This window comes from Megalops cyprinoides, chromosome 2 (assembly GCF_013368585.1).
Source record: "Megalops cyprinoides isolate fMegCyp1 chromosome 2, fMegCyp1.pri, whole genome shotgun sequence".
Taxonomy (NCBI): domain Eukaryota; kingdom Metazoa; phylum Chordata; class Actinopteri; order Elopiformes; family Megalopidae; genus Megalops; species Megalops cyprinoides.
Window position 1 is genome coordinate 64,505,155 of NC_050584.1, and position 72,089 is coordinate 64,577,243.

Sequence of the window (72,089 nt, forward strand, 5' to 3'; positions counted from 1 at the left end):
ATGATGCAATTACACCCACAGGACCAAGTTATGGGAAACAATGTAGGAAACACTGGGTACATTTGCTTTTAAAATCAAACCAGTTCATGAAAATAAACATACCCTTATGGCCAGTCTGGTCACCTGCTTGGCCTCTGGTTCTCTGTGGTGAGAATTAATGAGGCACGACACAGAATTCTCACTATACTTTTCAAAAACAGCGTTACAACAAATAAAAATGAATAATTCCAGATAATTAATGAAAAAGACAGAGGTGCTTTATATAAAACCCTACACAGAGAAAAAGGCACATACTGGCACTCAGGGAGACAAAGGAGACACAAACACCTTCACTTCATCTCCCTGCATCAAGAACACAGACTCATGGTGGTAGGTGGGGTAGGAGTGGGATGGCTGGCTGCGAGGCCATCGGAAGCGTGCCTGATGTGTGAGCTGTATGAGGGACCCCCAGGTTAGGTTGACCCCGGTGTGAAGGACCCTAGAGATGGGTGAAGCATGGTGTGAGGGACCCCAGAGATGGGTGAAGCACTGGTGAGTGGGGCACCCTGGGATGGGAGAAGTACGGCACGAGAATGCGTGAGGGACGCCATGGTGTGTGAAGCGCATGGGCGCGCTTCCCGAAGGGGAGGGCAGTGTGACGGAGTGCCGTCACTACGGTTGAGTATGTGCTCTGACTGCCATACCAACGAGCCTGGCTCTTTGGCGTCGCGGTCAAAGTCGCATGGTTGGTACCCTGTAGACCCGGGTTCAAGGCTGGGTGGGGTGACTGCTCTCGCCCTTTGCTACACTGCTCTATCTACCTGACTGAACTCATCAGTGGCACTTTTGACTAGCTGAGCACACCTGATTTAATCACTAATTTCAATCAGGTGTGTTTGGAGTAAGGATAGATAGAAGATATGTAGGACAGGGGGGCTCCAGGAGTAGGATTGAGAAATACTGAATTAGATCCAAAATCAAAATGTAATGTTATTTTTAATAATACATTATATAACATAACTCATTTACTGATAGTGCTGAGTATTAATAAATGATACTGTCTATAGATAAATTATGTCTGTGCTAAATCAATGTAATTGTGGAAGAATCAAACCTGTGCGTTCTGTGTTTGTTAAATGTTTGCATTCAAAGCATTAATTGCTGCATTCAAAATGTTAACTACTGTAGTTAATAATGGAAGAACAAAATAAACCCATGAGGGGTGTGCTTCACTGAATTCAGCCTCAGCATTCCCTGATAGACAGGAAGAGAAGAATAACTTATCTGCTTGTACAAGTAGAGAGGACGGTAAACACCATGAACCAGGAAAACAGACACCAGTCAAACAGCTCTAAGGCACTGTGATCTCGGTTTACCTCCAAACTGCATGAAATGCAGAATCTACAAGGAGGCAGGAGGTAGAAACCACCTGAAAGCTAATTTAAACAGCCACACTTACAGGTTTCTTATTAAACCCGCATTGCAGAAACAGACCCTCTGCATGTAGAGTATGAATGGGAGAGATATGCTGTTGCTGTAGATGGAAGACTACAGATGCAAATGGTACCACTAACAGTTATTTTGGTTGAACATGTGGGGGGACATTAATCATTTCCCACCACACCCTCTCTAAAGCAGAAGCAGAGTTCCCACAATACCTGCAGGGTGTGATCACTTTTAAACATCCCTAATACTCCTGTGCATTCAAAGAAGAGAGGAAAATATCTGTATGTTAAATGCAATGGATAGCTACAATCAGATTAGGAATATTTCTGTTGTTTAGAGAGTGAGAATGAGTGATGAATAAATTATATCATATCGACTGTTAAATATGTGCATAAAAACAGAGCTTTTGTGTAGTATGGAGTACTCCATGGTTTGAGTGATGAAACACGAAACACTGATCTTGAGATGTGATACAGATTGCAAAAAAAGGAGTCACAAGTCTGAATTTGTACATGTAGAGTTCAAAATGTTTTTTTTAAAAAGTCATATATTTTAACCAATAGTTTTTGCGCTTTTGCAAATTCCACATAGATGAGTTCCATTTAAAATGATCTGAAGCTTCTGAGAGGTTCAGTCCTACAGCCCAGACCTGGGTTTGAGTCTGAGTCGTACCGTTCGGCAAACAGGGATTCTGCAGTGGCACAGTGTAACTGGCCTCGTCCCGCTGGGGTAGGGAGGGTTATGCTGGCCAGGGTTCCCTCATCACTCCACTCTCAGCACCCTGACTCTGTGAGTCACTCAGATGACTTCAGGGAGATGCACTGATCCTCAGTTCAGTGTTTGCTCCTGTGGTGCGTGGGGATGCCAGCGGTGAGGAGAGCTTAATGCACAGATGGAGACTACAAGCTCATGGGGATAGAGGGGGGAATTCAGAAAAATGAAAAATTAAATGCGTTTCAGAATTGAATGATGATTGTTTTTTCTGAGGCAACCATGCTAATTATTATTATTACTACAGAGAACAGAGAAGACTCTGTGAGCCAAGAGGAGAACAGAGAGAGACAGAGAGGGACAGAGATGGCAGCTGGTGGTGTAACCTCCCTTCAGAGTGAGTCTTGATTCTTTGTGACAACAAAAAAATGTCTTAAATCCTTATTACTTTCCATATTAATAATATATTGGTAATACTCTACAATACTAACTCCAATACTAACACTGGTGTATTGATCCTTGGACTGCTGTCAGAGCAGTATATTGTATTGTATATAATGTATATTAACACCACTGCTGAGGAGTGAATTGCGTTCTTTTTCTCTAATAGTGAAGGAACACCGTCTCTCAGAGCTGAGGATTGTGCTGCTGGGGGTGAGATTTGCTGGGAAGAGTTCAGCAGGAAACACCATCCTGGGCAGAGAAGAATTTGAGTCTGGAAGAAAAACTTCACAGTGTGTGAAGAGACAGGGTGAAGTAGCTGGGAGGCAGCTCACTGTGATCGACACACCAGGCTGGTGGACAAATTATACTGTGGAGAGCACTCCAGAGTTGGATAAACAGGAGATTGTGCGCAGTGTGTCTCTGTGTCCCCCAGGACCCCACGCTATCTTCCTGGTCATTAATGTGAGCACATCATTCACAGGAAGACATAGAAGATCAGTGGAGGAACACCTGGAACTTTTCAGTGAGAGAGTCTGGAGACACACTATAGTGCTCTTCACCAAGGGAGACTGGCTGGGAGACACAACCATTGAGCAGCGCATTGAGGCTGAAGGGAAGGCCCTCCAGTGGCTTGTAGAGAAATGTGGGAACAGGTATCATGTTCTCAACAATCTGAACAGGGCTGATGGCACTCAGGTCACAGAGTTTCTGGAGAAGATAGAGGAGATGGTGGCAGGACATGGTGGCTGTCACTATGAAATGGACAGAATGCCCTTACAGGAGGTGGAAGAGAAGAGGAGGGCAGTGGAAGAAAGAGCAAAACAGAGGCTGATGAAGTTGCAGAAACAGAAGAAGACTCTCAGAGAGCTTTATAAGGGTGGGTTGATTTTGTCTTTGATACTTGATCTGCATTCATAACTGTGCAATTATGCAATAAGTTATTATATCATCCAGTTTTATTACATTATTGATCGTTAGAAGCTTTAATGAGAACTGTCTCTGTACCACTGTGACATCTACAAACCTGATTGAAAGATCTCAAAAATATTGTTTTGAGTTTAGGAGTGCCAAAAGCTATAAGGTTGTGATTTTCTCCTGCACTTTTGGTAAGAAAGATTGGTTGATATCGGATTGAATGAACAAGCTGATTTTTTATATGACGCAAGCACTCTGCTGAGTTTGTTTGGTTCAATAGGAGAGAAAGAGTCCAGACAATGAGCAGCTTTAAGAGAGATAACAGAGTAAAGGGAGTGGGTTCATTCATTTCATTTTGTTTGTTCTATTTTCTGTTGAAAAAATTGCAAAAATCATTTCTGTTGGTGCCCAAGGGACAGTTAAAATACCGCACACAGCTGTGCATTTGTTAATTTAGCATCAAAATGCAGTTCAGGATTGTTTTTTGTTACACTCAATTGCACTGAAATAATTGATAATTTTACTGGCCAGAGACAATGTCTACATGTACATTATAACCTTACAATCAAAACCTTATTTGCAGTGACCGCTAGATCTGATAGGAGCACAAAAAATCTGTAGCGGCTCAGACAAGGACTCAGTCGCGGACCACGGGAGCTTCGGGTTCCAGGCAGGTTTATTGTTTATTGTAAACAAAGTCGTAGTACAAAGACAAGCAGGGTCGAGGACCAGGCAGGCAGGCTATCAGGCGATTGGGCAAGGCGGCAGGCAGGAACTTGGTGGGGACTCGGGCAAGGTTGGAAACCAGGAATCGCACAGACAGAAGAAACCGGCGGGGCCGAAACAGGCGAAAAAACACACTGTGACGAACTAGCAAACAAGACAGAAACAAGCAGGGTAGAAACAGGGCTGGGCTGATGAGGGGACTGGAAACAGGTGTGCTGGCAGGCAGGTGGAAATGATCAGGAGGGCGGAGACAGGGCGGAGAGCAGGGCAGGGCTGGAACACAAGGAAAAACAACAAACAAAAGCACATGGACAGGGAAAAAACAAAAACACCACAGCTAGGGAGGCGGAGTACTGACAAAATCTGTCTAGTACATCATCATGGAGTGCAGTCCTAACAGGAAGACTGCTGCTAGCTACGTTCGCCACTCTGTGTACAATTAAAAAACTAGAATGTGCCCAATTTGAAAAAGACTTAAGAGTAATAGTTGACCAAAACTTAACAGGATCTAGGCAGTGTGCTGTAGCAGTCAAAAGGCCAACAGGATGCTGGGATATATAGCCAAAAGTATTGATTATAAATCTAAGGAGGTTATATTGAAATTATACAATTCTTTAGTCAGACCTCACTTGGAATATTGTGCGCAGTTCTGGGCACCGCAATATAAGAAAGATTTTGAGGCTCTTGAAAAAGTTCAAAGGCAACTAAATTAGTTCCTTGCATGAAATATAAAAGCTATGTGGAAAGACTCAAGTTACTTAACCTATTTAGACTTACCAAGAGGAGACTTAGGGGTGATCTATTAGAGGTTTTTAAAGTTAAACGGACTCAATAAGGTTAACAACAATAATTTTTTTAATGTGAGTTTTAGTGTGATATAAGGAAGTATTACTTTACACAAAGAGTTATCAATACATGGAATAGGTTGCCAACTCATGTAGTTGAGGCAGAGACCCTCTGGATTCTCTTTAATTGTAATGGCGAGCTTAGTCGGGATGAATGGCTTGTTCTCATCATAATATGTTCTTATGTTCTTATGTAAAAATTCTGCTTGCCTGATACATAAACATCATTGGGTAATTAAAATGATATATTCAACAATTATATGACATTATCTGTATTTTTTTTACACTCAATTACACTCAAATAATTGAGAACAATTTTGCGGCCAGAGACAATGTCTAAATGTACATCATAACCTTACAAACAAAACCTTATTTGCAGTGACTGCTAGATCTGATAGGAACACAAAAAAATCTATCTCTAGTACATCAGTATAGAGTCCAGTCCTAACAGAAAGACTGTTGACTGCTAGCTAGCTTTGCCACTTTGTTACATGTTCTGTGTTGGACTGGATGACGAACTGTCTCCTTTGCTACATAGCAACAAAAGGACGCTGGTGATGGTCAATGTATGTGTATTTCTGTGTGTGTGTGTGTATGTACACACACACACACACACACACACACATATATATGTATGAATCACACTCATGATGACAATTAAATAAATTATATTGTTTCTTTCTACCAGGGGACAAACATCGTCTCTCAGAGCTGAGGATTGTGCTGCTGGGGGGGAGATATGCTGGGAAGAGTTCAGCAGGAAACACCATCCTGGGCAGAGAGGAGTTTGAGTCTAGAATAAGAACTGCACAGTGTGTGAAGAGACAGGGTGAAGTAGCTGGGAGGCAGCTCACTGTGATCGACACACCAGGCTGGTGGAGGAATTTCTCTTTGAAGAATACTACAGAGCTGGATAAACAGGAGATTGTGCGCAGTGTGTCTCTGTGTCCCCCAGGACCGCACGCTCTCTTTCTGGTGGTTGATGTGAGTTCATCATTCACAGAAGCACACAGGAGAGCAGTGGAGGAACACCTGGAGCTTCTCAGTAAGAGAGTTTGGAGACACACTATAGTGCTGTTCACCAGGGGAGACTGGCTGGGAGACACAACCATTGAGCAGCACATTCAGACTGAAGGGAAGGCCCTCCAGTGGCTTGTAAAGAAATGTGGGAACAGGTATCATGTTCTCAACAATGAGAAGAGGGCTGATGGCACTCAGGTCACAGAGCTGCTGGAGAAGATCGAGGAGATGGTGGCAGGACATGGTGGCTGTCACTATGAAATGGACAGAATGCTCTTACAGGAGGTGGAAGAGAAGAGGAGGGCAGTGGAAGAAAGAGCGAAACAGAGGCTGATGAAGGTGCAAAAACAGCGGAAGACTCTCAGTGCATGTTTCAAAGGTATCTTCGTCCTCTGTTACACTAACTCTGAATTATTTATTGTGAAATATTTGCATATTATAAACACTGTCATTCAATATGCTGATCACATTTTAATTATGAAGTATAAGTTACTACTGAGTACTACAGGTTGATAGTCATATAGCTGTTCTTCACATACAGTATATCTGTTGTTCTTTTCTCCTGCGTTTCCATTGTGCTGTATACTGAGGTACAGAAACTCTGGTCCCAGGAGCATCAACCCTGAGTGTCTGTGTCCTACACAGTTACAGCACTGACACTCCAGGGAGGCCCTGCTGTTCACTCTAAATGCTCACTGTGTTTAGATCAGCCTCTATTGAGAGACTCTGATCAGAGTGTGAGGTCCTGATGGTTCTCTCAGCTGAGCAAACCACCCTTCTGAGAGCCAGGTGGTCCCGCTTGGAGGCGCTCACCATCCAGGTGGTGATGCTCCCACTCAGGGTGCTCTTTATAGTGCAGGTGTAAAAGTTCTTGAGCACCTTGAGTGGGAGTTTGAAATGCCTGAGTCTCCGTAGATGGTAGAGGCGCTGGCGGGCTTTCTTCACCGGGGTGTTGATGTGACAGGACCAGGAGAGGTCCTGGGAGATGTGAACAGCCAGGTATTTGAAATTGTCCACCCTCTCTACCTGGGCCCTCTTTATGCTGAGAGGTTGGAGGTCCCTCTGCTGCTTTCTGCCAAAGTCCACTATCATCTCCTCGGTTTTGCCAACATTCAGCGAGAGGTTGTTGTGCTCACTCCAATCCACTAGCTGTTTGACCTTGGATCGGTAGGCAGACTCATCGTTGTTTGAGATGAGGCCCACCACTGCTGTGTCATCGGCAAACTTGATTATGATGCTGAAGACTGAAGTGGCCACACAGTCATTGGTGTACAAGGAGTACAGCAGGGGGCTCAGCACGCATCCTTGAGGGGCTCCGGTATTGAGGATGAGGGGAGTTGACACATGGTGGCCCACTTGTACCACCTGTGGTCTGCCGATCAGAAAGTTGAGGATCCACCTGCACAGCGAAGGGTGCAGGCCAAGATCACACAGTTTAGGGATCAGCCTGGGGGGGACTATGGTGTTAAACGCTGAGTTATAGTCAATAAACAGCAGTCTAACATCCCCTCTTGGTGTCCAGATGAGCCAGGGTGGTGTAAAGTATGCGGGCTATGGCATCGTCTACTATTGCTACAATTATGGCGCAATTTAGTTAGCTCTGTGTAATTCTCCATCTGCACACCCTACCTCTCAAAAAAACTGACGGTCTTGTATTTATACAGCATGATACATTTATTTAAGTGAAGTAAATAGGTCAATATTTTGTGATATGCACCCAGTGACCTGTCCTGTCTCAGTAACAGCTCTGTCCTGCAGAGGGCAGCAGGGAGCCAGGGAGGAATCCTGCAGGCAAAGGGTGCAGACCAGGACAGCAGTCCTCATTGGAGGCACTCAAGCAAAAGCAGAATCACATACACACAGTACCAAAAACATCATGAAATCATTCACGGGGTGGATCATTTAAAATTTAGAAATTTCAAAGGAAAAATCAGCCCACTGTTATGGTAATGTTCTCTTTTCTCATAGATATAAATGCACAGTCCTCCTGGCTGAATTCCAAATTGTTAATCATGAATTCACTGCTGTACCACATGATTCCACCCTTAGAGACAGCAGCTCATTTCAGAGCTGAATGTGTTTTAACACTCCTGATGAGGAATAAATCGTGTTTTTGAGTGCTTTGATTCTTAAGGACTCAAAAACTTTGTAAAACCTTGTTTTACTGTCAATATTAGGAATGCAATTGCTAATACATAGCAATATAAACACTAGCGTATTGATCATTTACTGAAATAATTGTATGTTAGCATTCCTAATATGGACTCTGTTGTTTCTCTCTAAAAGTGAAGGAACATCATCTCTCAGAGTCGAGGATTGTGCTGCTTGGAGGGAGACATGCTGGGAAGAGTTCGGCAGGAAACACCATCCTGGGCAGAGAGGAGTTTGAGTCTGGAATAAGAACTGCACAGTGTGTGAAGAGACAGGGTGAAGTAGCTGGGAGGCAGCTCACTGTGATCGACACACCAGGCTGGAGGAGGAATAATTCTGTGAAGAAAACTCCAGAGCTGGATAAACAGGAGATTGTGCGCAGTGTGTCTCTGTGTCCCCCAGGACCCTACGCTCTCTTCCTGGTCGTTAATGTGAGCTCATCATTCACAGAGACATACAGAAGATCAGTGGAGGAACACCTGGAGCTTCTCAGTGAGAGAGTGTGGAGACACACTATAGTGCTGTTCACCTACGGAGATTGGCTGGGAGACACAACCATTGAGCAGCGCATTGAGGCTGAAGGGAAGGCCCTCCAATGGCTTGTAGAGAAATGTGGGAGCAGGTATCATGTTCTCAACAATGAGAACAGGGCTGATGGCACTCAGGTCACAGAGCTGCTGGAGAAGGTAGAGGAGATGGTGGCAGGACATGGTGGCTGTCACTATGAAATGGACAGAATGCTCTTACAGGAGGTGAAAGAGAAGAGGAGGGCAGTGGAAGAAAGAGCGAAACAGAGGCTGATGAAGGTGCAGAAACAGAGGAAGACTCTCAGGGCACTTTTCCAAGGTGTGTTTATTTTCTCTTTCACACATGAATTTCAGTGTTTTAACCATTTGTCATACCATGCTGCCATTATCAAGGTAATATACACTAGACTATTTTAAGTTGTGCCTGAGCAACATTAGGAATGGATTATTATACAATTCTCTACTTTCTGTTATAATCCTGGTGTTATTGAGGCTTATATTCAGAGCTTCTGCTGTTTGTCAGCTTAAATGGAGGAAGTTTGCTGCACATAGAGGTTCTCCATTTTCTAAAATGTATGCTGTTCTACAGTACAGCTGATATTGCATTCTACCTGTAGTTTGATTGAATGGATCTCCTGATGGTGGCATTGATGACATTGTTGACTACATGGTGCTGTGGATGCAGTTAATGTGAACTCACAGACAGCAGAATTGACAGCTGACTGGGAAACAGACCTCCCTCACAGTGTGCCGGAATGACCCAGTGCTATAGAGGGACAAGGAATCCATCACCTTGATAGCAACAAGTGGGGAATATATGCATGGGATCAGCCATCAATCATATAGCTGAATACCCATTGTAAAATGGATGATGTTTAGCCATTTTATAACTCACACTTGATTCTTCCTTAATAGTCTGCTGCAGCCAGTTTATCATTCTTGTTGGGAGGCCTGTCTAACTGGAACTGTATTAATATTGTGCTTGGCTGTCTATGTTTCAGCATTTTGCCCACTGTTTGTTGGATTAACTATTTATTGAGAGCTATTTTCTACATTTTTTGTTTCATTACATCTGATTGGGGATTGACCACAGTTAGTTTAGATTTTTTTAACTCCAGGTTGAATACAGCCCCTACTGTCATTGAAATCATAAACAATGTTAATTAACACTTGGTGTTCGAACCATATTTCATATTTATTGAAATAAATATGTCTTTCATATTTTACAATTAGTGTTGATTATTAACCCCCTGTCACATTGTCAGGGAAGATGCTGCAGTGTTCTTCACTCTCCTATGGAGGTAAAAGATCTTTGCATTTCAGAGTTGAAATTTTATGTGTTTTGAATACTGTAACACATTATCTCCAGTTTAGAGTTCTTTTCAATTATTAAAAATTAAACATTGCATTAAATAGATTTCAATGGCATTTTTTCAGTTATTTGCAGATAAAGCTGAAAAATGCCAGCTCTACATATAAACCATACAAACTACACTTAAAATTCAGCCAAAGCAACAGCATATGGGAAGACAAGATCTGCACTGCATGTGAAGGGTATCATTACCCTCCATGACCACACTACTATTCTACGCCGCTCCACACTTACACAGAGCAGCTCATCTTACAGCTGACTGTTTTTTTCACAGATGATGAGAAATAATAAATTGTGATTTATTTTATTTCTTTCTCTCTTACAGAAGGGGAACAACGTCTCTCAGAGCTGAGGATTGTGCTGCTGGGGTGGAGACATGCTGGGAAGAGTTCAGCAGGAAACACCATCCTGGGCAGAGAGGAGTTTGAGTCTGAAATAAGAACTGCACAGTGTGTGAAAAGACAGGCTGAAGTAGCTGGGAGGCAGATCACTGTGATCGACACACCAAGCTGGAGGAGGAATAATTCTGTGAAGAAAACTCCAGAAAAACAGGAGATTGTGCGCAGTGTGTCTCTTTGTCCCCCAGGACCCTACGCTCTCTTCCTGGTTATTAATGTGAACTCTTCACTCACAGAAACACACAGGAGATCAGTGGAGGAACACCTGGAGCTTCTCAGTGAGAGAGTCTGGAGACACACTATAGTGCTGTTCACCTGGGGAGACTGGCTGGGAGACACAACCATTGAGCAGCACATTGAGGCTGAAGGGAAGGCCCTCCAGTGGCTTGTAGAGAAATGTGGGAGCAGGTATCATGTTCTCAACAATAAGAACAGGGCTGATGCCACTCAGGTCACAGAGCTGCTGGAGAAGATAGAGGAGATGGTAGCCAGAAACAGGGGCAGTCACTTCACCATATTGGACAGAGAAGGAAGTGAATTAAGCTTGAGAAAGAATCTTGAAGAGGAATGGAGCAGAAGAGAGGAGGAGCTGATAGAGAGGATGTCGAAGGTGGTGGTCCGCTCAGAGACAGAGGGATCCACTCTGCCAGTCAGGAAGAGGAGGGGCAGCATGGAGCGTCATCCCCCCACTAGTGAGTTTGGGTCTTTATCTTTCTATAGATCATATTTCACAACATTTACAATTCAGCCGGACAGGAACAGCTTGATCACCCCTTCCTCACTTTGTACTCATTAAACATTAAAACAAAGATTTTAACTTATTAATTGTTAACTGTGAACAATTATTTCAATTGTAACTGGTTTGTTTGATGTACAGTTAACAGTTGTGAAGGTTTACCTATATGTCACTAATCTAATTTACTGTATGTCTTATACTCCTTCCTTTGTGTGAAAATGATGGGACTGTAGCTCCACTGAGAAAAGCAATAATTAAACAACAATTATGAGAAAACACATTTAACATACACTTCCTAATCTGAGTGAAGATGGTTAGCATATATTAGAAATACACTGTAGGCTGTACACTGTAGTACACTGTAGCAGGCATCAGTGTACAGGTGAGATCCTTGTGTTTGCAGAGCAGCTTAAGATCCCTGTGGGGAAATCTGTGAATACAGTACTGTGCTGAACATAGGCTGAAGCACACTTAATGTAATATAAAATCTGAGAAAACGGAGTGTTGTAAATACTCAAAACCATGAATGTACAATGAATGAACAGAGAGGCCCTCCTACACAATGACTCATTGTCTCAGGGATATTATTTGTCAATTTGTTAGGGAATATATTTGCATAGTGTCTCTGTGAATGCAATATATTATAACTTGCATTGTAACAGGGCTTGTTGTTGCTGTTCTTGTGTTACAGTGAGTAGCAGGACTCCAGCCCCCTCTGAAGCAGGCAGCTCTGTGTGGGATGAAGAATTGGCTCATAAATCGGTCAGAGAGAAGGTGTCATGGTGGCTGAGAAAGACTCAGCCAGAGAGCTCAGCATCATCTGGATATGGAACAGGGAGCTCTGTACTGAGTGAGACAGAGATGTCTGACCTGATGAAACTGGAAGAGGACAGTGATGCTGACACTCTGGAGGGTGACATGGACTAAACGCTGCTTTCCACTGCCACCATGTGGTAGTTTGTATAACTACTACATAACCTGTAGAATACAAAAAACGTAAAAACAACATGAACTGAAGCTTTCATTTGTGGATTTGGAAATGAGGCGCTCCCAGCGTTAAGCACCATTCCAGTCTGTAGTCATCAGTATGAAGTGGCTCAACATCAGCCCTGAAAAAAGCCTGTGATGAAGGGAAAATCTACAGGAGCCCAGAAAGGACATCCCAGAAACCACCACAAGCATCTTACAAACTCCCTCAAATGTCTACGAGATCTAAGAGCTCTATATTTATGCTTCCTGAGAAAAAAGTCCCCAGACTGAGTAACTGAAGAGCTCAGATAGCAACACAGTTTCCCTCAGGAGCAGCAGGCAGAGTGAGCTCTCATTCACCTCAAGCCTGATTCATACTGTGATACTGTGAAAATGATAAAAAATAAAACAAACTGTGTATTAATAGTTTAAGTGAAACACTGGATTTGTAAACTGTGTCACAGTGCCTCCTTTTTCTGTCATCAGAAGGGAAATTTAGAGAATTAATGGGTTTTTTGACCTCATAGATCACATGGTTTAGTTCTGATCAGTGATTTGTCAGCTACATAAGGGTCTGATTTTACTGAGTTGTCCGACATTTTTTTGTACAGGCATGTTACCTAACCATATTCAGCAACCTAGCAACTGTTCGTCAGGAAGAACATATCCTCATATTCCGCTAATCTGAGATCAGAGACAAGCAGGCCATATGCTATTCAAGAACTACAAAAGTTAAAAGAAAAATGCAGTAATTGCTTTCTTCTTTAAAGTCCCAGTTAAGATAGCAACGTGCACTTCATTCAACAGTCTCAGCAATTAGATAGATGTGAAAAAAACATGTATTTCTCAGATTCAAAGAAAATATTTTGAGCCATTTTTTACGCAACTGTTTTATTGAAGTATATTCAATCTGCATCTAACAACAATTTAAATAAATTCAGTGTTTAAGAATAAAAGTATTTTTCAATAAAAGTAAATGAAAAATGCAGAGTGGCTACTAATTATCAATAATGTTCATACACTGGACACAACACTGAAACCCTGTAACTGTGGAACAACAGTGGACACAAAAATGCATCTCAGTGGATAGCCACAGAATGCATATTAGCTTCCATGATTTGCATGAATCGAAAAAAAAAAAAAATTGGCTGATATTGGTTGGGAAAGATTAAGCTAAGTACACAGATTCCTCTACACCAACAAGCTAGTCTGCATTTACTTCACTTTTTAGAAGGTTTGCTTACCTCTACCTGCTGATGGAAACACACAATCCCTCAATTTCCTCACATATATGGCAGTAATAGTGGGCTCCCTGGTTGCCATTGTGCCACTATGCAAACGCTGCTGTCTCCTGTGGAGGTTTATCATTATTGCCCCACAGCTACAATCACAGCTAGGTGGCGCTGTGGAATCCTGAAGTGTTGAACTAAACCACGATGACACACTTTCTAAACTCAGCCCTGACTTTCTCTGCTGGAAGCCATGCATATGGTGTGCCAGGTTTACTTGCAGAAAACTCATCCAAAAAAAAACGTGTCAGTATTTGACATGACCTAGTTCCTATATGCTTATCCACCACCACACACATCACAATTAAATTGTTCACAGTCCAATAAGTTTTACATGTTGTTCATAATTTCTGAGGAATATGTTATAACAAACAAGAATGGAATAGTATATTTTTACATGTTAGGTCTACTGTTCTTGACCTTATTGGATCCATCCTTCCTCTATTATAAAGTATATGAACAAATTTAGATACTGACCTGGATCAAACTGACTGTTGATGACCATTTATTACTTAAATTGTGAAGTGAAACCAGACATCATTGAGTGAATACTGTGACTAGAAAAATCAGTGTTTCCTAATTTATTTTTTAAAAAATTACCTACTCATTGAAGCAATGGTACCTATGTAGCCAGCTATAGCAAAAAGCAAATGCATGTACCTCACTGTAGTAAATCAATAGTTCATGTGCCAACTATTTAAGCAGGCCTTACAATAACAGGCCTTTATGGGAGACAGTGGGCTGTTTGAATGTTGGATTTTGCTGGACTTTAATTCATACAGTGCAGGAGCAGGGAGCACAGAGCTACTGATGCTGAAAGCAGTGTGTTACCAACTTCTGCAACATCCATCTGAGGACTGAGCAGCTGTGGAGCTTCCAGCTTTAGTTTCAGAGTTTCCACACCATCCTGCGAGGTGCTCTCAGGTTCTGGAAGATCCTGTGTGGTGTTTCCCAGTTGATCCACATGCAGCAGGAGGGTGTCTTTCTCAACAACATCCAGCAGGGGGCTCACTATCTCAGAACCATAGTGCTGGTATCACTCCATCTCCATCACATGAGCCTAGTGTTCGACACGCTCTGTCTTTGGTGTTATGTTCTCTTCCTCCTCTCCCAGCAGTACTGTTGGGCTGGTGTTTAGAGAGGCATTGAGAGCTGAAGAAGGTGCTGACAGCACTGGCCATGTCCTTGTTTCTCACACTCAGGGCCCTCCTCAGAGAGTCAGGGGAGCCTATCTGTCTGAGCAGGTCCCTGTGCAGCGCCACCACCATGCTGGCTGTAGTGGGCCGGCAGTATTGGACCTGCACTGCCTGTGCTGCCTGGTCTCTGGCAGCACTCATCTGTGGGACATCCTGCAGCGCGGTCACCACTGCGCTCACTGCCAACACACTCAGCTGTCTGCTGGGCAGATTCTCACCAGAGTCGCCCTGCTGGTCAGCCATCATGGTCTCCAGCAGGCCAGTGACCGTCTCCACCACTCCCTCAGACAGACAGGGTGGGCAATAGAGGGGCAGGTGAGTGTGTGTGTTCTTAGTCTGTAGGTGGGGGAGCACTCAGAGTGCTGTGTACTACTCAGTCACTCGTACCTGCAGAGGGGCATCTCAGGTCAGGGGAGGGGCCCAGCTCAGGTGTCTTAAAGGCTGGAATGGGGGTAAGAGATGAAGCATCAGCTTTCCTGCTGTCCATGTGTGTCATCATTTCCATAAATGAATTAACACTGCCCTTGTGATTGCATGTACCTGCTCCTTGTCTTTTTGGTGGGTTGTGCAGGAATGGCCTGTAAGGGAGAGAGGTGCCTGTGGGGCAGCCCACTGTTCTGACACTTGTACTAGTTACCACAGCACTGTATCAGGCTCTCACAGGGGTTCAGAGTCTGACAATGTTAAGGTAAGGTGTTTTTACTGGTCCTTTTTGTGCCTGTGTTAAATTAATGCCCTTTGCAAAACAGTTTAGAGTCATTCGTTGCAAAGAAGAACTTTGGAAAATTAAAATCCTGTTTTATAGTCGCAACTTTCTCCCCACCTGCATTGACAACAATAAAATAGTCAGGGGCTGGGTACCTCTTGTGTTCCCCTTAATGTTTTTATTTATTCATTAATTTGCTTTTTTAGCTGAAATCCACTATTGACTGGCCATTTATCAGTTTGATTTTTGTGTTAAGATTGGCAGTATCAGTGGCACCTGCTGACTCACTCTCAAGCCTCCTTTCATGCAAAATCTCCTAAATCATCACACACTACTGCTGGTCCCAGTAAATCAGCAGCCTCTGACCCATGCCCCTCTACATCCACTTTCACTGAATATATTCCCTCTTACTCAGCCTGCTCTAACTGTAATCCCTCTCCCTCTCTGCACTCTTTCCATTCTGACAGTCCTTGTTCTTTGCCAATGGACTGTGGGTAATTACTCAGTAAGTTGCATTTACTTTCACTTACTTTTTCCCCCAGTCAGTAGTGGAGACATACTGTGTTCCACAGTTACCATAAAGGTAAATTCCTGATAAATGGCCCTATGTGAATTTTACAGGACTCCAAGTCTTTATCAGTGTTCAGCTCTGGTGTTTGAAACAGAGGAGTTTCATTTCTTTCTGCTTTTGCTCATGGTTTCTTCACTCATCATTTGTTTTTCCTCTCCAGTTGCTCGATTTCCAGCTTCATTCTTGAGTGGTGTTATATTTAAAATAGTGATCAATGAAGAGCACATCTGGTACTTTAATGAAACCCAAAGCATTAGTTTTACAACCTTTGCATGTGTTTTATAATCTTGGTCACTGTTTTGTTCCACCTCCATGTAATTATGGCTTCATTGAGTCACTTCATTTTCTACAGACTTTAGTAAGCACCTTTATACTTGTACTTACTAGTCTAACATCACTTCATATTACTGTAGAAAGACAGTACTTCACCTGTGCACAGGTACGTCCTGGTCTGACTGCTTTAGATTTGTAATACATAAACTATATTTCATATGTGGCCCTAAAGAGTCTTAACAGTGTGAACTATGATAGAGGCAGTAAGAAGCTAAGCCATACAATCAAAACAGAAAAAAAACCCTTGGCTACATTCTCACAGTCAGAGGTGGTAAGAAGTCAAGCCATAAAATTGAACACCAGTTTAATTTATTTATTGCCAAATAAACCAAAGTCCTTAATAAAACCCTTGACCATGAGCATATTATAGCTTTAAAGACATATGCAGACAAATTTGCTCTCATATCAACTGACAGACTCACTGGCACATTCCTTCTATCTATCTGTGGGCTACTGTGGGCGGCTGTGTGACATAGCAGTTAAGAAGCAGGACTTGTAACGGAAAGGGTGCTGGTTCAATCCCTGCTGGGACGCTGCTGTACCCTTGGGCAAGGTACTTAACCCACAATTGCCTCAGTTATAATCCAGCTGTATAAATGGATAACATTGTAAAAGAACTGTAATCTATGTAAGTCACTTTGGATAAAAGTGTCTGCCAAATGAATAAATGTAAATGTACCTACCTAACTGAACTCATCAGTGGCACTTTTGATTAGCTGAACACACCTGATTTAATCAAGCAGCATGGACAGATAGAAGATATGCAGGACAGAATGCCTCCAGGAGTAGGGTTGGGAAACAGTGATCTTGGTCACTTTTTTGTTCCATTTCCATATAATTTAGGGCTTCACTGAGTCACTTCATTTTATATAAACTGTGATCACCTGCACAGGTACTTACTGGTCTAACACCACTTCATATGACTGTAGAAAGATTGTATTCACCTGTATGCAGGTACTGACTGGTCTGACTTCACTTGTATTATACAGACCATGCTCACCTGTACACAAGTACTTAATAGTCTGACCACTTTAGATTTATAATATATAAGTTACAGATCATATGTGGCCCTACAGAGTGTTAACAGGGTGAACTATGACAGCCAGGGACAATAAGAAGCTGAGCCATAAAATCAAAAACTTTATTGCCAAACAAACTAAAGTCCATTATAAAACCCTTTGCTAGATTATCACAGTCAGAGACAATTAAGAAGCTAAGCCATGAAAACAAGGACTTTATTGTGAAATAAACTAAAGTCCATTATAAAACCCTTGACCGTGAGCATATTATAGCATTAAAGACTTATGCAGATGAACTTGTTCTCATATCACTCACTATCATTCAGTAAGCAGCCACAGAAGAGAGCACGACATTGAAAATAAACAGTTCACAGTTTGCTGTGATACTGATAGAGGAGAATATGTGAGCACTGGGCAGAGAAGGAACCCAGAGTCTGCGTAGAAACTCTAGGAGAGGTGAGTACAGTCTGTACATTGTGGAGTGAGGTCAGGCCGGTAAGTACCAGTAAGTGAGTATAGTATGTTTAATATGAGGTCAAAACATGGTCTACCTGTGCACAGGTGAATACTCTGTCTAAAATATTTATGTCTGGGGGGTGGGAGGGCTTTAAGGAGGGGGGATTCAGTGTTAATACAACCCAGTGAACTTGTGTTACCTAACAGAGAAGTTGTTTAAACTGCTACTTGTTTGGCCATGAAAATACAGAAGAGGAAACAATGAAATACCCACTGTAGTAAATCCTGAGTGATTCACAGGAAATAACAAATGATCACAATGAGAATGAGACAGACATCAGATGTATTATTTACAATTTTGAATGTCTGAATTATAAAATCAAGCAAATATTGACTACAATGGGCAAATATTTTAATGAGCTGAATATGGCAATGTGTGTGCACAGTTACAGATTAACCCAAATGAAGGTGACAACAGAAACCAAAATCTCGGAGGAAACCACAAGGTTTAAACTCATTGAGCTCAGAGTCAGGTTTTCAAGCCATTTCTTCTCTGTCCTGTGTTATTTACACTATGGGGTCACCATTGGTGCTCCCATTTTAAAGTTGATTTTTTGTTTGAGAAATAATTGTCTTGCACCACCTCAACCTTTGAATACATTTACTGATAAGCAACGTAGGAAAGCTACAGTGATGGTTAGGGGGGTTAAATATTGGCTCGACATTCTGCCTGATCATTGCACCTTATCCATGGAGCATTTCATGCCAGAAAATGAAAGTACAGAGGATAACTTGATCAGGGGCAACGTCAACAATTCCTCTTCTGAAAAGTGCACAAATTATAGCTTTCTTTACTGAAGCATAAGCTCTGTGTTGAGTAACTGAATAATATCTAAGCTCTGTGTTCAGCAGTGCCCAGACTTCATGATGAACCTTGTCTAAGCTCTGCGTTGAGTACTGTAGTGTGTAGTCAATGAGACCATTTAGTTAAATGACTGCATATTTGTAACACACTTCAGAGAACTGTCCCTCTCAGCTTTTTAACCTGTATCGGTAAATCTTATGAATATCTGAGTCATGCACACTTTCTGTAGACATTAGCAACCGTTCTCTGAAAGTGAATTTCTTATCTTGTTTGAGGAAAAGGCCCATATTGGCAGTCAATGGAAAACAGAAACAACAACTCATTTTCACTCCCTGCATTCACATTAACAACACAGGCTCTACCTGAAGAGGCTCCATTTTGTGAGATTGTTTCTGAGCGTTACAGACTTCAATGCTTTTACAGAGAGCTGCTGCATGCTGGGAAGACTGGGACCAGTGAAAGAGGTGCTGTTTCAGTGAGGTAGGTGTGGAAACTTTCTCTCTCTCTAAACTGCAACACGGAAAAAACAGCTGTAGAGACACACCTCTGTAATCTGATCGCGACTGTATAGGGTGCGGCGCTGCTCTGGCATTGCGCAAACTTTTAGCGCCATATATGGAAAGAAATTACTCCATCATGTTTCATATGTGGAAAGATAGCTCTATCTGTCTCTCACACAAAACAGATGCAATTTTGGACCAGAGATCGGTGTAAAGTTGGTTTTCCTAATTAGTGGTTTAAATTGTGATTGTGTAGCAGGGTAGTAGTGGGCAGCGTCATTTTTAAATATTTGTGTGTATTAAAATATATCTGTCGGATGGGACTGTATCGTGGATTTGCATCTTGTCAGGTTGTTCCTCTTCCTGTTTTAAGCGGAGTGATGACGTGATTTTCACACCTGTTACAGATTAGTTAATACGACAGGAAACTGAACTTGGCGTCCTTTTAAAAAGGGATCGGAAAATGAGTGAGGTAGAATCAGCTCCAGGGTAAGCGGGTTGCGGTTATAAATCGTGCGTTCGTATGGTATTGTATTGGCTGTTTGACTGGGTTAGTGGCATACTTGTTTTTACCTTACATATTTATTACTTTTTAGCTTGTCTTGGGGAGGTCTGGTCTGGCTGAATGGCGTGGCGGCGTCTGCCTTTTGTATTGCTAACTATTTAGGGTGATATGCTTGTTGTGGGTTGCGGTGGCTGCTAATAGCGTAGCACTGAATATAGCGCAAAGCTTCTTTTGTAGATACTTCCAGTGTGATGCACATTGTCTTTCTGGTTGTCACTTTTTGTGTGGAAATAATTGCACTTAAATTGCAATACACTGGCAGAAGCTGCAGGACATCTCAGTATTGTGGACCAGTCCAGACTATTCCCCTCAAAGTTTGTACCCTTGATGTTTTAAATAAACTTTTTAAATTTCAGTCTGGGTCTGTCATCTGTGCACTGTCACTGAGCTGTTTCAACCCTAGTGCAGGTTATCTGCTTTCAGAGCCCTCACCTGTTAACTGAGGGTGGCGTTGGCTAGCTTCCATATTGAACGGCCTGGTTACAATTGTTCAAAGGCAGTGGCGATGCTGCCAAAGATCAAGGAGGAATTTACCGAGGAAGAGTTAAATGGAAGGACGGTACAGTACCAGTCAAACGTTTAGACACCCCTGATTGAGATAATGGGAAACATACATTTAAAGATATTTGGATCTAAAGACTTGCACTTAAATGCTTAAAATTTGTTTTTGGCTACTTTGAAGAATTTAAAATATAAGAAAGGTTAGATTTGTTTGAACATTTTTTTGGTCACTGCATAATTCCATTTATTTCATAGTGTTGATGTCTTTACTATTATTCTAAAATGTGGAAAATGGTAAAAATAAAGAATAAAGGTTGTATCCATACTTTTGCCTGGTACTGTAAGTATGGAGGCCTGTGAGAGAGATGGTATGAGATTCAGAGAATGTGTAGGTGGCCTTCTGTCTATTAGATGCTGTAGAAAGTCGTTAATAGAGACTGACAATGCTGGTGATGGAGCCAGTTGGAAGCAAGTCTGTCCCTTTAGTCGTGGGATGCAAAATTGTTAGAAGTGAAAGTAGAGGGAGGTGGAGGTGAGGAAGGGTTGAGTGGGGAGGAGAGGACAGAGAATAGCTGCCATGGATAATTGGATGCTGCTTGAATTTTGGTTTGACTGTAAGAAGCTTTGGAATCAAGGGTCATATTTCTCATCCCCAGTCCTTACCTTAACCATTATGAGGTGAAACTCAAAACTGATCCTGGATCAAATGCTAGGGGAAATTTCACCAAGGCCTTGCAGTCTCAGAGGTCCCATCTGTCATCGTTTAAACGTCATTTACACTGTGGGACTTGTTGCGTAAAACAGAGAATTGCATTCACCCTTCTGCCTCTTGTATGAGTGCAGGCGATGAGGTGACCTTACTGTGTGAGAAATAAAAAAAAAAAAAAAAAATTATGAAATCCTGCTCTGAGATTAATGATTATTACTACTTTTACAAGCGATCATGATTACAATTTTTACCATTACAGAGATTAGAGAGGACCCTGGCCAAAGAGAGGAACAGAGATTAAAAAAAATTGCAGGATGTAAAATAAGTTGCAGGCTGATATGTGAGGGAATCCGAGCATTGTATTCATGAGTGCAGGGGGTGCAGGTGATGAGAGCATTTTTCTCCTCCTGAAAAAGCAAAAGAAAAAATCAACAAATACTGTTTTGAAATTGATTATTAATGGTTTACAAGCAACCGTTATTGTTATTACAGAAAAAGGAGGGTGCTCTGTGGACAAAGAGGCCAGCGGAGAGGGACAGATGGCAGCTGGTGGTGTGCCCTCCCTTCACAGTGAGTCCTGTGGTTCTTTCTGATTCAAATAAAACACATCTTAAAATCTTATGAAATTACCACCATTTGTTATTATGAATAATGGTAACACAATTTTTAATTAAATGGAAATGCAAATGCATCACTCAATAAAATGAGTAAGGTGCTTACACTCACCACTGCAAACACTGATGTATATATTCTTATCTGAACTGTTCAGATTTGAGGTCTGGTCTATAAGGTTTCTGAACAAAATGCATGTTAACAACTCTGATAAGAAATGAACTCTATTATTTATCTCTGAAAGGGGAGGAACACTAACTAAAAATATGTGACTTTAAACCTCCTTGATTTCAACCCACTTGTCCACCTTGAATAAATGTAAATGTAATTCACCTTCATTAACTACTCTCCCCTGTAGAGGGCAGCAGTGAGCCAGAGCGGAGTGCTGTAGGCAGAGCATCCGATGTGAGACCACATGCAGTGCAGGACACCAGTCTTTGATACACAAACACACATATAGCCACAAGCACAATGCAGTTATGAGTAAAATATATAGGCCCTACATATTTCTCTAATTGGATTTTTATATTTTATTAGTTGTGTGGGATGAATTTTCATGCACAATAATGAACAGAGCATTTTGTATTTAAGGTATTCTCATACCTTTTTTTAATTACAAATATTTTTCCAATATATTTATTACAATTTTCAAGTACATATGAATTGCATCTCTGTTTTAAAGGCCACTTTCAGTATTAAATTCAAAATAATCAGCAAATGTTTTTCATATGAAGTATTCCAAAAACATGAAACATGACTGGCATGGTTTTGCAGTGACTTGCATAACTCTGATTATGGGGAAAATCAGTTTATACTTTGTATTGACAGAGATGTGTAAATGTTGATTTCTCAATTCCATCCCTTCAATCAAATACATTCTATGTCAATGTATTTTCTATGAAGTACTTTCATTCAATGCATTTGTATGTATTCTTTGATACTTCCAGTACATGTAAGTTAAATACACGCCGCACTCAGGCTAGATACGTTCATTCAGCTGGAGTATAATTCAGAAAATACAAATGGAACAATATGTGTCTTATGTTCATTTTCTCTTGTAAATTTAGATTCACAGCCATCTTGTTTGAAACTGACATTGCTAATAACTATTTCACCATAACTTCACACCATTTCACAGCTACAAAGAGGGGAATACTCCTGATGAGAAATGATTTAATTTTTTTTACATTACCTGTGACAGGAGAGGACCACCATCTCTCAGAGCTGAGGATTGTGCTGCTGGGGGGGAGATCTGCTGGGAAGAGTTCAGCAGGAAACACCATCCTGGGCAGAGAGGAGTTTGAGCCTGGAATACGAACTGCACAGTGTGTGAAGAGACAGGGTGAAGTAGCTGGGAGGCAGCTCACTGTGATCGACACACCAGGCTGGTGGGACATTTATTATGTGAAGGACACTCCAGAGCTGGATAAACAGGAGATTGTGCGCAGTGTGTCTCTGTGTCCCCCAGGACCCTACGCTCTCTTCCTGCTCATTAATGTGAGCTCATCATTCACAGAGACACACAGAAGATCAGTGGAGGAACACCTGGGGCTTCTGAGTGAGAGAGTGTGGAGACACACTATAGTCCTGTTCACCAGGGGAGACTGGCTGGGAGACACAACCATTGAGCAGCACATTGAGGCTGAAGGGAAGGCCCTCCAGTGGCTTGTAGAGAAATGTGGGAGCAGGTATCATGTTCTCAACAATAAGAACGGGGCTGATGGCACTCAGGTCACAGAACTGCTGGAGAAGACAGAGGAGATGGTGGCAGGATATGGTGGCTGTCACTATGAAATGGACAGAAAGCTCTTACAGGAGGTGGAAGAGAAGAGGAGGGCAGTGGAAGAAAGAGCGAAACAGAGGCTGATGAAGGTGCAGAAACAGAGGAAGACTCTCAGAGCACGTTTTAAAGGTGGGTTTATTTTCTCGTTCACACATATTTTTTGTTGTACCATCCTGCTGTTATCAAGGTAATATACAGTAGACTTTTTAAAGATGTGCTTGAGTAGCAATGGGAATGGACTATTGTACAATTCCCTACTTTTCATTATCTACCCGTGCTGTTGGGGTTTTCACACAGCTTCTAATGTTTGTCAGCTTCAATGTAAGAAGCATGTTCCACATAAAGGTTCCCTTTTCCTATAATAAGATGTATCCCATCCCTATGGTGCAGTTGATATTGCATTCTAGCTGTACATTAATTGAATGGATCCCCCATTGAATGGTGGCATGAAAGAGAGTCTTGGCTACTGGTGCTGTGGCTGCAGTCAATGGGAGGGGTGGGAAAGGGTGTGCTTAAAAATGTGTGCCTTCTGATTTGGGGGCTTTTTCCTCTGTACTTGGGGAGAAGACTCACTAGTTCCTCTGCGATATTACAATCTCCTGATACTCTGAAATACAGACCTGGACCTGCATTCATTTTCACACTGAGGAAATCTCCTTTTACTTCTCCACATGGCTGTCCATGATTTAGTGTTTGACCAGCGAAGACTATTGGATTAACTATTTTTGTTCATTATGAAAGTGGAATTCATAATCGATGTCATAAACCATTGATGAGAGCTATGCTCTGTGTTTGTATCTGTTTCATGATATCTGATTGGGGATTGAGCACATTTACTTCAGATTTTTAAACTCCAGATAAAAAACGGCCCAAGTTGTCAGTGAAATGATTAACAATGTTTATTATGGGTTGGTGTTCATCAGCAGATGTCTTTCATATTTTATCATTGTTTTTTGATCATACATCCACTGTCACATTGTCAGGGCAGATGCTGCAGTGAGCTTCACTCTCCTTTAAGATTGAAATTCATTATGCATGTTTTCAATGCTATAGTATGTTACCTCTGAGTTTTGTTTTTAATTTCAAAAAACAAAACCCAACACGTTAAACTTACCTCACAATGACATTTTTTCAGTTATTAGACTGAAGGTCATATTATGTTTCAGTTATAAAACTGAAAACCGCCAGCCCTACATACCACACAAACTGTACACACAATCAGGACAAAGCAAGAGCATTTGGAAAGACAAGATCTGCACTGTTCAATGTGAAGGTTATAATTACCCCCCATGACTTCTCTACTATTCCACACCACTCCACACTTACAGAGAGCAGTTCATCTCAGCTGAATGTATATTAATGCTCCTGATTTGTATTATTTCTCTCTGACAGGAGAGGAACATCGTCTCTCAGAGCTGAGGATTGTGCTGCTGGGGTGGGGATGTGCTGGAAAGAGTTCAGCAGGAAACACTATCCTGGGCAGAGAGGAGTTTGAGTCTGGAATAAGAACTGCACAGTGTGTGAAGAGACAGGGTGAAGTAGCTGGGAGGCAGGTCACTGTGATCAACACACCAGGCTGGTGGAGGAATATGTCTATACAGGACACTCCAGAGCTGGATAAACAGGAGATTGTGCGCAGTGTGTCTCTGTGTCCCCCGGGACCCTACGCTCTCTTCCTGGTTATTGATGTGAGCTCATCATTCACAGAGACATGCAGGAGAGCAGTGGAGGAACACCTGGAGCTTCTGAGTGAGAGAGTCTGGAGACACACTATAGTGCTGTTCACCTGGGGAGACTGGCTGGGAGACACAACCATTGAGCAGCACATTGAGGCTGAAGGGAAGGCCCTCCAGTGGCTTGTAGAGAAATGTGGGAACAGGTATCATGTTCTCAACAATGAGAACAGGGCTGATGGCACTCAGGTCACAGAGCTGCTGGAGAAGATAGAGGAGATGGTGGCAGGACATGGTGGCTGTCACTATGAAATGGACAGAAGGCTTTTACAGGAGGTGGAAGAGAAGAGGAGGGCAGTGGAAGAAAGAGCAAAACAGAGGCTGATGAAGGTGCAGAAACAGAGGAAGACTCTCAGAGCTCTTTGTAAGGGTGGGTACATTTTCAATTAGATGTATGAAAATATGTTGTATATGCTGCCTTTGAAACATGATTTTCAAGTGTGCACTGTAGTTTCACACATGTGTACATATATGTTGACATTATACTTTTCCATTGTGCTCAGTACTAATTTGCAGAGACTTTGGTATCAGGAACATCAACCTTCAGTGTCTATGTCCTACACAGTTACAGCACAGACACTCCAGGGAGGCCCTGCTGTTCACTTTAAATACTCACTGTGTGTAGACCATCCACTTTTGAGAGATGCCCTCTGTGGATCAGGGCCTTGAGGTAGAGATCTGTGTGGACTCTGTCTGTTACAGAGGAATGAACGCCACCCCCCACGCCCCCACCCGCACTCACTGTCAACTGGGTAGACAGAGAACAGTTGGGGTCACCCCACTCAAGGCGTTCCTTAATACATATCCCAGTTGATTATTTCTGTTATGAATTCAGTGCAGTTTTAAAATCTGTCAAACTTCATATCTGAATATTCAGTTGAACTTTTAGTTTGTGTTTCTCATCTATATATTCCATGCAATATGCATTTTGTCAAAAGATGTATGATACGAAATGTTCATGGTAACCTGTTACTCGTACTCAAAACCCTGACAACGGACACCAGTGTTGCTTGGGCAGTCACTCACACAAATTATGCAAACACACACACACACACACACACACACACACACACACACTCCATTATTGGGTCAAATACATACTTTTTTGATAATTGGTATTTGAAGTGACTCTTTTGTTGTATTGCAAGTATTTTCAAACACATCAATGAAAAGGGTATATTGTAATCTTCGTATTAAAATACCTGTTTAAATAAATGTATTATCAGTTTATTTCAGGCACTTCTCAAAGCAATATCCATTTCATCTGAAAGGGTACACTACTACTTTCAACATTAGCTTCAGAATGCATGCAAGAAATATTCTCATTCTTTTCACACCACACTAAGTGAGAAAACTGCTCGTTTTCAGATAATCGCTTTTAAACCAGATGTTTTTGAGTGTTCCCTAGGTTCCCTTGGGTCTCCAAGTCTGTCAAAAGCATAATTATCCAGAGAAATATCAGTTTTTATCAAGGGGATGTGACTCGGTACAGGGAACTACAGAAACAAGTAAAAAGAACTAAAGCTTGCTAAGTGTAACTACAAGGACAAAGTTGAGAGCATGCTCGGTACTGGTAATTCACGCCCTGTATAGGAGGGTGTGAAATCTATGATGGGGATGTCCAATTTCGCTTAATGGCAAACCTGATCTTGACCTTTCTAATGAACTGAACACCTTTTATAATCGTTTTAATGTCTATGATTTTAGTGAGAAGTGGTCAGCATTCAAAAATGCTGCTCCAGGGCAGAACAGTGTACAAGTTGATGAGGGCATGGTCCTGAAATTATTCCGGGGTGTAAAGGTAAGAAAAAGTCCTGGCCCCGATGGCATTGGAGGTCGCATTCTTAAAAATTGTGCCGAAGAGTTAGCAGACATTTTCTGTTATATCTTTAAGTTGTCACTCCACCTCCATAGGGTTCCTTGTCTTTGGAAGGACTCCATCATTGTACCTGTGCCAAAAAATAATGCTCCAAAGTCACCGAAAGACTACAGGCCTGTGGTGCTTACCTCTCTGGTAATGAAATCACTTGAGAAGATTGTGAAGGATACGCTTCTGAACACAGTGCAGGCAAATTTGGACCTGTTCCAATTTGCATATAGGTCAGGCAGGGGTGTGGTTGATGCGACGGGTACCCTATTAAATATGATTTTGGCACACTGAGAAGGTGCAAGCACGTTTGTGCGACTGATCTTTATTGATTTCTCCTCAGCTTTTAATTGCATCCAGCCTCATATTTTAGCAGGAAGGTTAGCGAGCATCGTGTCTCTTAGCAGTAATGATCTTGATCATGGCCCTCTAGCGGCAGATTTCACAAATTGGTGCAAGTCATCCTTCTTAGACATTAATGTGTCTAAAACTAAGGAGATGACAATAGATTTTAGGAAAAATCCTTCGGTCACCTCTCCGGTAGTGATTAATGACCAGGCTGTTGAGTTTGTGCAGCATTATAAATATATACTGTACTGTAATCGATGACGAACTGACCTTTGAGCTTCAGGTGGATGCTGTGTGTAGGAAAGCCCTTCAGCGTATGTTTTTTTATCGCAAGCTTCGAAGTTTTAATGTTGACAATACTTTTATGAGAATGTTTAATTCTCGTTTTATTGAATCTGTTTTTACATTCCCCTTTGTCAGCTGGTACGGGTCACTTAATCTAAAAAATAGGAACAGATTGCAGGGTATCGTCAAAGTGTGCAGTAAACTTGCAGGTACGACCCTGAATGAGTTAACTGATCTGTACAAGGTCAGGACTTTGAAGAAGGCCCAGTCAATCCTGGCTGACCCTAGCCAACCCTTGTTCAAGGAGTTCTGCTTGCTTCCGTCTGGCCACGGATACAAACTGCCAACATGCAGGATGAACAGATTTAAGAATTCATTTGTCCCAACTGCCATTGGCCTTATAAATAAATTAATGTGGTTTTTCATGTCATAGTCACCGTCCTTAACCAGCGGGATTTTTTTTTTTTTTAATTTGTGTTCATTGTTTATTTATTTATTATTGTTCGTCTGATGTTCTCTGATATTGCTGGCGACACAACAAATTGCCCCTCGGGGATAATAATAAAGAATCTTGAATCTTGAATCTTGGCTTTGCAATGACTTGCTTGTGTGGAAATGTGGGGAAAAGTTGTCTTACACCTTACATTTACACAGATTTATAAATGTTGAAGTTATGTTTTCTATTCTATATAAAGCTGTAAGGTATTTCGACAGAGGTTTAGATCCATCGCTGCTATTATGAGTTTTCTTTGGTCCTGTAACTCACTTTTTTTTCAGTGCAGCTCAACTCAAAAATATTCAAATGATTTTTCAGTATATTTAAAAACGTGCTCCTGATTTCATATGCCCCATTTGATAAGACTGTGTATGAAATGAATTCATAGACAGTTTTTGACAACAGTTTAATTGTTTATTTGATCCAGATCACTTGCACTGGTTTGCTTATGGTAGAAATCAGAAATGCCAGTGGAATGAGTCTCAGATTGTAATATTGTGATCTTGTAGATATAAAGCCACAGCTGACCTGGCTCATGGTCATGCTGTTAACCACAACTTCACAACTATTCCACACTACTCCCTACTCACAGAGATCAGCTCTGATTCTTCTTTCATAGGTACTGCTGCTGGTATTGTCTTTTGTTTTCACGCATTTTTCCTGTAAATAGAATTTATGATGGTCACCTTGTGTAAAGCACTATAAAAATATAAATCGATATTATCACATATAAAGAAAATGTTCTTTTATATATGTAAACCTGTGTTCTCATGACATATCTGAAGTGTGAGCAACTTTGCTATCATTACACACCATTCCAAACTGACACAGAGCAACTCAACTTAGAACTGAATTGATGTTAGTATATCTGATGCAGCATAAATTCTGTTCTTTCTTTCTGACAGAAGAGACACACCATCTCTCAGAGCTGAGGATTGTGCTGCTGGGGGGGAGAAAGAGTGGGAAGAGTTCAGCAGGAAACACCATCCTGGGCAGAGAGGGGTTTGAGTCTGGAAGAAGAACTGCACAGTGTGTGAAGAGACAGGGTGAAGTAGCTGGGAGGCAGCTCACTGTGATTGACACACCAGGCTGGTGGATTAATTATTCTGTGAAGGACACTCCAGAGCTGGATAAACAGGAGATTGTGCGCAGTGTGTCTCTGTGTCCCCCGGGACCCAACGCTCTCTTCCTGGTCATTAATGTGAGCAAATCATTCACAGAGACACACAGGAGAGCAGTGGAGGAACACCTGGAGCTTCTCGGTGAAAGAGTCTGGAGACACACTATAGTGCTGTTCACCGGAGGAAACTTGCTGGGAGAGACAAGCACTGAGCAGCACATTGAGGCTGAAGGGAAGGCCCTCCAGTGGCTTGTAGAGAAATGTGGGAACAGGTATCATGTTCTCAACAATAAGAACAGGGCTGATGGTACTCAGGTCACAGAGCTGCTGGAGAAGATAGAGGAGATGGTGGCAGGACATGGTGGCTGTCACTATGAAATGGACAGAATGCTCTTACAGGAGGTGGAAGAGAAGAAGAGGGCAGTGGAAGAAAGAGCGAAACAGAGGCTGATGAAGGTGCAGGAACAGGGGAAGGCTCTCAGAGCATTTTTCAAACGTGAGTTTATTTTCTCTTTCACACATATATTTCAATGATTTTTTTTTGTAAAAGTTTTTTGTTGTACTATGCTGCTATTATCAAGGTAATATACAGTAGACTTTTTAAAGATGTGCTTGAGTTGCAATGGGAATGGAATATTGTACAATTCCCTACTTTTGATTATCTTCCTGTTGCTGTTGGGGTTTTCCACACAGCTTCTAATGTTTGTCAGCTTCGATGTAAGAAGTATGTTCCACATAGAGGTTCCCCATTTCCTATAATTAGAAGATGTATGCTGTTGCTATGGTGCAGTTGTTATTGCATTCTACCTGTGCATTGATTGAATGGATCCCCTAATGGTGGCATAAATGACAGTCCTGGCTACTTGGTGCTGTAGCTGCAGTTAGTGGGAGGGGTGGGAAAGGGTGTGCTTAAGAAGCAGTGGCTTCTAAATTTGGGGGCTTTTTCCTCTGCACTTGGAGAGAAGACCCACTAGTTTCTCTACTCTCTTACAGTCTCCATTTTGATACTCTGAAATACAGACCTGGACCTGCATTCATTTTCACACTCAGGAAATCTCCTTTTACTTCTCCATGTGGCTGTCCATGATTTAGTGTTTGACCAGCGAAGACTGTTGGATTAACTATTTTTGTTCATTATGAAAGTGGAATTCATAATCGATGTCATAAACCATTGATGAGAGCTATGTTCTGTGTTTGTTTCTGTTTCATGATATCTGATTGGGGATTGAGCACATTTACTTCAGATTTTTAAACTCCAGATAAAAAACGGCCCAAGTTGTCAGTGAAATGATTAACAATGTTTATTATGGGTTGGTGTTCATCAGCAGATGTCTTTCATATTTTATCATTGTTTTTTGATCATACATCCACTGTCACATTGTCAGGGCAGATGCTGCAGTGAGCTTCACTCTCCTTTAAGAATTGAAATTCATTATGCAAATTTTCAATGCTATAATATCTTACCTCTGATTGAGTTTTGTTTTTAATTTCAAAAAACAAAACTTAACACATTAAACTTGTGATAAAATGAAATGAAATAAACCTCACAATGACATTTTTTCAGTTATTTTCAGTCATATTATGTTTCAAAATATGGCGTCATTTACGCTGGGGATGCTGGGGACATGTCCCCACCACTTTTTGTTGTGGTCCATTTCGTCCCCACCACCTTTTGAAAGTCTTTAGTTAGTTGTGAACACATCGAACCCGTCGTTGTCCCCAGCACTTTTCAAAACAAACTGATGCCCACGCGTTTCAGTTATAGAACTGAAAAACGCCAGCCCTACATACCACACAAAATGTTCTCACAATCAGGACAAAGCAAGAGCATTTGGAAATATCTGCACTGTTCAATGTGAAGGTCATAAGTACCCCCCATGACTTCTCTACTATTCCACACCACTCCACACTTACAGAGCGCAGTTCATCTCAGCTGAATGTATATTAACGATCCTGATTTGTATTATTTCTCTCTGACAGAAGAGGACCACCATCTCTCAGAGCTGAGGATTGTGCTGCTGGGGGGGAGTTGTGCTGGGAAAAGTTCAGCAGGAAACACCATCCTGGGCAGAGAGGGGTTTGAGTCTGGAATAAGAACTGCACAGTGTGTGAAGAGACAGGGTGAAGTAGCTGGGAGGCAGCTCACTGTGATCGACACACCAGGCTGGTGGAGGAATTATTCTGTGCAGGACACTCCAGAGCTGGATAAACAGGAGATTGTGCGCAGTGTGTCTCTGTGTCCCCCAGGACCCTACGCTCTCTTCCTGGTCATTAATGTGAGCTCATCATTCACAGAGACACGCAGAAGTTCAGTGGAGGAACACCTGGAGCTTCTCAGTGAGAGAGTCTGGAGACACACTATAGTGCTGTTCACCAGGGGAGACTGGCTGGGAGACACAACCATTGAGCAGCGCATTGAGGCTGAAGGGAAGGCCCTCCAGTGGCTTGTAGAGAAATGTGAGAACAGGTATCATGTTCTCAACAATAACAACAGGGGTGATGGCACTCAGGTCACAGAGCTGCTGGAAAAGATAGAGGAGATGGTGGCAGGACATGGTGGCTGTCACTATGAAATGGACAGAATGCTCTTACAGGAGGTGGAGGAGAAGAGGAGGGCAGTGGAAGAAAGAGCGAAACAGAGGCTGATGAAGGTGCAGAAAGAGAGGAGGACTCTCAGAGCATTTTTCAAACGTGAGTTCTTTTTTCCTTCACACATATATTTCAATGATTTTTTTTTTTGTAAAAGTTTTTTGTTGTACTATGCTGCTCTTATCAAGGTAATATACAGTAGACTTTTTAAAGATGTGCTTGAGTTGCAATGGGAATGGAATATTGTACAATTCCCTACTTTTGATTATCTTCCTGTTGCTGTTGGGGTTTTCCACACAGCTTCTAATGTTTGTCAGCTTCGATGTAAGAAGTATGTTCCACATAGAGGTTCCTCATTTCCTATAATTAGAAGATGTATGCTGTTGCTATGGTGCAGTTGTTATTGCATTCTACCTGTGCATTGATTGAATGGATCCCCTGATGGTGGCATAAATGACAGTCCTGGCTACTTGGTGCTGTAGCTGCAGTTAGTGGGAGGGGTGGGAAAGGGTGTGCTTAAGAAGCAGTGGCTTCTAAATTTGGGGGCTTTTTCCTCTGCACTTGGAGAGAAGACCCACTAGTTCCTCTACTATATTACAGTCTCCTGATACTCTGAAATACAGACCTGGACCTGCATTCATTTTCACACTCAGGAAGTCTCCTTTTACTTCTCCACATGTGGCTGTCCATGATTTAGTGTTTGACCAATGAAAACTGTTGGGTTAACTATTTTTGTTCATTATGAAAGTGGAATTCATAATCAATGTCATAAACCATTGATGAGAGCTATGCTCTGTATTTGTTTGTTTCTTAATGTCCGATTAGTGATTGAGCACATTTACTTCAGATTTTTAAACTCCAGATTGAAAACAGCCCAAGTTGTCAGTGAAATGATTAACAATGTTTATTATGGGTTGGTGTTCATCAGCAGATGTCTTTCATATTTTATCATTGTTTTTTGATCATACATCCACTGTCACATTGTCAGGGCAGATGCTGCAGTGGGCTTCACTCTCCTTTCAGAATTGAAATTCATTATGCATGTTTTCAATGCTATAATATGTTACCTCTGATTGAATTTTGTTTTTAATTTCAAAAAACAAAACCCAACACATTAAACTTACCTCACAATGACATTTATTCAGTTATTTTCAGTCATATTATGTTTCAGCATAGGTGTCCTTTATGCTGGGGATGCTGGGGACATGTCCCCACCACTTTTTGTTGTGGTCCATTTCGACCCCACTACTTTTTGAAAGCCTTTAGTTAGTTGTGAACACATCGAACCTGTCGTTGTCCCCAGCACTTTTCAAAACAAACTGACGCCCATGCGTTTCAGTTATGAACCTGAAAAACGCCACCATACATATCACACAAGCTGTTCTCACAATCAGGACAATGCAAGAGCATTCGGAAAGACAAGATCTGCACTGTTCAATGTGAAGGTCATAAGCACCCCCCATGACTTCTCTACTATTCCACACCACTCCACACTTACAGAGAGCAGCTCATCTCAGAACTGAATGTATATTAACGTTCCTGATTTGTATTATTTCTCTCTGACAGAAGAGCAACACCGTCTCTCAGAGCTGAGGATTGTGCTGCTGGGGTGGAGATGTGCAGGGAAGAGTTCAGCAGGAAACACTATCCTGGGCAGGGAGGAATTTGAGTGTGGAAGAAAAACTTCACAGTGTGTGAAGAGACAGGGTGAAGTACCTGGGAGGCAGGCCACTGTGATCGATACACCAGGCTGGTGGAGGAATAAGTCTGTAGAGGACACTCCAGAGCTGGATAAACAGGAGATTGTGTGCAGTGTGTCTCTGTGTCCCCCAGGACCCAACGCTTTCTTCCTGATGATTGATGTGAGGTCATCATTCACAGAGACACACAGGAGATCAGTGCAGGAACACTTGGAGCTTCTCAGTGAGAGAGTCTGGAGACACACTATAGTGCTGTTCACCTGGGGAGACTGGCTGGGAGACACAACCATTGAGCAGCACATTGAAGCTGAAGGGAAGGCCCTCCAATGGCTTGTAGAGAAATGCAGGAACAGGTATCATGTTATCAGCAATGAGAACAGGGCTGATGGCACTCAGGTCACAGAGCTGCTGGAGAAGATAGAGGAGATGGTGGCCAGAAACAGAGGTGGATACTTCACTATACAGGAGAGAGAAAGAAGGGGTGTCAGTTTGACACAGTGGTTTCAGAGTAAGAAAGAGACAGAAAAGTCTCTTGAGGAGGAATGGAGCAGAAGAGAGGAGGAGCTGATAGAGAGGATGTTGAAGGTGGTGGTCGACTCAGAGACAGAGGGATCCACTCTGCCAGTCAGGAAGAGGAAGGGCAGTATGGAGTATAATCCCCCTTCTAGTGAGTTTGGTTCATAACTTTCCAGCATTTCACAGCATCTGTACATCAACAACATGATCTCCTTTGCATTGAGTGAACAGCACGAGAGTTTATTAACTTTCACTACGATGTCACTGTAATTCTTCTGCATTTTTCTGAATTTGGCACAGAAATTTGTGATTATACATATTTATATATACTGCACTTTATTAAAGACACGCTCATGCCCATTTAACCTAATGCAATACCCAGCAACAGGGAGTGCCGCCTGGAGTTTGTATTCAATATCACAAATGATAGATTTGTTAATAGTGAGGACCTCCTGCATAATGATTGACACTGTGATTCAGCGACTCACAGAATAGGCAGTTCTGTGTAACAGGGCTTGTTGTTGTGTTGCAGTGAGTGGAAGGACTCCAGCCCCCTCTGAAGCAGGCAGCTCTCAGAGTGGGAAAGTAATGGAAAAGAATTCTGAAGGGCAATGGAGCAGAAGAGAGGAGGAATTGTTAGAGAGGATGTCGAAAGTGGTGGTCGACTCAGAGACAGAGGGATCCACTCTGCCGGTCAGGAAGAGGAGGGGGAGCATGGAGTATAATCCCCCCTCTAGTGAGTTTGGTTCATAACTTTCCAGCATTTCACAGCACAAATACAGTTAGGTCCATAGGTATTTGGACAGTGACACAATTTTCATGATTTTGGTTCTGTATCCTACCACAATGGATTTGAAATGAAGAAATCAAGATGTGATTAAAGCACAGACTTTCAGCTTTAATTCAAGGGGTTTAACAAAAATATCATAAGAAAATTTTATACAAACCCCCCCCCCCCCTTTTCAGGGCCTCAAAAGTAATTGGACAACTGAGAAACTGTTTTATACCTATGGACCTAACTGTATATATTGAGCAAATTTTCAGTATCACAAACAATAGATCATGGTGAGTGGTGAAGGTCTCCCGCACAATGGCTCACAGTATGGTTCAATGCCTGGCAGAATAGGCAGTGCTGAGTAACACAGCTTTTTGTATTTGTGTTGCAGTGAGTGGAGGGACTCCAGCCCCCTCTGAAGCAGGCGGCTCTGTGTGGGATGAAGAAGTGGCTCCTGAATGGATTGGTAGGAAGGTGTCATGGTGGCTGAGAAAGAATCAGCCAAAAAGCTCAGTATCATCTGGATACGGAACAAGGAGCTCTGTACCGAGTGAGGCAGAGATGTCTGAGCGGATGAGAATGGAAGAGGACAGTGACGCTGACACTCTATTGGGTGACACAGACTAAACACTTCTCTGCACTGCCAAAATACAGTAGACTACTAGATTAGCATAAAAAAACTTAAAAACAACTGTAACTGTAACCCTCACCCTCCCCATTACACTTTACTTTGAATATAGAATGTCAAATGACTTTAATACATTGTTTTGCTAATTATTTTATGCTGTATATGTATTTTCATAATTTGATAATTGAGTGCTAAAAATGTCAATTTATAAACATTATCATGCTAATCCAAAATATGATAACTTTGTCAGTGTGTTATCCGTATTCTAATAAAAATTTGGCAATGGTTCGTACTGTGAAACATTGTTAGTAAGTTAAAGCCATGGTCCAAAAGATACCAAGGCACAATATTTAGAGGTGATTATTAAAAATTTAAGATTAAAAATCCTTTATTAAAATGATTAAGCAACAGTTCTTTGCCTTTTGTATCTTTTGGACAATTGCTTTTCACCATTTCAAATGACCTTGGTGACATGGAATGATGTCACCAAGCAAACGTTCCAGGGCCTGATGGAATGAGTGGCGTAGGAGGGATAAACAGCAGCACCTTTGGAACACTTCCTAAAATCATCATCAATCAGGTACCACAGCCCTCACATTTACAGGTGGATGGTGTAACCAAAGGACAAGTGAAGATATCCAGGAATTGTAGTTTCAGACAGTTATGCCCCGCCTAAGGGAAACTGGGCATAACAGAAAGGGATTCCCACTTTCCCCACTCCCAAGGATGACCCGTGCCACAAAGAATACAGTTACCCGCAAGTGATTTATTTACAGAAGTGCGGTAGTGTGAGCGTCGGGGTGAGCATGGCCAAAACAACAAACAAAACAATCTAACATGGACACTAACTAACCTGACCTGTTTACGAACAAAAAGAAAAAAGACAAGCGACCTAACTTCCTAGTGCAAGATGCGTACGAGGTCACATAACAAATTATGACAGGTTAGATGGATACATTTATCTTAATAGAGACACAGAGCATGTATGACAACCTAAAAAAAAGTTTGCATGTACTCATGTACAAAATAAAATATTAATAATCTAAATTTAAAGAAGAGACATAATTTGAAAGAATTCTCAAATACTTTGATGAAAACGAATTGGATGTGCGAGTTGTGTCACTCTCCCCAGATTTACTATGATCTGAAGAGACATTTAGAAGCCTGGATGCCAGTGTTTTGGTGGGAGCCAAAGCACCACTGCTGCCATGGGTTGCAATGTTTGGTGGAGACAGGAGAAAGGATAGGTGGGCCTGATTTATAAAACCCCACTTAATTCAGATCCACCTCACCTGCTTTTTTGATTATCTATGGGGGTGTATACTAAAAACGACCCACACTGCAGAAAACACCAACAAAGTATTCACTAGAGGGAGAATTGTAGAGATATCAAGCTGAAAAACAGTGGTGAAATCAAAACAGTAAAAACATTGTTCCAATAATTACTTATTTAACATACTTATACATTATACAAACAACTGTGTTAAATATGAATTGTTCTACAGTGAAAAAAGTGTATAAAAGCAAAATCTGAAATCAAACTGAATAAATTGTACTGTAATAAATCATACTGTTTGTATGGTGCCAAACAATGACCCATGATTAATGATCTAGAGTGATGTCAGCTTGCATCATATGATCATTCTGATAGTGATTAACAGTGACAGAAAAGCTGCACTGCACTGCATCAGAGTTTGGTTAAATATAAGTGCTGGGGAGAAGACAGGTCCAGACTCCGGGAATGAAGGTGATATCTGAAGGACTGTTTTTAATCGCTGTTCGAGGATGGGGAGTGATTCTGCTGTTCTGACAGGTGCAGGTAGTTCATCCTGAAAGGGGGAGGGGGGCAATGAGGAGAAAAGGTCAGTTTGGGTTGAGCGGCCAGAGAGAGGAGATGACCAGAGGGTGCTGAGGAGAGAGAGCTCTTGAAGGGGTGGAAGGTCTGATGATGGACTGAAGGTAGGATGGAGGTTTGCCTTCGACTGCCCAGTAAGAAAACATCAGGGTTCTGAATATGAACTGAGCATCAACTGGAAGCCACTGCAGAGGGATAAGGAGAGGTGAAATATAGGCCTGTTTTGTGAGACTAACCATCAGCAGTTGTCTGACTGAGCTGAAGAGGTCTGGGGCCACAGACAGGGAGACCAGCCAACGGAGAGCTACAGCAGCCCAGGTGGGACAGTAGAAGCACCTGGACCAGGAGATGTGCAGGTGTAGGTGGAGGGAAACTGACTTACTCTCTGGAGACCTGCTGGACTGGGTCACTGAAACCATGTGCTCTGCGAAAGAGAGCTTGTCATCAAGGGCAGAACTGAGGTTCTGTGTGGTTTCGGTGGGGAACAGTGTAGAAGCCTCCAGAGGTTCTAAGAGGTTAGGGGGTGGAGACACGTTTGTGCACATTGCTGTTTTTACACCTTTAATGGTAAAGGAGAGCATTTGTCCTTTGGCTTTACATTTCCTGTACAGATTAATGCCATAATTCTGTATCACACTATATGTCATTGGTGTTCTTTGAATAAATTGAACAGGATATTTTATGTACTATGTTAAAAATCTACACCCAAGTATGAATATGCACAAGCAGTGGCAGAGGCAAGGGAATTCAAGTCTCCTTTGAAAATTAATCAAAATTAAAAAAAAATTCCACCTTTCCTTTTGTTTAATTAAACCTGTGTAAATATAAAGGAGAATTGCATATGCTTACAGCAGTCATATTGTCTTGAATTGTTTCACCAAAAGCAAACTGGAAGTCCTACTGGCACTCAGTGAAGCAGAGAGACTGAGCAACATTAGCTGAAATTACAAAATGAATTACATTATTACAAAATAAACAATGTTCAAATGTTCAAATCAAGCTTATGTACCTGCTTCTCACTCCTATTGCTCAGCTACATAGCATGACCTAGTGATCAGAGTGAGCAACACACTACCAATTTAGGTGCGCTGGTGAGGAAGTCGAGCTGGCCAGTGGGGAGGATCATTTTGTTATTTAAATTAGGTAAGTGTTCATCAGGATGTTGAAAATCCAGTTCAGTCCATCTTGGTCTTTTTAACAATCACACATTATTCAATTGGTTTACATAACTCCACCATACATGTATGAATAAAATCTGAATAGTTTTCCTAAAGAAACTGAATGCTGCTTTCCATTCATGAATAAATGTTCCTGTACTGGTTTCCCCATGTCACTGTGGTCACAGCGCAGGAGCATATGTGTGAAGTGCAGAGTAAGAGGGTAATGGTGAGGAAGAGGAAGAGATGAAGGCAGCAGAAGAAGAGAGGGAGGCAGATGAGGAAGAGGAGGTGAAGAAAGAGGAAGAAGGGGAGATGAAGGGATGTGTAAAGAATTAAAATTGAGACAGAGGAGGGTGAGGAAGAGGAGTTAAAGGGAGAGGAAGAATTAACAAAGTAAGAAGTGGAGTCAAAGAGGAGGATGGGACAAAGGCCAAGAAGGGAGGAGCAGATGGAGGAGGAAATAGAGCTGGTAGGTCAGGGGTCTGGCTGGGAGCCACTGAGGGTTTGTAGCTCAGGGAGAAGGCCAAAACTGGTTGCACGAGTTTCACACACTCGGAAAATGAGACTATAATATGCTACAGGTCCATACACGTCTTAACACATTCGTATAAAACTGAGGTTGTCAATATAAAGACTTTAGTGCTCACTCACTAAATCATAACCTGCAGAGAAGATGAGGGATATTCCCAAATGAGGTGGAAATATTTAGTTTTTCCTCCCTCCCACGAACCAGTATTTTTCTGTTTACTTCAGTACTTCCCCATGAACTGGCAGGCGGAAGCATGTTTTTGCAAGGCTGCTGTAGTGTGATGGCATAGATAAATATAGGAGCAGAGTCACAGATGAGTGTCACATACACAGCACTGACTTACAGCTGCCCATCAGTGATGGACTCAAGAGTTTAGCCATTTCAGCAACTGGGGACCATCTTGGAGGAAAAAGCATGTGTCTCGTTTACCATGTATGATGCGTTTCTGCTCTTGTTTGTGTAGCTATGGTTCTCCCCTTACTGGTCACCAACTCACTGGCCCACACACATTCAATAGAAATGTTCCCATTGAGGGGGCCTCTGGTGAAGGGGACAGGGGTGAGGCGGCAGTTTGGGAGGCAGCACAAGCCAATGACAGGTGTCCTTTCTCCCACTTACTAAAGCTCGCATTCTAATAGAAGATTATGGAGTACCTTATATTGCCATAGCTTCAAGAAAAAAAAAAAACACACACACACAGCATCAAGTTATGTGAAAAAACACAGGATAAATTTGCTGGGAAAGGCACACAAGGCACGCCAGTTTATGACAATAAACACACCCTCATATTCAGTCTGGTGTGAAAACACATTAAAAACGATCACCCAAAAATATTAATTAAAAAATACAGAGGAAAGTACTTTGCGTAAAACACACCAAAGAAAGAATGCACTTACTGGCAGTCAGAGAAAAACAGGACACACAAACACTTTCATTTTCTCTCCCTGCATTTGCATTAAAAACACAGACTCTACCTGAAGAGGCTCCATTCTGTGGGATTGTCTGTGAGTGTTACAGACTGCAGTGCTTCTACAGAGAGCTGCTGCATGCTGGGAAGACTGGGACCAGGGAGAGAGGTGCTGTTTCAGCCAGGTATGTGTGGAAACACTCTTTTTCTATAGCTCTCTTCAAACTAAGAAATGGTATATAAAGCTGTAGAAATAATCACTTTAATTACACTGTGACAGCCAATAACCAATAGCTAATACTGGTATTGTGACTAATAAACAATATACCATAATTCATTTACTGCTAGCTTTTAATAAAAGAGCCTGTCTGTGCTAAATTAAAATATTTGTTTAAAGAATAAAAGAGGTGTATATCCTATGTCTTTTAACAATTTGCATTTAAAACTTACATTTTAATACAAATAGAGAGCTGTAGTTAGTGAGGAAAAAATGACTAAAATCTATCATGAGGTGTCTGCTTCACTGAATTCATGAAGTTGTGAAAGTGCGATCATTCCTTGACAAACAGGAAGAGAAGAACTTATCTGTATATACAAGTAAAGAGAATGGTAAACAACACTCACTGAAAAAACAGGTACAATGCCAATCCCTACAGCAATGTAAGGAGATATGAATAATATAAATATAAAACTGATTTCATACTAAAACTTGATTTACCTTCAGTCTGGTCTGTGAATCTTCCACCACACCCTCTCTAAGAAGGCTCTGTGCAGACACATTACCTTGGACTAACCAGAAATACAGCCTACCCACCTAGTCTGTATAGTATATGTTCAGCTTAAACATCCTTCTGTGCATTCAGATAAGAGACGGCAAAGTTTGTATGTTAAATCTAACAGAAGGCTACAATCTGATTATTCTATTGTTTCTACTGAGTAAAATTGTGTGATGAATAAATTATATCATGTACATTGTGAAATATCTGCATAAAAATAGAGTACAAATTCATGATTTGAGAGAGGAAATGTGAGCTTGAGGTGTGATATTGAGTCTATAATTTTAGTTTTTTAAGGCACATTATAGGTTTGTTTTATTTGTTGCTTTCATCATTACAACCCTTGTCCTTTCATTAAACACACATTGTACAATCCAAATCCAATAACTTCAACCTAAATTACATCTTTCGAGCAGTTACTCAATAGCTAATATTATTTTGCCATCATGACAAGAGAATGTCAAGTTTAGATTTTGTGGTAAGATTAGTATGTTGCTATAAAATACTATTGTGCCTGGCCTCTAACGATAACTGATGAATTGGCCTCTAAATTGAATATATTTAGCTGCAGTAAATACAGCATTTTCTCTCTGTACTTACATGAAACAAATTTATTTAGCAACAGCAAGCTAGGCTGCATGCAAAGAAGTTACATATAGTGAGGAAAGTACCTGAAAGTACATAACTTGGACAGTTTGTTGGTTTACAATAAACCTTTTCTCTCCATACTTGTTTAAAAATGAACATATTTAGCAACAACATGCCATACTGAATGGAAGGAAGTTAAACGAGTGAGGAAAGCATGTAACTTGGATAGTCTGTATATAAAAACACTTTTCCCTCCGCACTCAACGCATTCCCCTTGCATTTATGTGTTGTATTGCCATAATGATCATGTTGTACTTTCCGTATGTCTTCTATAACCATACCAATCTTAGATGATCTGGCAGTCTTTGTAAATATTGCTGTATGCTTGCAGTCTTTTGTAGTAAATATTGACGTAAGTTAATATTTCAGATAATATATAGCACAAATTTTCAGCTCCGAGACTAATGCTACATACACTTTGCAGGACAGGTTGTTATCCAGCACCACACCCAGGTTCTTGGCAACTTGGGATGCTAATACATTCCTGTTGTCAATAATGAAGGAAAGGTTGGATCTTGGGAACCCCTGTGGAAAGACTTTGGACATTTGAGACAGAATTTGAGACAGTTACCCGGTAGAAACATTCAGAGAGGCAAGGTGAAACCACCTGTGGGCAGTGCCTGAATTTCCAAGTTCTGTGACTAATAGGACCTGATGGTCAACTGTGCAGAATGCCACACAGTGGAACTGGCACAGAGGACTAACTTCACAGAGTAGAAAACAGTTTTGATTGAGTGATCAGCTTTGAAATCAGACTCAGTATGATCAAGTAAGTTATGCTGAGTCAGAAAATGTGTTAGCCGGGTGGATACAAGCTGTTCCAAAGGACTCTATGAAGGATTTCTTCAGAGAAATTAGGAGACAGTGACAGGTTGGCAGTTTTGGACTAGAGATTTACATTTACATTTGTGGGTGTGAGGTTGGTTTCTTAATTATTGGTTTCAACTGTGCATGTTTAAAGGCAGTGAGAATTCAGCCAAAGGTCAAGGAGGAATTTACCAAGGAAGAGTTCAATGGAAGTAGAGCAGGTATGGGGTCTTGTAGCAGGGGAGAGGGTATGAGGTCCAGAGAAGGCATAGTTAGCCTTCAGACCATTAGAAGTTGTAGAAAGTGTTATGTTTGCCATTGCCATGGCAATGCAGTGTTCTCTGGTTTACGTATGACGTTGCACGCAATGTCAGTCATGTGAGTTAGTTGTGTGAGTGATTAAATGGAGGACACTCCAACTTGAGCTCTCTGTGCCCGAGTCGTTCTTAACATAACATTTGGCGACGAGGATGGCTGACTACTCTTTGCCACCACCTCCTCCTTTCCTTGCTTTACCTGGGGAACCACCCGCGCCGTGGTTGCGGTGGTTTGCTGCCTTCGAAACCTATCTTCTAGCTGCAGGCTTGGACAATGTTACGGACGGGAGAAAACGTGCGCTGCTGCTGCACTGTCTCGGAACGGTGGGTCAGCGAGTCTTCGGAACTTTCGCGAAATCCACCAAATACGACAAGGCTGTGAAACAGCTCAGAGACCACTTCGCGGCCCCGCAGAGTGCCCTTCTCCGTCGCGTAATGTTCTGGCGCAGACACCAACGGTCTGGTGAGTCTGTCTCCCAATATGTGGCTGATCTACGAGGCTTAGCTAGTTCGTGCAAGTTTAAGTCACTGCAAGACGAAATGATACGTGATACGAACTGTGATAAAATTAGAGACAAACTGCTTTTGGAGAATGACGACTTGACACTGGCTCAGGCGGTGAAAATAGCGCTACAAGTTGAATCTGCTCTCCAATGCGCGGCAAATCTGTCAGTGTCCGCCCCATCACCGTCAGCAACAGCAGACGAATTACAGCCCCAAACTTCCTCTGCCAAGCAAACTGCCAGTTCAGATTGTGTGCAAGTAGCTTCACAACCACGCGAGCGCCCCAGACAGCCATGTGGTAACTGTGGTTCCCTCTCACACAATTCTAGAGCGCAAGCTTGTCCTGCACGGGGGAAGACCTGCGCCAGCTGTGGGAAGCTTAACCATTTTCACAAAGTTGAACTGGTCAACCTGGAAAAGGTTCTTCTCTCATAAGCCACTGGATCCAGCCTCCACCACGTTGCATGGCTATGGGAATTCTAAAATCGACATTGTCGGTTCTGTCAGACTTCCAGTGTGCTATGGGGACAAGACCCTGCCACTATTCACATTCCACGTATCCCGCCATGGTGCCAACTTACTTGGTCTAGACCTTTTCAGTGGCCTCGGATTCACTCTGCTCGACACAACAGGCTCAGAGATTCACACTGTCGCCTCCACATGGCAGGAACAATGGCCTGGCCTGTTCGGTGGGTTGGGCTGTCTCACTGCTTTTGCTCACCAACCCATGGTAGACCGTAACGTCACACCAGTGATGCAGCCACTCCGTCGCTCCCCGCTAGCCCTACGTGATGACATCACAGCTGAGCTGCAGCGTCTGCTAGATGAGGACATAATTGAGCAGGTGAATGCCTCACCATGGATATCTAATTTAGTTGTGGCAAAGAAAAAGAGTGGGGGCCTGCGCATCTGTGTAGACCTGAGGTCCGTGAACAGGGCCATAATACCCGACTGCTACCCCTTGCCAACAACTGAGGAGCTCACCGCCCAGTTTTATGGGTCTACAGTCTTTTCCAAACTGGACCTGCGCCAGGGCTACCTCCAGGTGCCTTTACACCCAGATAGCCGCAACCTGACTGCGTTCATTGCGCATAAAGGGGCTTTTCGCTACAAACGCATGGCTTTTGGCCTTAGTTCAGCTCCAAGCTGTTTTCAGAAAATAATGGCCTCCATCCTGGCTGGGATTTCAGGCGTGGCTGTATTTTTGGATGACATAGTAGTCCATGGCTCCACCACTGCGGTGCATGATGAATGGCTCCAGAGAGTTTTCGCAGCATTAGCTAAACACCACCTCACACTTAATGGAGAAAAGTGTGTCTTCGGGGCCTCGACTATCGAGTATGTGGGGTTCCGCCTCTCTGCTGAGGGCATAAGCCCGCTCCTCTCTAACACAGAGGCCATCCAGCAAGTCCCAGAGCCCACGTCACCAGCTCAGATTGCTTCTTTCCTGGGAATGACGGCGTACTATCTCAGGTTTGTGCCGCAGTACTGCGAGACGACTGCGCCGCTGCACAGACTATTGAAACACAATGAGCCCTGGGTCTTGGCACCAGCTTGTTCTGATGCCGTGCAACGCCTGAAGATGCAGCTCACAACACCACCGGTCCTGGCACATTTCGACCTAGCCAGCCCCACTCTGGTCACATGCAACGCCTCAGCCATAGCCATTGGTGCTGTGCTGTCCCAGGTCCAGGGAGGTACAGAAAGGCCTGTCGCTTTCGCCTCCCGAGCCCTCACCCCTACAGAACAACGCTACTCTGTGGGGGAACGAGAAGCGCTGGCGTGCCTGTGGGCCTGTGAGCGCTGGCACATGTATTTGTATGGCCGCGAATTCACACTGAGGACTGATCATCAGGCACTCACTGCCCTTCTGGCCACATCAGGCACTGGCCACAGGCCACTACGGTTGCACCGTTGGGCTGACCGCTTACTGCAATACAACTACCGCCTGCAGTTTACGCCTGGACGTGACAACGTGGTAGCAGACCTGCTGTCCCGGTCAGTCCCCGCCCCGCCCACATCTCAGGTCTTAGTCCCTGGCCGCGAGCAAGCAGAAAATGACATCATACAGCTGCTCCATACACCACTCCAGGAAACTGTGTCGCTGCGTGAGCTGCAGGATGCCTCAGCAGCCGACCCTGTCCTTTCCTCAGTATCAACATACATCAGGCAAGGCTGGCCAAAAACGGTGCCGGATGAGCTAACACCCTACTTCAGGATCCGGGAGCAGCTTGCATGCTGGAATGACACCTGTGTTGCCAGGGGGCTCTGTACTGTGGTCCCAAGTTCCCTGCGTGCGCGTGTCCTTGCTATGGCGCACGAGGGCCACTTGGGCATAGTCAGGCTCAAACAACGATGTCGGGACACAGTGTGGTGGCCTGGGATCGACAGGGACATTGAGACCCTGGTCAAGGACTGCACCGCCTGTCTCCTCAGTGGCAAGACCAGGGCCCCAGCCCCGCCGCCACCCATGCAACCTTTGACCTGGCCGTCCAAACCCTGGGAGCATCTACAGCTCGATGTCTGTGGTGAGCTGCATGGCGTGCCACACCATCAGCGTTTTCTGGTTGTGATCTACGACCTTCACTCTAAGTGGCCAGAGGTGACACCAGCCGGCTCAGTGACAGCCAAAGTGCTAATTGACATTCTGGACTCTTTATTTGCCCGTTGGGGTTTGCCCAAGAAAATCACCACTGATAATGGGCCTCAAATGGTTTCATGTGAACTGACCTCCTACCTGAAAGAGAAAGGGATTCACCATATCCGCACAGCTTTCTATAACCCCTCTGCCAATGGGGGGGTGGAACGGCTGAATCAGTCTCTGAAGAACGGAATCAGGGTTCACCTTGCTCAAGGGTGCACATTCAGCGCCAGCCTACTGCAGACATTGTTACATTATCGTGCCACCCCACACGCCACAACTGGAGTCTCTCCTGCTTCCCTCATGCTGGGACGAGAGCTCCAGTTGCCTCTGGATAGACTTCGCCCTGCCCTGGCCCAGACTCCAGCTCACCCGATCCAAGAAAAGGTGGATGCACGTCAGAACCAGATGAAGACTCGGTTTGACGGGAGACGGCGAGCTCGGTCTCCTACCATCGCAGTCCATGACTGGGTCAGGATTCGCCGACCACTACGCGAGAATAAATTGCAGTCTTTCTGGTCACATCCTGTCCAGGTCAGCCAACGACTCGGCCCAGCTACTTACAGCCTTACAGATGGCACCCGCTGGCATTCCAGCCACCTGCGCAGGGTCCAGGCTCCTGTTGGGCTTAGTGAAAGTATGGCCCCTGTAACAGCCACATCAGCCCCACAGGATGGCCCCTGGACAGATCCCAGCACAAACCCGGATGGCCCCACACCTCCAGTCCAGCCTGGAGCCATAGCCCCTGAACTCACGACCCCTGAGCCTGCCACTGAACCAGAGGGTCGTCCAGCTCGGGCGCATGCACGGCCTGGACGCTTCGATGACTTTGAGGCAGTCTTTCACACTTAGTTTCCTGTGAGGGGGGGGGGAATGTGATGTTTGCCATTGCCATGGCAATGCAGTGTTCTCTGGTTTACGTATGACGTTGCACGCAATGTCAGTCATGTGAGTTAGTTGTGTGAGTGATTAAATGGAGGACACTCCAACTTGAACTCTCTGTGCCCGAGTCGTTCTTAACATAACAGAAAGTGTGTATTAGAAACAGCTGAGAATGCTGAAAGAGCCAGTAGGTTGGTAGTGAAACCAGCTGGAACTAAGTGTTTCACTTTAGTCTCAAAGTGGGATGCAAAACTGTTAGCTGTAAAAGTAGGAGGTGGAGGTGGGGAAGGGTTGAGTAGAGAACAGCTGCCATGGATAACTGGATGCTATTTGAATTTGGGTTTGACTGTAACAAGCCTTGGAATATAGGGGTCAGATTTCTCATCCCCAATCCCAGCCTTAACCATTTTAAGGTGAAAATCAGAAACTGATCCTGGATCAGAGGCTAGGAGTAAGTTTACCAAAGCCTCGACATCTCCGAGATCCCATGTGTTGTTGTTTACACTGTAGGACTTGTAGTGTAAAAAAGTGAGCATATCAGAGGATTGCATTCATTTCTACTTCTGTATGAGAGCATGGGATAGTAACAATGAGGCGAGAAAGCAAAAGAAAAAAATTAGCAATGAAATCTCTCAGCTATGAAATTAAGGATTATTACTTGCTTGCATGCAATTATGATTATTATTGTTGTTATTATTATTACAGAGAAAGGAGAGGACTTTGTGGACTAAGATAGGAACAGAAAGGGACAGAGATGGCAGCTGGTGGCATGACCTCCCTTCAGAGTGAGTCCTTTGTTTCTATCTGACTCAAAACACATCTTAAAATCATGTGTGAAAATATTGTCATTTATTATTATCAATGTCAGTAAAACAATTGCTAACTTGTTTCAAGTGCTTTACAGTTCTAATACTCACTACTCCAAAGATGCTAGTACTCATCAATACAAACACTAGTGTATTGATCCTTCACTGAGCTACTGTCAGAGTTGAGTTTTTGACTGTTAGGCTTGTGTGTTTGCTAAAAACCCTGATAAGGCACGACTTGTGTTATATCTGACAGGGGAGGAACACCATCTCTCAGAACTGAGGATTGTGCTGCTGGGATGGAGATGTGCTGGGAAGAGTTCAGCAGGAAATACCATCCTGGGCAGAGAGGAGTTTGTGTCTGGAATAAGAACTGCACAGTGTGTGAAGAGACAGGGTGAAGTAGCTGGGAGGCAGCTCACTGTGATCGACACACCAGGCTGGTGTCACATGTCTGTGAAGGATACTTCAGAGCTGGATAAACAAGAGATAACGCGCAGTGTTTCTCTGTGTTCTCCGGGACCCTACACTCTCTTACTGGTCACTGATATGAGCACATCAGTGAGAGAGATGGAAAGGAGATCAGTAGAGGAACACCTGGAGCTTCTCAGTGGGAGAGTCTGGAGACACACTATAGTGCTGTTTACCAAGGGAGACTGGCTGGGAGACACAACCATTGAGCAGCACATTGAGGCTGAAGGGAAGGCCCTCCAGTGGCTTGTAGAGAAATGTGGGAACAGGTATCATGTTCTCAACAATAAGAACAGGGCTGATGGCACTCAGGTCAGAGAGCTGCTGGAGAAGATAGAGGAGATGGTGGCAGGACATGGTGGCTGTCACTATGAAATGGACAGAATGCTCTTACAGGAGGTGGAAGAAAAGAGGAGGGCAGTGGAAGAAAGAGCAAAACAGAGGCTGATGAAGGTGCAGGAACAGAGGAACGTTCTCAGAGCACTTTTTAAAGGTGGGTTCATTTTCAGTTTAATGATAGCCGACTTATTTAAAAGTAAATAAATGAATGAATAAATATATAAATAAATGTTGACAACAAATGCGTAAATAAATCATTTTCATTTATTTCTACATTATTATATTTGCATTTATTTATTTCTTTATTTATACATTTATTTATTTATGCATTTATGTATTTACATTTTGAATGCAAATTAGCATTAAACAGCTTTAAACTTGTCTTCTTTTTAAGCCAGCTAACAGCCTCCTGATTCTGAGTGACTGAAATAACCACAAGCTTATGCATCTTTCCTCCATCATTGGGAAGAGCCTTGTCGGTGTTTTTTGCTGGATTTTACAGTTTATTTGAGAAGAAGCGGAACATGCATTGGCATTGTAAAATAAACCCCCTCATCATCACAACAGTGTAAAATCTGTCAAGGGGAAATTCATTTAAATTTTAAATCAGCATACATCTGACTTTGTGTTCAAAACGACTAGCATGTCATTTTTTATTTTGACTTTCTTAAAGGTGAAAATCAATTGCGGCTTTCAGAATGTTGTGTCGTGACATTTTTAAAAAACAATTTTATTGCATGCTGTATTTTATACAATTTCAGAATGATTTTATATGAAATAAAGCATTTGTTTTTCAGCTATTAGCACTTGAAACTAAAAATGCCTACTTACACCAATGAGCCAAAACATTATGACCACCTGCCTAATATGCTGTTGGTCCTCTGTGTGCTGCCAAAACAGCGCCGACCTGCCGAGGCATGGACTCTACAAGACCCCTGAAGGTGTCATGTGGTATCTGGCACCAAAACATTAGCAGCAGATCCTTCAAGTCCTGTAAGTTGTGAGGTGGAGCCACCATGGATCGGACTTGTCGGTCCAGCACATCCCACAGATGCTCAATCGGATTGAGATCTGGAGAATTTGGAGGCCAGGACAACACCTTGAACACTTCATGTTCCTCAAACCATTCCCGAACAATGTGTGCAGTGTGGCAGGGCACATTATCCTGCTGAAAGAGGCCACTGCCATCAGGGAATACCATCGCCATGAAGGGGTATACCTGGTCTGTAACAATGTTTAGGTAGGTGGCACGTGTCAAATTGACGTCCACATGAATGGCTGGACCCAGGGTTTCCCAGCAGAACATTGCCCAGAGCATCACACTCCCTCCACTGGCTTGTCATCTTCCCACAGTGCATCCTGGTGCCAGCAGTTCCCCAGGTAAACGGCGCACACGTACACAGCTATCCACGTGATCTAAAAGAAAACGGGACTCATCAGACCAAGTGACCTTCTTCCACTGCTCCAAGGTCCAGTTCCGACGCTCGCATGCCCATTGAAGACACTTTTGACAGTGGATGGGGGTCATCATGGGCACTCTGACCGGTCTGTGGCTACACAGCCCCATATGCAGCAGGGGGCGATGCACTGTGTGTTGTAACACATTCCTCCCTTAACCATCATTAAAATTTTCTGTGACTTGTGCCACAGTAGACCTTCTGTCGGTTCGGACCAGACGGGATAGTCTTCGTTGCCCTCGCACATTAATGAGCCTTGGGCGCCCAACACCCTGTCGCCGGTTTGTGGTTTGTCCCTCCTCGGACCACTGTCAGTAGGTACTCACAACTGCTGACCGGGAGCACCCCACAAGTCTTGTTTCAGAGATGCTCTGACCCAGTCGTCTGGCCATAACACTTTGGCCCTTGTCAAAGTCACTCGAGTCTTTACTCCTGCCCATTTCTCCTGCATCCAACCCGTTGACTACGAGAACTGATTGTTCGCTTACCATTTAATCTACCCAGACCTTGACATGTGCCCTTGTTTGGAGATGATCAATGTTATTCGGTTCACCTGTGAGTGGTCATACTGTTTTGGCTCATCGGTGTATAGAACATACAAACAGATCTCATAATCAGGAGAAAGCAGCAACATTTGGAAGGACAACGTCTGCACTACTTATGTGATGGTCATCATTACCCCCCATTACTTCACTACTATCCAATACCACTCCACATTTACAGAGAGCAACTCATCTCAGAGCTGAATGTGTGTAAATACTCCTGATGCAGGTTAATTGTGTTTTCTTTCTCTGACAGGAGAGGAACACCATCTCTCCGAGCTGAGGATTGTGCTGCTGGGGTGGAGATATGCTGGAAAGAGTTCAGCAGGAAACACCATCCTGGGCAGAGAGGAGTTTGAGTCTGGAATAAGAACTGCACAGTGTGTGAAGAGACAGGATGAAGTAGCTGGGAGACAGGTCACTGTGATTGACACACCAGGCTGGTGGAGGAATTATTCTGCAAAGGACACTCCAGAGCTGGATAAACAGGAGATTGTGTGCAGTGTGTCTCTGTGTCCCCCGGGACCCCACGCTCTCTTCCTGGTCATTGATGTGAGCTCATCATTCACAGAGACATACGGGAGAGCAGTGGAGGAACACCTGGAGCTTCTCAGTGAGAGAGTGTGGAGACACACTATAGTGCTGTTCACTATGGGAGACTGGCTGGGAGACACAACCATTGAGCAGCACATTGAGACTGAAGGGAAGGCCCTCCAGTGGCTTGTAGAGAAATGTGGGAACAAGTATCATGTTATCAACAATGAGAAGAGGGCCGATGTCACTCAGGTCACAGAGCTGCTGGAGAAGATAGAGGAGATGGTGGCAGGACATGGTGGCTGTCACTATGAAATGGACAGAATGCTCTTACAGGAGGTGGAAGAGAAGAGGAGGGCAGTGGAAGAAAGAGCGAAACAGAGGCTGATGAAGGTGCAAGAACAGAGGAAGATTCTCAGAGCACTTTTCAAAGGTGGGTTAATTCTCTTCTTAATACTAAATTTCAATTACTTAACGTCAAATAGAAATTTTAAATCCCTTTAATACTGTTTTTATTGTGAGATAATGTTCCTCTTAATTTAATGTGTTCACAGAAACATTTTTGTCCGTTTTCAACAGAATTTTCATTGCAGTCTATACTGAGGTACAAATACCCCAGCCCTCAGTGTACCCTACACAGTTACTACAGAATGTAATTAGGCAACATCACCAAATCCTATCCATTATTAATTTTACAGATTGATTTTTCATATTTTGCCAAGTAAGGTTTCAGCATAGTCAATGTTAACTCACTGGCATGGTAGAGTGAGCCACTTCCATGTGTATAAAGGTACAGTCTGTGGTTGCTTTTGAGTATTGAAATCTGCTCCATGTCCTGGCTAAGTCTTCCAATAGGTGGTCAATGCTGGGCCATCAGACATAGCTGCAATACTCTTCATCTTTGCCACCCTCAAGTTCCATTCATAGAGCACTTCCAGCACATTTAAGAGAAACTTAGGAGGGACGACAACCCTCATGCCCTTCATGATGCAGCCCTGACTCACTGAAGACTGGTCATGTTGAGCAGAGTAATCTGTTGACAGTGGGTCCCCTTTGGTTGGCCAGCCCTCACTGTCAGTTCACTCACTATTGACAAGGTATGGTCATGACCTGTTTCTCATTTGATTTCAGCACTAGTAACAGGTAATGGCTCCACCTTAGTCGCATGAAACATGTCCACTAGCTCCTTTGAGTCTTCTGAATTGGATGACACTAGCGTGTGTCGTGAAGCTTCATCGGCGTTCTCATGTTGTTTCGTTCCCCTAAACTCAATGGTATATTTGTGCGCGCCAAGGAACAACGCACATTTGTGAAATGAAGACTTAGACTTAGGTCCACTGTGTCAATTTGTGCATAGCTGCACTCTGCTAGTGTTAAAGACATAGATGTGAATTGTGACATAGATTGTGATTTGCTACTCTATGCCATCTGCTGTTTTCTAAGACAACACTGCTCTGATTCCATATGACGCATCACAGATGAAGCTGAGAAGTAAGTTAGGGTCATAGTAATAATAACATTGTCCAGTATAACCAGTAACTTTGCCTCTTTGAATGGACCAACATTTGCTTTCCTATTGCAGCAACCTGTTCAAAGGGTACAGAACAGTCGAGAGGTTTGGTAAAAACCTAGGCCCATATGTGCTATATTTAGAATTTACTAGACTCAGAAAAGAGCTGTAGCAGACATCCCTAACCTCACATGAGGCACCAATTATGTAGCAGTCATGCCTGTCCTCAGACAGGGTGCTGTCTATATACGGAATATCACTATCCTCATAGAGGCACCAGTCATTTAGCGAGGATAGTTGCCATTCCTCTTAAACAACAGTATTCACTTATTCAGGAGGGCCAGTCCATTAATCTGGAGGGGATAGCAGCTAATTTGTTGAAGGCCTACTAGGAAGGCTACACTCTGTTTTCCACCCAAGGCTTCTGGGCTTCTCACAGAAGACAGAGAGAGATGCGCAGGGGAGATGCATTGCCCAAATGTCATCAGAGAATAGGTTTGCATCCTGGACAACGCGGTGCACAGGTCAGGGGAAACAAATGCGGCATCCAGGTCTACCACTGGAGGGACATGGGGGTGTTGAAGAGATGTGGTCATCTTCACATCCATAAGAGCTGTCTTCACTGACAGCCACTAACTTTGTGTTGGGCTACACTTGTGCGAAAGAAAAAATTCTACATATTTCCTGCAGCTAGGTCTTCTGGCTTCATTTGCCACATAGAAATATGGTTGACACTGGGGAATGACAAAGAGAGATGTCAATGAGAGCTGTCTTTACTGACAGCCTCCAACTTTATGCTGGGTCATTTCGTTCTCCAAGGATGCGTTTATATATGCATTTATTGGGGCAACAGAGTACCATAGTGGTTAAGGAGCAGAACTTGTAACCAAAAGGTTGCAGGTTTGATTCCCTATACAGACACTACTGCTGTACCCTTGGGCAATTTACTTAACCCAGAATTGCCTTAGTAAATACCCAGCTGTATAAATGGATAACATTGTTAAAAAAAAAAGCCTGTACTTGATATAAGTCTCTCTGGATAAGAGCCAGTTGTGGATTTAGGACAGAGTGTTGGAAAGACCTTGGTCATCCAGAGCTGAAGGTAAGTTCAGAATGCGGGGTGCATCTGTGGTTGAGGAGTCTTCTCCTTCCAGAGCTAGCTGAGTGAAATATCACAGATGTGAGGCCATCAAAGAGGAACTAAGAGGACCCAAGGACATTGTCCTCGCTGCACTTACAGGTCACTTGACCCTTTCGCGTGTACAGTCACACTGGTGTGATTAGCCCTTTAGCGCATACGGTAAAAACGGTGCGATTAGAACACTAGATTGGAAAAATTCTAGCTAATTTTAGCTTTGAGGAAACAGTGATTTAATGTTATAAAAATATAGCAAATGTGGTGGTGAAAACTATGAGAAGCTTCATAATGCTAATGCAAACATAACAAACCATGTACCGTAACATGCGGGCTACATAGCATAAAATAAGTTACATGCGAAAGAGTTAAAAGGTTATACTCCACATGTGCACAGAGTGCCGTTACTGGTAGAAAACTTGTGCCTCCAATTGCCATGCCATCTGATTGGACAATGGGAGCCCATGTAGATGCTGTGTGACAAAGACCTGTGAATCTCCAGTAACCTCTGGGTGACCCCTGTTGGAGCTCCATTTTGAAGTGCCAGGTACCTCAGAGGCATTATGTACCGTGCATGCATGGCTACGCCGGGATGTTTGTGTTTATCTTAAATCAAGAGTACTGCAAGTCCCTTTACAAGTTGCATAGTGTTTTATGGCCTGATAATGGTGAGGGGCCATGTAGCACAATCCTCTCCTTACCAGATGGCCAGGCCCATATACCATAAACTTTGGAGATGCTAAGAGTAAGAATTGTAATAAACTTGGTTTGGTTGCAAATGTGTCCATATCCCCTACATAGTGCAATTGGGATACATGCTGTGGCCTTTCAGAGCTTTCAGAGCAGCCTCAGTCTTTTCTTTGCAGTCCCATTTGTCAATTGTGTGGCCACAGTACTCAATGGTGTCTTTAAGTGGTGAAGATGTCCTCTATGTGTGGTAAGGGGTACTGCTCTGCACTGTTAAGTCACTACAGAGGTGTATAGGACCACTGCTTTTCACTACAGGCACTACAGGCGTTGCCCGGTCAGATCAGTCTACTTTTGAAAGGACATCTTCATTTTCCAACCTCTGAAGCTCCATCTCCAGCTTTGGGAAGAGGGACTATGGTACCTGAAAAATCCTGTAAAACTTAGGTGTGGCATCCTCCTTTAGTGCAATCTGCACACGCATTTGTTGAGAGTACCAATGCCATCCTGGAAAACCGGTGTTGACTGGGAAAGCAGATGATTCAATCTTTCAGTTGTGTAATGATTAATTTGTCTCACTGTGGCTTGCACTGTTTTAATGGATTGCCAGTTAAGCTAAACACATCCAAAAAAGGGGTGTCCCCCCCCTTGAATGACATATAGAGACAAAGTGTGTGGCTTTCAATTAGTGTTACCACTAACTCTGTTTTTTTTTTTCTATTGAAGCTATTTTATCACCTGTGTATGTTTTTAAGATCACGGGGGTAGGCTACAGCTTTTAAGCGAGAAAAATGTTCACTGTAGTATTTGTGGGATATCACTGATAAAGCAGACCCAGGGTCCAGCTCCATGACACCCCTTCAACCCCTGGTGTGACCCAGATAATTCAGCTGTCAGCTTCTTTGAGTGAGAAGAGTTCAATGCAAGCTAAATCCTCTTCACTGGAATCTGAATGTAAATCAGTTTCATTCACTTCATGCACATTTGTATTTCTCTTTTTGTATGTTTGAAACTTTTTGTCACAGTTCACTTTATGCTGCAACTCAACTGTGGCTTTAGCAGAAGTATCCATTGAGAGAACGACATCCATACAGAAGTGAAAACGTCTGGTAATGACCAGTAGTTTTGGATTCAAATGCATCTGTAACACAATTTCCCTGAACATCTTTTCTGCTGCTGTCAAACTTAACAAGTTGTAGGTTCTCACCCCCATTCACCCCCATTCTGATGAGCAATACCACAACTTTTTAAAAAAAATTTTAATGTCATTAGACAAGCAATACTGTTCAAATCTCATGATGTATGTAGCCCAATCCTCCACCAAGATATCAAAACTGTCCATTTGTCCCACACATCCAGCCATTTTTATTAGTTTTTCATTCAGTTTTCAATTATTTAAAAATTCTCTTTTGGTCTTGGGGAAAACAATAATCACATATCTATGCCTAGACAATAATCACATGTCTATATGCATGTGGCAGTACTAATTAATATATACATGCACCAGTGTGTGACAAATAGTAGTGCCTGCAAAATTATGCAGTTCATAATGTTTTTTTGACTTTGTAACTTTCTGAAAATGCTGGATTAGATGTTTAGATATTATATGCATATATTAGGTTGAAGGTGCATTAGCATTTGAATATGTTTCAGTTTCTGGAAATAATGCACATCAATAAAAATAGCAACAATGTATTTAATCCCAATATAAAAATACAGTTATTTCTTAGTTTTAAACATACGACACATATAATCATAAAGTAAAATGAGAATGATGAAAATCTTTTCATTTAGGTTTAAAAATGGATCATATGAAGATGGTCACCTTGAGGGAGGAAGGTACAAATCCATGTAAGGCTTGAGATGCTAGTACAAGAATATTAAAATCTGTCCTGTGTGTAACAGGAAGCCCCACTAGGATGGGACTAATTTTTCAGTCATTGTTGCAGCTGCATTTAGCACCAGTTGGAGGCTCTTAAATGAGACAGTGAGGCAGTCAGATTATAGGGGATTACAGTAATCCAGCTCTAATGAAACAAATGCATGAAACAGCTTCTTAGTATCCTTTATTGAGATGCGCTTTCTGATTACAGCAATATTACCTTGCTTAGTTAAATCACTGAGTCATTTCATTAGTAGCAGACACGTGGGGTTCATCTGGCTGTGGCAGCTACCTACTGGCACAGTCAAAACAGAATGACCCACCCAAGCCAAACCTTGTGTTGATGCTGTCAGGGTTTTTACTTAGAGCTTCTGTTTGTCATCTTAAAATGGAAGTTTGTTGCACATAGAGGTTCTGCATTTCCTCTGATCAGAAGATTGTGAAACTGGCCAAAAGTGCTCTCATAAAAATGTTTCTTTAAAAGCCACATACTGGGTAAATTGTTCACCGCAACCCATCACACAACTATGCAAGGCAAAGCGCTCTGCCTTTTGAAACCTAATTTTTTTTAACCTTACTTTTGACAGGGGAGGTCCCCTTGAGAACCAAGTACTCTTTTACAGGGGAGCCCTGTGTACAATAAGGAACATAAAATAAAAATTTTCACAGAAACATATCTGAGACAACTCAAAGCTATAAAAAGGACAATGCACTAAGTATTCATTCTAGGGGGTGAATACTTATCAGTTAGGCAGTTTTCAAGTTTTTATTTTTTAAATAATTCTGAAGATATCTAAATACTTTATTTCATTTTAGTTCTGTAAAGTGTCACTTCAAAAGGAGCAGAAAAATCCCATTCTAATATACTTAAAATTTGCAACACAGCAAAAATACTCACTGGGTGATTACTTTCTGGAGGCACTGTATATACAGAGGAAATGAAATTAAAAGAAAAATACTGGTAAAATTACAGACGTTTACATTTATTCGTTTGGCAGAAACTTTTATCCAAAGCAACTTACAAGTGAGGCAGAGTACAACGGTTAGGACTCAGGCACGGACTCAGACGCGGACCACGAGTGCTCCAATTACAGGCGTTTATTAGCAGAATCCTCAAACAAGCAGGCAGTCCAAAAACAGGCAGGGTCAAAATACCAGGTAAGCAGTCCAAGGGCAAAACAGGGATCAAAAACAGAAACAGGCAGGGTCAAACCTTGAAGGCAGGCAGATCAGGCAATCAGGACAGAAGGGCAGGCAAAAACGAAGTCGAGGAACAGGCGAGGCAAAAACCAGCAAAATCCAAACAGGGTAAACAGGCGGGAAACGAGACAGGCAGAAACACTGAAACGATCTGGCAAACAACACAGAGACAAGCAGGGTAGATATAGGGCTGGGCTGATGAGGTGATGGGAAGCAGGTGTGCAGGCAGGCAGGTGGAGATGATCAGGTGCGCAGAGACAGGGCGGAGAGCGGGGCAGGGCTAGAACACAAGGAAAACAAAGGCACATGGACAGGGAAAAACAAAAACACAACAGCTAGGGGGCGGGAGCCCTGACAACAACACAAGCAAATAGCCATATAAGGAGTGAACTATATTAGAAGCACTGCATGACCAAGTTTCAATACCTGGCCAGGCAAGGTATGAGCTGATGTGTGTGAAATCTGCTATTTGTAGTGGTCTGTGGGCACTGTGATAAACTATAGTAAGAGGTTTTTAAGTAGAGGCATCTGCATGCAAATAAATTCTGTCATCATAGCCTACTGACAAGAATGTTGACAATTTATTTTCTGTTTTCATAAGTAAAATTCATAATGTATGTTTGGAATGCTGCACCGCAAAATGCCCTAATTAAATGTTTTGGTTTTTTATTAGAATGAATAAAACCTGATGGATTAAATTAAGATGTCAATGGAATCCTTCCGGTTATTAGCAGCTAAATATAAAAATGCCATAAAGGCCACACAAACTGCTCTCACAATTACATTACTGTCATTTAGCAGGTGCTCTTATCTAGAGTGACTATTTTATCCACTTATACAACAGGATATTTACTGAAGCAATTGTGGGTTAGGTACCTTGCTCAGGGGTATGCTAGCAGTGCTCCAGCTAGAACTATTAACCTTTTATTGACAAGCCCTACTTACTACTATGCCGTACTGACGCTAATTACAACAAAGCAGCTGCATCTGGAAAGCCAACATACGTATTGCGTAATGTGAATGTCATCATTACCCCCCCCCCCCCCCCCCCCCACACACACACACACACACACTCCATGAGAGAGCAGCTCATCTCAGAGCTGAATGTATTTTATCACTCCTGATGAAGAATAAATGATGTTCTTTCTCTCTTACAGGAGAGGAACATTGTCTCTCAGAGCTGAGGATTGTGCTGCTGGGAGGGAGATGTGCTGGGAAGAGTTCAGCAGGAAACACCATCCTGGGCAGAGAGGAGTTTGAGTCTGGAATAAGAACTGCACAGTGTGTGAAGAGACAGGGTGAAGTAGCTGGGAGGCAGCTCACTGTGATTGACACACCAGGCTGGTGGAGGAATCATACTGTAAAGAGCACTTCAGAGCTGGATAAACAGGAGATTGTGCGCAGTGTGTCTCTGTGTCCCCCAGGACCCCACGCTCTCTTCCTGGTCATTAATGTGAGCTCATCATTCACAGAGACATACAGGAGAGCAGTGGAGGAACACCTGGAGCTTCTCAGTGAGAGAGTCTGGAGACACACTATAGTGCTGTTCACAAGCGGAGACTGGCTGGGAGACACAACCATTGAGCAGCACATTGAGGCTGAAGGGAAGGCCCTCCAGTGGCTTGTAGAGAAATGTGGGAACAGGTATCATGTTCTCAACAATGAGAACAGGGGTGATGGCACTCAGGTCACAGAGCTGCTGGAGAAGATAGAGGAGATGGTCGCAGGACATGGTGGCTGTCACTATGAAATGGACAGAATGCTCTTACAGGAGGTGGAAGAGAAGAGGAGGGCAGTGGAAGAAAGAGTGAAACAGAGGCTAATGAAGGTGCAGGAACAGAGGAAGTCCCTCAGAGCAGTTTTCAAAGGCAGGTTAATTTTTTTCAAACTAAAATTGAACTATAAATTTTCCCCTATTCACCCCTCCTTTTTGAGTTGCCGATTGGACATTATTGTGTCACACTGCAATGACTCATGCAGGAGTGGGGGTCCGTGGCGAATGCAATCCTCCAATACACTGACATACTAACCATGACTATTTACGAGCAGTATGAAGTTTTATTTACCACCAAATGTTTCCAGAGACATATATTTGTTGTTCTTTTCGTGTGCTTTTAATTTGAGATATATACTGAGGTACAGAAACTCAGAGCTCTTTTCAATTGTGGGTGAATTTTCAGTTTGATATATGGATATATGATTTATACGATATGATACGATATACTTTATTGTCCACTTAGGGAAATTTGTCTTGGACTCAATGCTGCGCACATAAAATGCCTTCACAGTTACAATAAAATAAACTACATATAAATAGAACAGCACCAGCTTTGCCAATCACAATAGTAGAATGCACATAACAAAATATTGCACACACCCCATGATAAAATACATTGCATATTATGTGTAACACATGTTGCACACACCCATAATAGAACACCAAGACTGTTGCACAATCCATGCAGCATTGTTTAAAAATTTTGATAGAGACAGGAACAAATGAGTTTTTAAAACGGTTGCATTATGTTTTACTTTTTAAACCTTTCAGCTGTGCACTGGAGTTTTGCAGATCTGTACATATATTTAATTTTTTCTCCTGCTTTTCTATTGTGCTGTATACTGAGGCACAGAAACTCTGATTCCTGGAGTATCAGCCCTGAGTGTCTGTGTCCTACACAGTTACAGTACAGACACTCCAGGGAGGCCCTGCTGTTCACTTTAACCACTCACTGTGTTTATAACAGCCTTTAATGAGAGACACTGATCAGAGCCCTGAGTGTGAGAGCAGTCTGGACTCTCTGTTACAGAGGGATGAACAGCCTCCCCTACTCACTGTGAACTGGGGAGACAGAGAGAACAGCTGGAGGCTGCTGCACTAGAGAAGCATCTTAAAGAAAACCTCAAAAATATATGCAATGCAGTTATTGTAATCACTATGCCCCAATTTTGGTTAAATCTGGGCAAGGTATCTAAATGGTATAGTAAAGAGATATCTGAGCTCTGACAGAAAGCCACAACAATTTTTTGCATTGTCAAGGAATGAAATTATTGCGACAAATATGGCACAAGCTTAGTTTAATCTGGGTAATTTTCTATCTGAACAGCCAACTTCTCAAAAAGACTCGACATTTGTACATTCAGGTAACATGATACATGCATTTCACTGAAGTAAATATGTCAATTTTCTGTGATGTGTAATCAGTGACCTGTCCTGTCTCAGTAGCAGCTGTAGCAGCATCTGTCCTACAGAGGGCAGCAGTGAGCCAGTGAAGGATTCTGCAGGCAATGGGTGCAAGTCAGGACAAAAGCTTTACTGAATACATACACATACAAAGGAAAGTCAAACACACAGTAACAATAAAATTATAAAACAACTCATTAGGGAGCTCATTTAGTAATTAGAAATATCAATGGCATAATCATCCCCCTCTTATACTAAGGTAATCTTCTTTTGTAGATACACTATATGGACAAAAGTATTTGGCCACACCTGTTAATTATTGAATTCAGGTGTTTCAATCAGACCTGTTGCCACAGGTGTATAAAATCAAGGACCTAGCCATGCAGTCTCCATTTGCAAACATTTGTGATACAAAATGGGTCATTCTGAAGAGCTCAGTGACTTCAAGCGTGGTACTGTGATAGGATGCCACCTTTGCAATAAGACGGTTCATGAAATTTCAACCCTGCTGGATATTCCACGGTCAGCTGTAAGTGATATTATTACAAAGTGGAAGCATTTAGGAACAACAGCAACTCAGCCACGAAGCGGAAGACCACGTAAAATCACAGAGCAGGGTAAACGACTGCTAAGGCACGTGGTGCGTAAAAGTCACCAACGCTCTGCTGATTCCATAGCTGAAGAGTTCTGAACTTCCACTGGCATTATTGTAAGCACAAAACCTGTGCGGCGGGAGCTTCATGGAATGGGTTTCCATGGCCGAGCAGCTGCATGCAAGCTTCACATCACCAAGTCCAATGCCAAGCATCGGATGGAGTGGAGTAAAGCACACCGACACTGGACTGTGGAGCAGTGGAAACGTGTTCTGTGGAGTGACTAATCACACTTCTCTGTTTGGCAGTCAGATGGGCGAGTCTGGGTTTGGCGGATGCCAGGAGAACGTTACCTGCCTGACTGCATTGTGCCAACTGTGAAGTTTGGTGGAGGAGGGATAATGGTATGGGGCCGTTTTTCAGGGTTTGGGCTATGCCCCTTATCTCCAGTGAAGGGCAATCTTAATGCTTCAGCATACCAAGACATTTTGGACAATACTATGCTTCCAACTTTGTGGCAACAGTTTGGGGAAGGCCCTTTTCTATTCCAACATGACTGTGCCCCAGTGCACAAAGCAAGGACTATAAAGACATGGATTGATGAGTTCGGTGTGGAGGAACTTGACTGGCCCCCACAAGCCCTGACCTCAACCCCATCGAGCACCTTTGGGATGAACTGGAACGGAGATTGCGAGCCAGGCCTTCTCGTCCAACATCAGTGCCTGACCTCATAAATGCTCTATAGAATGAATGGGCACAAATTGCCACAGAAACACTCCAAAATCTTGTGGAAAGCCTTCCAAGAAGAGTGGAAGCTGCAAAAGGGGGACCAACTCCATATTAAAGTATATGTATTTGAATACAATGTCATCACAGTCCCTGTTGGTGTAATGGTCAGGCATCCAAATACTTTTGTCCATATAGTGCATAAATGCACAGCCCTCCTGGCTGAAGTCCACAGTGTTAATCATGAATTCTCTACTGTACAACACTGCTCCACACTTACAGAGAGGAGCTCATCTAGGAGCTGAGTGTATTTTAACACTCCTGATGAGGAATAAACAATGTTCTTTCTCTCTAACAGGAGAGGAACATTGTCTCTCAGAGCTGAGGATTGTGCTGCTGGGGGGGAGATGTGTTGGGAAGAGTTCAGCAGGAAACACCATCCTGGGCAGAGAGGAGTTTGAGTCTGGAATAAGAACTTCACAGTGTGTGAAGAGACAGGCTGAAGTAGCTGGGAGGCAGCTCACTGTGATCGACACACCAGGCTGGTGGATCAGTTATTCTGCAACAGAAACTTCAGAGCTGGATAAACAGGAGATTGTGCGCAGTGTGTCTCTGTGTCCCCCAGGACCCTATGCTCTCTTCTTGGGTATTGATGTGAGCAAATCATTCACAGAGACACACAGGAGATCAGTGGAGGAACATCTGGAGCTTCTCACTGAGAGAGTGTGGAGACACACTATAGTGCTGTTCACCAGGGGAGACTGGCTGGGAGACACAACCATAGAGCAGCACATTGAGGCTGAAGGGAAGGCCCTCCAGTGGTTTGTAGAGAAATGTGGGAACAGGTATCATGTTCTCAACAATGAGAACAGGGATGATGGCACTCAGGTCACAGAACTGCTGGAGAAGATAGAGGAGATGGTGGCAGGACATGGTGGCTGTCACTATGAAATGGACAGAATGCTCTTACAGGAGGTGGAAGAGAAGAGGAGGGCAGTGGAAGAAAGAGTGAAACAGAGGCTGATGAAGGTGCAGGAACAGAGGAAGACTCTCAGAGCTCTGTTCAAAGGTGGGTTAATTTTCTCTGTTATACTAAATCTTAATTTGTATCGTAAAATGTTGACAGGTTTTAAGCACTACGATTCCATACTCTGTTCACAGTTTAATTATGAAGTGCAACTTACTACTGAATACTGCAGATTCACATAATCGTATATCTGTTTGTCATTTCTCCTGATTTTCCACTGTGCTGTATACTGAGGTACAGAGACTCTGGCCCCAGGAGCATCAGCCCTGAGTGTCTGTGTCCTACACAGTTACAGCACAGACACCCCAGGGAGGCCCTGCTGTTCAATTTAAACACTCACTGTGTTCAGATCAGCCTCTGTTGAAAGACACTGATCAGAGCCCTGAGTGTGAGGGCAGCCTGGACTCTCTCTGTTACAGAGGGATGAACAGCCCCCTCCCTCACTGTGAACTGGGGAGACAGAGAGACCAGCTGGGGGTGGGACGGCACTGGTGGCATATATGAGGTCTTAGAAAGAAAACGTTGAGATACTATGTTGTTTTGAGTATATTTTTGAATTTTGCCAGTGTTTAGTTAGATGTGGGTAACAGTGAATGGCCACCAGCACTTTCATGAGACTGAGCTTCTCTTGTGGCTCCTATGTGGCATCCTTTTTGCAGTAACTAAAAATATGTGACATTAAATCTCTGATTTAACCCCACCCATCCATCTTCAGTAACTATGTTACCCTGTAGAGGGCAGCAGTGAGCCAGAACTGAGTGTTGTAGGCAGAGCATCCAAAGTGGGACCACATGCAGTGCAGAACACCAGTCTTTGATACACAAACACACACATACACACATAGAGAAATCATTAATAAAATACATACATATTTCTTAATTTGCATCTGGATTTTTTAATTTTTGTGTTGGAAGAATTTTCATAAACAATACTGAGGTGTCAGCTACTGCTTTAATACAAAAGGTTTACAAAATCTTTTATCTGCTCTTTCTCTTCCTGCTTTTCCTTCGTGCTGTATACTGAGGTACAGAAACTCTTTTACAGACACATGAACAGCACCTCACTCACTGTGAACTGGGGAGACATAGAGAACAGCTGTGGGTCACTCCACTAGAGGCTGAGCTCTTGAAAAAAAAACAGTTGTGAGGTTGTGTTGTAATGCAACAACTGCTTTTAAGATTCTCCAATTTTATTTAAATCTGTGTTTTCTCTATCTGAACCGCAAACCTCTTGAAAAGGCTTGACGTTCTTACATTTTAAGAATGTAATACAGACATTTTACTGGAAGAAATGATGTTAACTCTCTATGATATGCTCTCTTAAACCCTTCCATGCTCAGTAACCACTATATCCTCTAGAGGGCAGAAGTGAGTCACAGCTGAATCGTGTAGGCACAGGGTGCAAGGCAGGACAGCATTCTGCACTGGAGATACACAAAGACACTCACACTCACACATATGGTGTAATGTACACCCACTCACTTATGATTTACAATTTTGAAATGTCAATATAATAATAAGCCTCATGAGGAAAAAACTTATGTTGTTTCTCTCTGACAGGAGACAAACAATATCTCTCAGAGCTGAGGATTGTGCTGCTGGGAGGGAGATGTGCTGGGAAGAGTTCAGCAGGAAACACCATCCTGGGCAGAGAGGAGTTTGAGTCTGGAAGAACTGCACAGTGTGTGAAGAGACAGGGTGAAGTAGCTGGGAGGCAGATCACTGTGATTGACACACCAGGCTGGTGGACTGATTATTCTGTACGGGACAGTCCAGAGCTGGATAAACAGGAGATTGTGCGCAGTGTGTCTCTGTGTCCCCCAGGACCCCACACTCTCTTCTTGGTCATTAATGTGAGCTCATCATTCACAGGAGGACACAGGAGATCAGTGGAGGAACACCTGGAGCTTCTCAGTGAGAGAGTGTGGAGACACACTATAGTGCTGTTCACCAGGGGAGACTGGCTGGGAGACACAACCATAGAGCAGCACATTGAGGCTGAAGGGAAGGCCCTCCAGTGGCTTGTAGAGAAATGTGGGAACAGGTATCATGTTCTCAACAATGAGAACAGGGGTGATGGCACTCAGGTCACAGAGCTGCTGGAGAAGATAGAGGAGATGGTGGCCAGAAACAGGGGCGGTTACTTCACTATAGAAGAAATCAGAGAAGGAAGTGAATTAAGCTTGATAAAGAAGCTTGAGGAGGAATGGAGGAGAAGAGAGGAGGAGCTGATAGAGAGGATGTCGAAGTTGGTGGTCGACTCAGAGACAGAGGGATCCACTCTGCCAGTCAGGAAGAGGAGGGGCAGCATGGAGTGTCCCCCTTCTTGTGAGTTTGGGTGTTTATCTGGGTATATATACAACATTTTGCAGTTTATCTGTACATCAACAGCCTGATCACCCCTACCGCATTTTGTGCTTACTAAACAATAAAACAATGTATAACTATTTAAACTGTAACTGGTTTGTTTGATGCACACTTTTCTAAACAGTTTCAAAGGTTTACCTGTATATCACTAATCCAATGTATATATCACACTCTTTCCTTTGTGTGAAAATGATGGGAATACAGCTCCATTGAGAAAAGCAATCATTAAATACCATATGGGAAAACACATTGCGATATCATACACTTAATTTTCTGAGTGAAGATGACATTTTGGATTATTCCCTGTAAGAAATGCCCCATACAGGTATCAGTGCATTAGAGTGCAGCTGAGACCCTTGAATCTGCAGAACATCTTAACATTCCTGAGGGTGGAGAAATCTGTGAATAGAGCGGTGTGCTGAGCATAGGCTCATGCACGCTTATTGTAAATAAAAGATGAGAGTATGGAGTGTTGCTAACTTTCAAAACCTCAAATGGAAGATCTGAGAATAAAGAGAGCCACAATGGACAATGAATTTCCTGTCAATTTTCTCCATTTAATCAGGAATATAATCCCTCATTGTCTCAGTGAATGCAGTACATTATGACTCACAGTGTAACAGGGTTTTTTGTTGTTGTTGTGTTACAGTGAGTGGAGGGACTCCAGCCCCCTCTGAAGCAGGCAGCTCTGTGTGGGATGCAGAATTGGCTCATGAACGGGTCAGAGGGAAGGTGTCATGGTGGCTGAGAAAGAATCAGCCAGAGAGCTCAGCATCATCTGGATACCGAACAGGGAGCTCTGTACTGAGTGAGACAGGGATGTCTGACCAGATGAGACCAGAAGAGGACAGTGATGCTGACACTCTGGAGGGTGACACAAACTAAACACAGCTCTACACTGCCACCATGTGGTAGACTTTGTAACTACTACATAACCTGTAGAATACAAAAACTTAAAAACAACATGAACTGTGACCCCCCACCACCAACCCAATACATTTTACCTTGAACAGAGAGTGTAAATTGCTTCAACACATTGTTTTGCTAGTTATTTTTATTGTGTATATAGATTTTCATATTTTGATAGTGTTAAAAATGGCACTTAATTAAAATGTAAGAACAATTGATAAATATTTTCATGCTAAATGCAGTAACTTTATCAATGTTTGTAAAAATTAATCTGTAATCTAATAAAAAATGTTGTATCTTATCATTTTAAATAGTTGGGGGACCATACATCCTCTTTTTCCCAGACATGTCCTCGTTTTTGGACCTAAAACATGCGGCCCAAAACGAGGACATATCCAGGAAAAAGAGGACCTATGGTCACCCTATAAATAGTGAAAATGGTACATTTGAAATTAAAGTTAAAACCATGGTCTAAAAGAAACCAAGGTACAACTTTTTGAGATGCAAGGATTAAAAAGCATTTATTGAGATTGTGTACCAGCACAGTTCAAAACATTTTTCTTTGTTCTGTTTTTAACATTTCACATTAAAAGCCAAAGCCAAAATTTTATTATGAGTTTTCCTTTAGCTGAAAGAGTACCATTTTAATATCTGTATACCTTTTCCCAAAGCACTGCTGCCCTCCTTACCTGTCTTTGTTAGTCTGTATCCTATAGAATGAAAATACATTCTAATGAGCTCTGCATCAAAACGGCTGATTTCCTGATCATTGCTTGTTATTGATAATAATTTTTACCCTGAGAGAGGACTTTTGAAAACAAATGTATACTGCTTGTACATCGCTAAATGTAGAAATAAATAATATTTGGTATTGTGATGATATCTCATAATGTGCTTAGTGCTGCTTAAAGGTAGTATTTCCAAAATGAGAAGTTACTCTAGGAGCCTCAAGATCTCCCAGTGTTAAGCACCATTCCAGTCTGTAGTCATCGGTATGAAGTGGCTCAACATCAGCCCAGAGAAAAGCCTGTGATGAAGAGAAAATCTACAGGAGCCCAGAAAGGACATCCCAGAAACTGTTGCAAGGATCTTACAAACCACTTCAAATAGTCTTTAAGAGCTCTAGATTTATACTGAGCAACAAAAGAGCTGAGATGGCAACACTGTTTCCCTCAGCAGGCAGAGTGAGCTCTCATTCACCTCCAAGCCAGATTCATACTCACATCAGGGAGGCTGCAGTCACTGGGGTCAGTGACACTGGGGAGCTGAGAGACAGAATGGTATGATAAAATGGTAAAGCATTTAAATAAATAAAAAACAAACTGTGTTTAAATGCTTTAAATGAAACTTTTGGTGTATAATGTGTGTGACTGTACCCTCATTTTCAATGATCAGAAGGAAATTTTAGAGAATGACTTTTTTTTTTTTTTTTAACACATGGTTTAGTTCTGAGCAGAGATTGGTTGGCTACATAAGGCTCCTCTTTTACTGAGTTTACTGAATTCCTTTGTACAGACATGTCACCTGACTACCCTCAGCCATCTTGCAACTGTTCCTCATGAAGAATATACCCTCATATTCCACTGATTATTATTCTTTAAGGTGCCAGATAAGACAGCAACTGCCACTTCATTAAACAGTCTCAGATGTGAAAACGTGTATTTCCAAAATTCTATTTGAAGAAAATATTTTGAGTCAGATTTTTTTAACTACTGTTTTACTGCTCATACATTCACTCAGCATTTAACAACATTTAAATATATTCAGTGTTTCAGGATAAATGTCTTTTTGTGTAAAAATAAATGCATTTATAGCACTGGACTCCTCCACATTCATTTGGAATTTGCGAAAATCTGCTGTATCATGTCACTGTGGAGCAACAGTGGACACAAACATGTATGTCAATAGGTACCTGCAGTCATTTCAGAATGTGTATTAGCTCCCATGATTTGCATAAAGGGAAAAAATAAGATGATATTATTTGGGAAAGATTTAGCTAAGTTAGATTCCTCTACACCAGCAAGCTAGTGTTCATTCATTTCATGTTTTTTTTTTTACGTTTTGCTTACTTTTAGCTGCTGATTGAAACAGACCACACCTCTATTTTCTCATATATATGATAGCAATACTGTGCTACCTGGATGACGTATTCTGCCACTATGCAAACACTGCTGTATCACATGGAAGCTGATCATTCTTGTTTGAAAATGACAATTACCAGTAGGTTGCACTATTTGGCTCAGACATTTTTGTGGAGTCCTGTGGTTAAGTCCTACATTTGTTTCCTTTTAAGTGTCAAAGAGCCAGTTTATAGATGACCCATTCCCTGGTGGTGCCCGGTTATAAACTGCTTCAGTTTCCTCATTGGGAGGAGATTTTCCACTGATGCCCTCTTCTGTGAACTTTAACTCTTAAATTCCCCCATATTGAGGGTGGGGTTGAAGACTTACTCTGGGAATTTAGTTACTCCCCCCAGCGCTGGTGCCCCTGGCTGCAGGTGACTAGCAGCATTTCACTGAACAGTGTAGGCTTTTAATGCCTTTTTATTGTATAATGCTGGTGTGCGCTGTGTTAGACACGGCCACTGTCTGTCTGAGCTCCTATGTGGTGGAACGATCTTCCTGTGTTAGAACAGCTGAAACACTGGCCATCTTTCCGTGAAGAATGAAGACCCACCTCTTCTGGCTCTACTTCAACCCTCCCACCCACCCAAGCGTGATCATTAGTGCATCATATGTGCAGTTATATGTGTGGAAATATATTTCAGAGTTTTATGTAATTCAGTATGTGGAGGCTTGCTTGCGTATGTGTGGTATGTGTTAGCATTATATTTGGAATGGTTTAGTCCTTAAGTCGTACATATTGGTTTACATGACAGTGTAGGCACACATTTCTGATCTGCACTTACACTTGTTCATGTGTGGTTAGTGGTGTCCTGTTTGCACAACTTTTAATCCCACTTTATTAGACGCACTGTGTAAGTCACTCTGGATAAGAGTGTCTGCTAAATGACAAAAATGTAATGTAATGACATAAGTCATACAGTTTTTAATTGTGCCACTTTTATGAATATAACCCATTATATGCAAGGTTTACAATCCTCACATTGTAGTTACCTTAATAATAATAATAATCATAATAATAATAATGATAAGGCCTAAACCAAGACATCTTTTAAGATGCTGCTCTGGTGTGGTATACAGGTATCCATCCCAATATTACCTCCGTTTTGCCCTGCCAAAGTGTTAAGGTCAGCATTTGCTAATAAATTGTTTTACATTGTATATGGGGCAGTGTTTTCCAAAGCAGACACTGTCTGTACCTGTCAGGAGCCCTTAAGTGAATCTATTCAAGGTAGGACTATTTTAAAAGAGCATTTACTTCATCTTAAATTACATAATGTTCAGATACAATATGTTACAATATGTTCAGAGCAACAATAGCAACATGCCTGAGTTGATAATACAAAACAGGCATGGTCTGGGGTACCTCTTGTGTTCCCCTTAATTTTAATGACTTTTTATTTGTTTATTTCATTATTGCTTTTTTAGACAAAATGCCCTATTGATTGTTCACTTATCAGCTTGATTTTTGTTGAGATTTGCAGTATCAGTGGCACCTGCCGACTCAGCCTCAAGCCTCCTTTAATGCAAAATCTCACACACTACTGCTGGTCCCAGTAAATCAGCAACCTCTGACCCATGCCCCTCTACATCCACTTTCACTGAATATATTCCCTCTTACTCAGCCTGCTCTAACTGTAATTCCTCTCTGCACTCTCTCCTTTCTGACAGTCCTTGTTCTTTGCCAATGGACTGTGAGTAATTACTCAGTAAGTTGCATTTACTTTCACTTACTGTTTTCTGCAGGTGTAGCATAGTGGTAAGGAGTCGGGCTTGTAACTGAAACGTTCCTAGTTCAATCCCATGTTAGAGCACTGCTGCTGTGCCCTTGGGCAAGGTACTTTACCCAGAATTGCCTGAGTAAACACTGTATGCTTTAAAAAAAACTGTATTCACCTATATTCAGGTACTTACTAGTCTAATGTCACTTTATATTGTTGTATACAGACTGTGTACTCACCTGTACACAGGTACTTGCTGGTCTGACCACTTCAGATTTATAATACACAAAGTATAGATCATATGTGGCCCTACAGTGTGTTAATGAAGGAGCGGTCACAGTGAGAAGCAATAAGAACTTAAGCCATAAAATCAAAACCTTTATTTCCCAATAAACTAAAGCCCATTGTGAGTATAGTATGCTTAATATGAGGTCAAAACAGGGTCTACCTATGCACAGGTGAGTATAGTGTGTAAAATATAAAGTGTGTGTGTGTGTGTGTGGGGGGGGGGGGGGTTAAGATTCAGTGTTAATACAACTCTGTGAACTTGTGTTACCTAAGGAAGAAGTTGTTTAAACTGATACTTGTTTGGCCATAAAAAGGGTGGTGCCATGTCCGCGCGCGCATTGTTGTTCCCGTGCAAATTTGAAACATTAATTATCCAGGCAGCGGGTGTATTGTATTACATGATTGATCAACAAATAGGTTTAATACCATGACACTTAATTTTTGAACATTTTGCGTTGTTTTAGAAAGTTCATAAGATCTCAGTAGGACTAAATCTAACAGCAGTTAGGCATTTTATTCGACTACTTCCCCGAGCGTAAAGAACACGATAGAGAGACAAATACAGGCTGAGTCACTCCGTCCGCGCCTCCTCTTGATTGAAATTACTAAGAACAATTTGTCTGAAACAGAAAAATATGAAAATTAAACTGAATCATTAACCAGTAGTTATTCCTATTCAAGATAACATTGTGACTTTGTGCAACAACTGGAAATCTGTTCTGAAAGAAACTTTATTATACATTTATAATCTCGTGAATGGTTGAATAATGAACAGAATGGGTGTCTCAAACTCCACGTCTTCATTAATACATGAATTGTATCTGCACTAAATGTATATAACCTCTTTTCAGGAAACCTTTTTACCTGAGCATATCATGTTCCCATAAATCAAAAGGCATCATACTGCATACTTTTAAGGCCAACAGCACAAACCAGTGTGGCATTTAACCTTTGCCCTCACAACCATACAGCACAGAAAAAACACAGCTAGCATGATCAGCTCTGTACACCTCTGGCCTTTGCTACATGCACAGCCGTGCACACCCTGCAAGAAACATCATAGCATTTAGCAGGTAAACTGAGCAGCCAGGCAGCAGTGAGACTCGTTTTGATCATTTACAGCGACTGGTCATTAATTTCACTTTCAGCACAAATTAGTTTTTTGATATGCAGAAATGTGATCAAAGGTGAGTCTTTGCACCTGTTTGCAAGAGGGGCTGTGAAGGAGGTGATGCTTCATAGGTTTAGGAATCACATTTAGTGACACAGCAACAGTATCAGTGAACATCACTTTGGTGTGAAAATGTTTGCAGCCCCTTTTCAGAGCTTTAAGGGCTGACAGCTCGGCAAATATGTTTCCTGTTCAACAGGAAGTAACCTGTTGCTGAGTTCTCATCTACATGCATCAGTCTGACCACAAAATCATAATGACAATGGTTGACAAATGTTGAGCAGTGCTATCTTTTCTGCGGGAGGTGGTGTCTTTTAAAAATAAATAAGGATCCATTAATGAATACAGTTTCATCCTGTTGGTCAATTTTGTTTCAAATTACAAAAGCATTTCAGTGTTTTGCACTTGCTTACTGACATGGATTTGAAGGGCGAATATGAAACTGAGGTTGCGTATTGGAAAAAGAGAAAGGTGAGTACACAAGTCCATAACACAACTTGGTAAGTGTGAGACACTAATGAATATGGGGTTTAATGTAACTGATACTAATCAACACTTTAAACCAATCATCAGTTGAAGACTGTTCCTGTTTTATTTTTTGTAAATAAATAAATGCATACAAAATTCCTCATATCTAACCATAAGACTACATTTTTCTTAGCAGACCCTGTTGTCCAGAGTTGTTTGAACAAGTTGAGCCAAAACATTTGAGCATTTTGCACTTGCTCACTGATGTGGATTCGAAACTGAAGTTGTCCATTGGAAACAGAGGAAAGTGAGTACAGGAATCCATAACTCAAGCTGGTAAGCATGAAAAATAGAGAAGAAAGAATATGGGGTTTAATGTTGGCTGACCATATTGCAAGCCAGTTGTTGATTGCATACTGTTCCTGTTTTATCTACTTTAAAAAATCTCATATCCAATGTAAGTTTTGCTTAGCAGGCAGTCTTGTCCAGAGTGCACTTACACAGCATACAGTATTATAAGTTATTA

At 42.4% G+C, this 72,089-nt stretch overlaps 3 protein-coding genes across 3 annotated transcripts; all 3 read left to right on the forward strand.

Moving 5' to 3' along the window:
• Positions 1-2,502: 2,502 nt before the first annotated feature.
• On the forward strand, positions 2,503-34,166 carry LOC118772169. Its single transcript, XM_036520465.1, has 10 exons — positions 2,503-2,533; positions 2,747-3,078; positions 6,870-6,875; positions 8,711-9,083; positions 22,763-23,473; positions 24,737-25,447; positions 28,982-29,689; positions 31,195-31,790; positions 32,083-32,113; positions 33,349-34,166. Exons 1-10 carry the CDS (start codon positions 2,503-2,505, stop codon positions 34,164-34,166), a joined length of 4,317 nt encoding a protein of 1,438 aa, XP_036376358.1.
• Positions 34,167-43,631: 9,465 nt separating this feature from the next.
• On the forward strand, positions 43,632-46,397 carry LOC118772178 (uncharacterized protein K02A2.6-like). Its single transcript, XM_036520476.1, has one exon. The coding sequence runs from the start codon at positions 43,632-43,634 to the stop codon at positions 46,395-46,397; it is 2,766 nt and encodes a 921-aa protein (XP_036376369.1).
• A 757-nt stretch (positions 46,398-47,154) lies between these two features.
• Positions 47,155-65,768, forward strand: LOC118772188 (GTPase IMAP family member 8-like). Its single transcript, XM_036520488.1, has 6 exons — positions 47,155-47,212; positions 47,490-48,197; positions 50,302-51,009; positions 58,148-58,843; positions 64,086-64,844; positions 65,533-65,768. The coding sequence occupies exons 1-6, from the start codon at positions 47,182-47,184 to the stop codon at positions 65,766-65,768; spliced, it is 3,138 nt and encodes a 1,045-aa protein (XP_036376381.1). The 5' UTR covers positions 47,155-47,181.
• Positions 65,769-72,089: the final 6,321 nt, after the last annotated feature.

Bases quoted from the DNA above. Each gene is read 5' to 3' on its own strand.
- LOC118772178 (XM_036520476.1), top strand. From the start codon at position 43,632: ATGGTAGACCGTAACGTCACACCAGTGATGCAGCCACTCCGTCGCTCC.
- LOC118772169 (XM_036520465.1), top strand. From the start codon at position 2,503: ATGGCAGCTGGTGGTGTAACCTCCCTTCAGA. The intron at 25,448-28,981 runs GTGGGTACATTT...TTCTGACAGAAG, and splicing joins TCTCAGAGCTCTTTGTAAGG to AGACACACCATCTCTCAGAG. The intron at 31,791-32,082 runs GTGGAGGAGAAG...TTTTCCACACAG, and splicing joins ACAGAATGCTCTTACAGGAG to CTTCTAATGTTTGTCAGCTT.
- LOC118772188 (XM_036520488.1), top strand. From the start codon at position 47,182: ATGGCAGCTGGTGGCATGACCTCCCTTCAGA. The intron at 51,010-58,147 runs GTGGGTTAATTC...TCTCTCTTACAG, and splicing joins TCTCAGAGCACTTTTCAAAG to GAGAGGAACATTGTCTCTCA. The intron at 58,844-64,085 runs GAGCAGTTTTCA...CAGGAGACAAAC, and splicing joins GGAACAGAGGAAGTCCCTCA to AATATCTCTCAGAGCTGAGG.